At 43.7% G+C, this 72089-nt stretch overlaps 1 protein-coding gene across 1 annotated transcript; it reads left to right on the plus strand.

Moving 5' to 3' along the window:
• Positions 1-2112: 2112 nt before the first annotated feature.
• LOC110529187 (doublecortin domain-containing protein 2C) lies at positions 2113-56622 on the plus strand. The gene is made up of 11 exons (XM_090181961.1): positions 2113-2662; positions 2851-2899; positions 22033-22109; positions 22663-22794; positions 23363-23512; positions 23661-23721; positions 44155-44278; positions 45483-45583; positions 45880-45999; positions 48313-48483; positions 56566-56622. The coding sequence occupies exons 1-11, from the start codon at positions 2367-2369 to the stop codon at positions 56620-56622; spliced, it is 1338 nt and encodes a 445-aa protein (XP_090038087.1). The 5' UTR covers positions 2113-2366.
• Positions 56623-72089: the final 15467 nt, after the last annotated feature.

Consider the following 72089-nt stretch of genomic DNA (forward strand, 5'->3'; position numbering starts at 1 on the left):
CTTGTGATCATTTTGACCCCACGGGGTGAGATCTTGCGTGGAGCCCCAGATCGAGGGAGATTATCAGTGGTCTTGTATGTCTTCCATTTCCTAATAATTGCTCCCACAGTTAATTTCTTCAAACCAAGTTGCTTACCAATTGCAGATTCAGTCTTCCCAGCCTGGTGCAGGTCTACAATTTTGTTTCTGGTGTCCTTTGACAGCTCTTTGGTCTTGGCCATAGTGGGGTTTGGAGTGTGACTGTTTGAGGTTGTGGACAGGTGTCTTTTCTACTGATAACAAGTTCAAACAGGTGCCATTAATACAGGTAACGAGTGGAGGACAGGGGAGCCTCTTAAAGAAGAAGTTACAGGTCTGTGAGAGCCAGAAATCTTGCTTGTTTATAGGTGACCAAATATTTATTTTCCACCATAATTTGCAAATAAATTCATAAAAAATCCTACAATGTGATTTTCTGATTTTTTTTCTCAGTTTGTCTGTCATAGTTGAAGTGTACCTATGATGAAAATGACAGGCATCTTCAAATAGAGTAGTTAGGACACACACATCCCTGGTGCCCTCTTTTCACTCACACTGAACCACTGTAGTCAAATACTAGATTTTGAGTAGTCTGCCAAGTTACAATGTTACAGGCATTGGTTACATGTTATTATAATGTAACAGGTTAGGTTACACAAGCTATCACAATGGAAACATCCACAGGTCGTGGTAAACACATTGGCCCACTGTACATACGGTCTACTGAGATGTAAGTCATCCCACCAGACAGAGCTTGTGTTACTCTAACTGTATCATGATGTCAACATGATGAAGGAAACTTCCCAGACTCCTGTAAGATCGAAGCATGCTATTTGACCCGTGAGGGTGGCATCATGTGCCTGCGTCCGAAATGGCACCCTATTCCCAATATAGTGCACTACTTTTGACCAGAGCCCTATAGTCAGTAAGCCCTATGGGCTATGCTCAAAAGTAGTGCATCATTTAGGGAATAGGGTGCCATTTGGAACACAGACATGTGAGTTGCAGGTGGAGCAGCAACCATGGACACAAGTGGCAGGGGCCCCTGCCCCCACAGAAAGTATGTCAACCATTTCCTTAACATTCACTCCATTTGATTCAATGCATGGACATTTTCCTCTGGAAAGTATATTATTATAAAGTCAACATCTTAATGAATTGTGTATTTAAATATCCATATTCCAGACAGATGGAGAGAAATGCAATTGTGTGTTTAAAAGCTTATTAGTTAATTAAACAATATTCAATGTGTATGTACTGTATAATGAATAAATCAGGTCTTGGCAAATGTAAGGAAGATAGATAGATATCTGTCTTATTCGAGAGGTGTTGTGCTTGACAATTATTCTCTCTCTAATGAATTGCAGCCAAGTTTCTATGAAGTGAAATGTCTGCCAAGTTTGTCCGACAAGTCGGACATTTTACCCTCCATGCACCAGTATATTCTGCCTCAGGACTAAAACGACTATTAAAACCAATGATGATATACAGTAAAGGTATATCAGCCAATCTTAGTCTTTCGATCTGTCTTCTCTCTCTGTCTCTTTCACTCTCCCTCTTTCATATTGTCTCTCTATAACAAACTATAACACATCAATTGTATGTATTTCCTTTCAGTTCTAGTTTTAGGCCCATCACATGCACTTCTAGGGGTTCGGGTGATTCGCTGGTGCTCTCCGGACCTGTAAGTCACACGAGTCTGGTCATTACCCCAGATGAAGTTATTAGATGAATGAGACTCTGAGGTCATCCAACCTCCACCTTCTCTACTAAGCAGCCAAGACACAGAACGTGATGCTTGGAAAAGAAAGATTAATCTACTAGGCCTAGTTGATGAAAAAGAGTGGAATTTGATATGTCATGTGTTATATTGAATTGAGAGGATCAAGTAATAGGCCCTAGGCTTAATTTGAAGACCATAGATTATAATTGTCGCTGGTAGGATTTAATGTATATGTATGCACTAGTAACATTCAGATAACAGATGAGCAAATTCCAAATAAAAAAATTCCATGCCCCTTGGTTGATTATGACATCATAAACACTTAGCCTCCGTTACCTGATTAGTTTCCATGACAATACACTGTATCAATCACCTTCTGTGTGTCACAAACAAAAGAGCTTTCTGCAAACCTATCTGTCCCAAGATAAACTCCATGAATACCTGATAAGATGCTGCTGCACAGTCGGTTGAACACTGTAGCCTTGATTCTAGATACCCCAGGGTATTACCTAACCACTGGCTAATTCAACTTCTTCTGACACTTGACCTCTGTGACAGGCTGAAAGGAGTTCCGCCATCTGTGCTGCCTGTCTGCTAGTTTGTAACCTGCTGAGAATATAGAACCATGTCTGCAATCCCAGGTAGAGCGACATCTCGCTCTCACCCCTCACCTATCAAAACCGTGGTGGTCTACAGGAACGGTGATGCGTTTTTCCCCGGAAGGAGGTTTGTGATCAATCCACGCCAAGTGTCATCTTTCGATAGCTTTCTGAACACCGTTACTGGAGGAGTGGAGGCACCATTCGGAGCTGTGCGGAATGTTTACACACCTAGGGAGGGACACCGGATTCAGAGTTTGGAGACTTTGCAGCATGGAGAGATATATGTTGCTGGTGGGACAGAGCGCTTCAAAAAAATAAAGTAAGCATTTTTAATGCCATATATTCCACACGGTTAAACATATTTTCCTTTCTCTATGCAATAGCCTAATGTTAATAAATTATCACTTTTGTTATGGTCAAATGAAGAAAAAAAAGCCTATAGATTTAGACCAATATTGTGTGAAAGTAAAGATGTCACTTGACTCACATCGTTTTGGTGCCCTTTAGTTACTTTCACATCACTTTGAAGAAGCCCCAAAGAAAGAAGAGTGATGTGGTAAGTAAAGTGTCATTCAGGTGCTACATATTCTCTAACTCTCAAAAACTATAGAGCCCCACATTGGAGTTGTCATAATACCCAGAAAACCTTGCGGTCATGCAGGAAAATGGTTTCAGTAGTTTTTCCACCATTCATTTTCCCCATAAGGAATTTTAGAAACCCTTAACATAAGGGCTGTGTTTAATTTAGTCTTACCCTGGCGTGACATTTTGATAACCATGTAAATCTCTCTCGGACAAGGTGAGCTTTATCAATACATTCAGCTCTATTTACTGTCCGATTCCAAAATGCTAAGTAGCATCAAAATCATTGAAATGCTAATTAGCATTAAAACATTTTTTTTTAAATCGACATCATGCCAAACTACAAATCCCTGCAAGTTCCTGCATATCATCTCTAGCTGACACCTTTGCTAACAGGTATTGTGTCATTTTAAAACTTACACAATTTATTCATTACTACATTTAGCTAACATTAGATAGTTATCCAGAAATTCTTACCTTTGCCTCGATTCGGCAGTTTTGTCCAGATCATCATTTGTAGTTCTTTATGATAGCCACATTAGCAGCTAATTAGCATTTCATTTACAGGTGAATATATTGATAAAAGTCACCTTGTCTTAGAGAGATTTACACAGTTATCAAAATGCCAGGGTAAGCCTACACAGTCCTAAAAATCCCCTATGGGAAAAATGAATGGTGGAAAAATTATTGGAACCATTTCTCTGTTTGACCACTAGGTTTTATCAGTATTACGACTCAAACTATGGTACTCTATTGGTGGCATTGCAACCTGGTCTCAGATTATTTTGTATTATTCTGTACATAAATGCGGGACACCCCATTTAGTATCATATGTTACGGTTAGTATGGTATGTATTAATTTGTGGATGTCATCATTCCTTTTGTATGATATGTTACAAATTATAATTAGTATAACATGTTATGAATTTACCAAAAGTACAACAGAAGGCTTGCAGTTGATGTACGATGCCTAGTGGCGGCCATGTTGGAAGACCACCGCATTAATTCTGCAGGACAACAACAGCCAAGTGGCTACTCCAAACTGCATGATAACAGTGCCTAAAACTAGTTGATTTTCCCCACAGTGATTATCTGTGGAGTATTTGGCTATCCTAATAAGGCAGGAAACATGGGAAAAAATGTGACCCGTTTCAGGAATCTAGGCATATGTCGCAAGTCACGACTTCACAGGAGAGCCATTTTAACCTTTTAAATAAAAATCTAAAAATCTAAATGCGTTTTTTTGGCAGAAATGCCTTCTGGAAAATGTGAACTTTCATATGCCTTAATAACAAATTTGTATGTCATCTGTAAATGCGAATCAAATTGTTAAACGACGAGCCTTGTTGTTTAAGCCACAGATAAAGGAAGCAACCTTCCCACTAGCCATGATTGGCTGAGATAATGAGTGGGCTGGACATGCCGAGAGAGGAGTTCGCATTGGTCTGCCATATAGAGGGCTTCTGTCTATTTGAGCTGGTCAGTCTGTGTTGGTAATCCTGTCTAACACGGCTTTAAAAAAAAAAATGTGTAGTGGAGCTGCATAAGTGTTGCTCTCCACATTCTGGAGGATCGAGTTTGGAAATCAGTGGAATTAGAGTATGATAGCTAAAGAGATGAAGTAAACACCTGTCTCCGGATTACATCTTCAAACCAAGGGCAACTGTAGCATGACATCCATGACAGGGAGACGCATCCATCATGCATGATGATGAGGGAGTCTAGCGTTAGCTAGCTACGTTTTCAGATATTACACATTTTATAATTTTGACAGAAAGTGGTTTCATTTCAAACTGAAATATACTGTTAGCTAGCTAGCTAACGTTAGCTGGCTGGCTTCCTAGCCAACGTTAAGAGTATGACGTTATTATTCGTATCCCAGAACCGTTTGCTTTGCTAGTTAACATTTAACCTGGTTGGTTAGCTCCCAGCAGATTCATGAAGGGTAGTCATGACATGATTTGGCACTATGTTCATTGTTGTTTAACTAGCTAACATTAGCTGGCTGGCTCGTTAGCTAACATTACGTGACGTGTGTGATCTTACACGTTGTTTACCTAGCTAGGTTCATTGTTTACCTAGCTAGCTAGCTAGCTACATGTCTTAAGCTAAAGTGTACAACACCCGTTGAATATGGCCGGTGTCAGTAAACATCGGCAAAATAAAAGTCAGCAAAAAAGTGCAATGAAATTGTTGCCAGCAGAGCTGGTTAGGCTGTTTCCACGTTATCTAGAGGTAAACAAATCATTGGCCAAAGTATTAAGTGTGCGAGATGGATGGGGCTAAAGCTTAAAAGGGTGTGAATGATGCTGAATGGGTGTTGACAAAGAAGAGCTCTTTACTAGATAGCATAACATTCAAAGGCCATTTTCTCAAAAGTTTATCAACTTTCAAAGCAGAATTACTTTCTCAGTGTTCCTCAAAAGTGTAGTGTACCATTTTGTAGCTCTGAGTCTACTTTTATCCGATGCAACAAAAAAAAAAGGCATTTTGCTACATAAGAGCGAATCCAGGTGGTGAGTCACAAATATGATTACAGATTCCCCGCAATTATGAAACACCATTGGTGATACCAATGAGATAAGACTCAAGAACTCTCAGAAAAGCGAAGAAACCTTTATGCCTGTCAAGACCTGAACCCAGACAGCTGTCATCACAGGTAAGGCAAGTCTGATCGATTTTGAGTTTAGTTTAGCTGTTATGCTAATCAGCTGTTTACAACACTACAGTACGTTTGCCAAAATTTGCCAGCTAGATTGCTTAAAGTCTAGCTATTAGCATGTGTTGCGTGAGTTACATGTTTTGAAGAAATTATTTTCACCATAAAAACTTTGCTTTATAACAAAGGATTGCATGCCTCTATCATCGCATTTACAGACTAATGTAAGCCTACTATTCCTAATGTGATGAGTAGATTGGATAGTAATAATTTAGGCTATTAATAAGAGTGTAGTGGCATAGGCTTATAGGCTATATCAGAGATGTTTCTTTCCTTTGCACGGGAAAAATATGACCTTTGATAAACATTTTATGCTACTACTACACTTTATATGACTGGAGACATTAGCATATATATATTTTTTTTTATACGATCGGAGCCTAGGCCTACTCTACTGACACTGACAACAGGTCAATAAAAACGACCTTGTCTTGAATGCAGCCATGTAATATAGGCCGAAAAGGGGTCCTGGCTAAAAGGGATCCAGCTTTTGTCAAATGAACGTCAAAAGTAATTTTGGGGGATTTTAGCTAACCCTTTTCTTAACCTTATCCTAATTATCCTAACCTGCTACGCTAATCCTCCTAACCTGCAGCATACATTTTCCTAATCTGCTATGAAATGTCAAATATTACGTTAATTTGACAAAAGATGGATCCATTTCAGCCATGACCATGAAAAGGGGAGACACAAATTCTACAATATGATGCCCATATAGCCTGGAGGACATTATTGTCCAAAAAACTTCAGTGGTTACCATATATTCATATAATAACCCAATGATAATTTATTCATAAGAGGAGGGAAAATGTATGGTCATAGGACAAAGGCCTCAATGGGATAGGACAACCTGCAGTGTTGACTATAGATAGATGTAATCTTTATATGACTAAAACACCTGAATGAATTTAACACAACCAAACACTTAAGTGGCCTGATGGTATAGGTGACCTGAAGAAGTGACATTGTAACAGCAGGGGTGCGTTTCATTTGTTGATGTACTATTGTAGGTTCACCAGCGGATTTTTATCAAGACACCCATGTTGACTGGATTCCCACCTTTATCAAGACACCCATGTTGACTGGATTCCCACCTTTATCAAGACACCCATGTTGACTGGATTCCCACCTTTATCAAGACACCCATGTTGACTGGATTCCCACCTTTATCAAGACACCCATGTTGACTGGATTCCCACCTTTATCAAGACACCCATGTTGACTGGATTCCCACCTTTATCAAGACACCCATGTTGACTGGATTCCCACCTTTATCAAGACACCCATGTTGACTGGATTCCCACCTTTATCAAGACACCCATGTTGACTGGATTCCCACCTTTATCAAGACACCCATGTTGACTGGATTCCCACCTTTATCAAGACACCCATGTTGACTGGATTCCCACCTTTATCAAGACACCCATGTTGACTGGATTCCCACCTTTATCAAGACACCCATGTTGACTGGATTCCCACCTTTATCAAGACACCCATGTTGACTGGATTCCCACCTTTATCAAGACACCCATGTTGACTGGCTTCCCACCTTTATCAAGACACCCATGTTGACTGGATTCCCACCTTTATCAAGACACCCATGTTGACTGGATTCCCACCTTTATCAAGACACCCATGTTGACTGGATTCCCACCTTTATCAAGACACCCATGTTGACTGGATTCCCACCTTTATCAAGACACCCATGGTGACTCGATTCCCACCTTTATCAAGACACCCATGTTGACTGGATTCCCACCTTTATCAAGACACCCATGTTGACTGGATTCCCACCTTTATCAAGACACCCATGTTGACTGGATTCCCACCTTTATCAAGACACCCATGTTGACTGGATTCCCACCTTTATAAAGACAACCATGTTGACTGGATTCCCACCTTTATCAAGACACCCATGTTGACTGGATTCCCACCTTTATCAAGACACCCATGTTGACTGGCTTCCCACCTTTATCAAGACACCCATGTTGACTGGATTCCTACCTTTATCAAGACACCCATGTTGACTGGATTCCTACCTTTATCAAGACACCCATGTTGACTGGATTCCCACCTTTATCAAGACACCCATGTTGACTGGATTCCCACCTTTATCAAGACACCCATGTTGACTGGATTCCCACCTTTATCAAGACACCCATGTTGACTGGATTCCCACCTTTATCAAGACACCCATGTTGACTGGATTCCCACCTTTATCAAGACACCCATGTTGACTGGATTCCCACCTTTATGAAGACACCCATGTTGACTGGATTCCTACCTTTATCAAGACACCCATGTTGACTGGATTCCCACCTTTATCAAGACACCCATGTTGACTGGATTCCCACCTTTATCAAGACACCCATGTTGACTGGATTCCCACCTTTATCAAGACACCCATGTTGACTGGCTTCCCACCTTTATCAAGACACCCATGTTGACTGGATTCCCACCTTTATCAAGAAACCCATGTTGACTGGATTCCCACCTTTATCAAGACACCCATGTTGACTGGATTCCTACCTTTATCAAGACACCCATGTTGACTGGATTCCCACCTTTATCAAGACACCCATGTTGACTGGATTCCCACCTTTATCAAGGCACCCATGTTCACTGGATTCCCACCTTTATCAAGACACCCATGTTGACTGGATTCCCACCTTTATGAAGACACCCATGTTGACTGGATTCCCACCTTTATCAAGACACCCATGTTGACTGGATTCCCACCTTTATCAAGACACCCATGTTGACTGGATTCCCACCTTTATCAAGACACCCATGTTGACTGGATTCCTACCTTTATCAAGACACCCATGTTGACTGGATTCCCACCTTTATCAAGACACCCATGTTGACTGGATTCCCACCTTTATCAAGGCACCCATGTTCACTGGATTCCCACCTTTATCAAGACACCCATGTTGACTTGATTCCCACCTTTATCAAGACACCCATGTTGACTGGATTCCCACCTTTATCAAGACACCCATGTTGACTGGATTCCCACCTTTATCAAGACACCCATGTTGACTGGATTCCCACCTTTATCAAGACACCCATGTTGACTGGATTCCCACCTTTATCAAGACACCCATGTTGACTGGATTCCCACCTTTATCAAGACACCCATGTTGACTGGATTCCCACCTTTATCAAGACACCCATGTTGACTGGATTCCCACCTTTATCAAGACACCCATGTTGACTGGATTCCCACCTTTATCAAGACACCCATGTTGACTGGATTCCCACCTTTATCAAGACACCCATGTCGACTGGATTCCCACCTTTATCAAGACACCCATGTTGACTGGATTCCCACCTTTATCAAGACACCCATGTTGACTGGATTCCCACCTTTATCAAGACACCCATGTTGACTGGATTCCCACCTTTATCAAGACACCCATGGTGACTGGATTCCCACCTTTATCAAGACACCCATGTTGACTGGATTCCCACCTTTATCAAGACACCCATGGTGACTGGATTCCCACCTTTATCAAGACACCCATGTTGACTGGATTCCCACCTTTATCAAGACACCCATGTTGACTGGATTCCCACCTTTATCAAGACACCCATGTTGACTGGATTCCCACCTTTATCAAGACACCCATGTTGACTGGATTCCCACCTTTATCAAGACACCCATGTTGACTGGATTCCCACCTTTATCAAGACACCCATGTCGACTGGATTCCCACCTTTATCAAGACACCCATGTTGACTGGATTCCCACCTTTATCAAGACACCCATGTTGACTGGATTCCCACCTTTATCAAGACACCCATGTTGACTGGATTCCCACCTTTATCAAGACACCCATGGTGACTGGATTCCCACCTTTATCAAGACACCCATGTTGACTGGATTCCCACCTTTATCAAGACACCCATGTTGACTGGATTCCCACCTTTATCAAGACACCCATGTTGACTGGATTCCTACCTTTATCAAGACACCCATGTTGACTGGATTCCCACCTTTATCAAGACACCCATGTTGACTGGATTCCCACCTTTATCAAGACACCCATGTTGACTGGATTCCTACCTTTATCAAGACACCCATGTTGACTGGATTCCCACCTTTATCAAGACACCCATGTTGACTGGATTCCCACCTTTATCAAGACACCCATGTTGACTGGATTCCCACCTTTATCAAGACACCCATGTTGACTGGATTCCCACCTTTATCAAGACACCCATGTTGACTGGCTTCCCACCTTTATCAAGACACCCATGTTGACTGGATTCCCACCTTTATCAAGACACCCATGTTGACTGGATTCCCACCTTTATCAAGACACCCATGTTGACTGGATTCCCACTGTGAAGATCAACAATGCTGCAGCAGCATCAGTTTCTACTTTGTCCTTTTCCAGATATGAAAGGAGACATCACTCAGTTATGCAAGATGGTTGTCATATGAATGATTCTGTTGTGCCATTTGAGTAGAGAGCACCTTCGCCTTGTCTTCATGACTAAAGTGCTCCCTTAAACCGTATGAAAATATAAAATGTAATTTGGAACATGTAAAATACTATTGTTCATGATATTGTAAACATACTGTACTTTAATAATAGGCTATATTGTCGTATGTGTGAAATTAACATTATTTTGTCATCTCTGCTTTGCCCCATTGAATAAAAAAGTATTTCTTATAGCCCAACTATTTTCTTTATTTTACAATTTAAACACATTTAGAATAGACAATGTACCTGTTGTGTTAGTCTTAGGCAAACCATCTTCATTATCACAGTAGCACCTCCAAGTGCCACTCAAACCTTCTGGGAGAAAAGCATCTGGCATTGCACTTGGTGGTTGTAGTGTGTACAGTGCCTTGCGAAAGTATTCGGCCCCCTTGAACTTTGCGACCTTTTGACACATTTCAGGCTTCAAACATAAAGATATAAAACTGTATTTTTTTGTGAAGAATCAACAACAAGTGGGACACAATCATGAAGTGGAACAACATTTATTGGATATTTCAAACTTTTTTAACAAAAACTGAAAAATTGGGCGTGCAAAATTATTCAGCCCCCTTAAGTTAATACTTTGTAGCGCCACCTTTTGCTGCGATTACAGCTATAAGTCGCTTGGGGTATGTCTCTATCAGTTTTGCACATCGAGAGACTGAACATTTTTCCCATTCCTCCTTGCAAAACAACTCGAGCTCAGTGAGGTTGGATGGAGAGCATTTGTGAACAGCAGTTTTCAGTTCTTTCCACAGATTCTCGATTGGATTCAGGTCTGGACTTTGACTTGGCCATTCTAACACCTGGATATGTTTATTTTTGAACCATTCCATTGTAGATTTTGCTTTATGTTTTGGATCATTGTCTTGTTGGAAGACAAATCTCCGTCCCAGTCTCAGGTCTTTTGCAGACTCCATCAGGTTTTCTTCCAGAATGGTCCTGTATTTGGCTCCATCCATCTTCCCATCAATTTTAACCATCTTCCCTGTCCCTGCTGAAGAAAAGCAGGCCCAAACCATGATGCTGCCACCACCATGTTTGACAGTGGGGATGGTGTGTTCAGGGTGATGGGCTGTGTTGCTTTTACGCCAAACATAACGTTTTGCATTGTTGCCAAAAAGTTCAATTTTGGTTTCATCTGACCAGAGCACCTTCTTCCACATGTTTGGTGTGTCTCCCAGGTGGCTTGTGGCAAACTTTAAACGACACTTTTTATGGATATCTTTATGAAATGGCTTTCTTCTTGCCACTCTTCCATAAAGGCCACATTTGTGCAATATATGACTGATTGTTGTCCTATGGACAGAGTCTCCCACCTCAGCTGTAGATCTCTGCAGTTCATCCAGAGTGATCATGGGCCTCTTGGCTGCATCTCTGATCAGTCTTCTCCTTGTATGAGCTGAAAGTTTAGAGGGACGGCCAGGTCTTGGTAGATTTGCAGTGGTCTGATACTCCTTCCATTTCAATATTATCGCTTGCACAGTGCTCCTTGGGATGTTTAAAGCTTGGGAAATATTTTTGTATCCAAATCAGGCTTTAAACTTCTTCACAACAGTATCTCGGACCTGCCTGGTGTGTTCCTTGTTCTTCATGATGTTCTCTGCGCTTTTAACGGACCTCTGAGACTATCACAGTGCAGGTGCATTTATACGGAGACTTGATTACACACAGGTGGATTGTATTTATCATCATTAGTCATTTAGGTCAACATTGGATCATTCAGAGATCCTCACTGAACTTCTGGATAGAGTTTGCTGCACTGAAAGTAAAGGGGCTGAATAATTTTGCACGCCCAATTTTTCAGTTTTTGATTTGTTAAAAAAGTTTGAAATATCCAATAAATGTCGTTCCACTTCATGATTGTGTCCCACTTGTTGTTGATTCTTCACAAAAAAATACAGTTTTATATATTTATGTTTGAAGCCTGAAATGTGGCAAAAGGTCGCAAAGTTCAAGGGGGCCGAATACTTTCGCAAGGCACTGTATGTTTTAAGATAAGGACCCCATCATCTCCTACTTCCAGACATTTTACCACTTAGATTACAAGGGTTGGATTTGACAAAACAATTTCATGTAAGCACAAGGCATATACAAAATACAGTATAATGGTGAGCCTCATATACTGTACATTGTCCACCGGTATCATTTTTAAATTGAGAACATATAGCTGAAAAATATGTAGACAATGTGTGAGTTAAGCTATTCTCTGCTTCAGATGCACAATGTCAAGGGGTGCATTGCAAATGTTCCGTAAGGCTAATGCCATCATACTGCAGGGCAGTGGTTTCCAACTCCGGTCCTCGAGTACCCCCAACAGTACAGTTTATTGTAGCCCCGGACATACACACCCGATTCAACTTGTCAACTAATCATCAGGCCCTTCGTGTTGAAACAGATATGTTTGTACAGGGCTACAACAAAAATGTGTGCTGTTGGAAGTACTCAAGGACTGGAGTTGGGAACCACTGCTGTAGGCCTATGGCTGCATTGGCAGCCATAGGCCAGAAATTGTGACAATCAAATAAAACTAACTGGAGAGCTTATGACTGAACAGAAAAGTCATGTTCATTTGAAAATACAACGCAGAGACAGATTCCCTTCTATATTGCAGGATTGTGATCTGTGATTAATCGACATTAGTTAGTCTCGAATAATAGTTAAGTTATAATTAAAACAAGTTTAAACATTTAACTTCAAAGAATCAACACTATTTCATATAATTTCAAAGTGTACCTGTAGGCTAACTAATATGTAAAGGTCAGACATTTTATTAACAAGTAGGCTACTATTATTATAATATATTTTAAAAATAAATTTAGGGGGTGGAACATCTTTAATATTGCAAATCGATTGTGACTTCTATCAATGTGACTGTCTGTATCATTTCCAATCCCACACAGTGCCTACGGAAAGTATTCAGACCCCGACTTTTTCCACATTTTATTACGTTACAGCCTTATTCTAAAGTTGATGAAATATATTTTTTCTCGTCATCAATCTACAGACAATACCCCATAATGACAAAGCAAAAACATAAATAAAAAAAATGTTTGCTAATTTATTGAAAATAAAAAACGTAAATATACATTTAAATAAGTATTCAGACCCTTTACTCAGTAATTTGTTGAAGCACCTTAGGCAGTGATTTACAGCATCGAGTCTTCTTGGCTATGATGCTACTAGCTTGACACACCTGTATTTGGGGAGTTTCTCCCATTCTTCTCTGCAGATCCTCTCAAGCTCTGTCAGGTTGGATGGGGAGCGTTGCTGCACAGCTATTTTTAGGTCTCTCCAGGGATGTTCGATCGGGTTTAAGTGGTTGGTTGGGTCACTCAAGGTCCTTCAAAGACTTGTCCCGAAGCCACTCCTGCATTGTCTCAGCTGTGTGCTTAGGGTCATTGTCCTGTCCTGAACCTTTGGCCCAGTCTGAGTTCCTGAGCACTTTGGAGCTGGTTTTCATCAAGAATCTCTCTGTACTTTGCTCCATTCATCGTTTCCTCGATCCTGACTAGTCTCCCAGTCCTCACTGCTGAAAAACATCCCCACTGCATGATGCTACCACCACCATGCTTCACCGTAAGGATGGTGCCAGGTTTCCTCCAGACATGACGCATGGCATTCAGGCTAAAGAGTTCAATCTTGGTTTCATCAGACCAGAGAATCTTGTTTCTCATGGTCTGAGAATTTTAGGTGCCTTTTGCCTTTTACTGAGGAGTGGCTTCCGTCTGGCCACTCTACCCTAAAGGCCTGATTGGTGGAGTGGAACTCTAGAGCTCTGTCAGAGTGACCATTGGGTTCTTGGTCACCACCCTGACCAATGCCCTCCCCCGATTGTTCAGTTTAGCCGGGCGTTCAGCTCTAGGAAGTCTTGGTGTTTCCAAACTTCTTCCTGTTAAGAATGATGGAGGCCAATGTGTCCTTGGGGACCTTCAATGCAGCAGACATTTTTTGGTACTTTTCCCCAGATCTGTGCCTCAATACGGAGCTCCACGACAATTCCTTTGACCCTCATGGCTTGTTTTTTGCTCTGACATGCCCTGTCAACTGTGAAACCTTATATAGACAGGTGTGTGCCTTTCCAAATCATGTCCAATCAATTTAATTTACCACAGGTGGACTACAATCAAGTTGTAGAAACATCTCAAGGATTATCAATGGAAACAGCATGCACCTGAGCTCAATTTTGCACCTCATAGCCAACGGTCTGGAATACTTATGTAATTAAGGTATTTGGTGTTGTATTTTAAATAAATTAGCTAACATTTCTAAAAACCTGTTCTTGCTTTGTCATTATGGGTTATTGTGTGTAGAATAATGAGGGGAAAAAAGCAATTTAATCAGTTTTAGAATAAGGCTGTAACATAATTTTAAAAAAGTCAATGGGTCTGAATACTTTCCGAAGGCACTGTATATATCTTCCTTTATTATTTTCTTCTTCCCCTAATTGGAGTAAATCTAATTGACAACAACATTAGTTTAAAATGGTGCCAGAGAAGAAGGCTGATGTTTTATATGTCCCTAAACGATTGTGTTTGTTTGTTTCTTTGCGTTGTTTGTAACTCATTTTTTTACTTATTTTCTACATAATGTTGCTGCTACCGTCTCTTATGACCAAAAAGATTTCTGGACATCAGAACTGCGATTACTCACCACTAACTGGCAGAATCCTTTTTTTCCTTTAATGAGTCCATCGAGCCCGACGTGAATGACATACTACTTTCCAGGGAACAGACCCAGATCCCCATAATTTGCAGGAAGAGAAGGCAGAGAAAAAGGGGTCGGAGGACGGGCTGCCTTCTGAGAATTTGTAGGCGATCGAATAAAACCCCCACTGCCTTCCATTCTGCTAGCAAATGTGCAATCTTTGGAAAATAAAATCGATGAACTACACAGAAGATTAAACAACCATGGGACATTCAAAACTATATCTTATGCTTCACGGAGTCATGGCTGAATGACAACATTATCAACATACAGCTGGCTGATTATACGCTGTACTGGCAGGATATAACAGCGGCATCTGGTAAGACAAGGGGCGGCGGACTATGCATTTTTGTAAATAACAGCTGGTGCACGATAACTAAGGAAGTCATGCGGTTTTGCTTCCCTGAGGTAGAGTATCTTATGATAAGCTGTAGACCACACTATCTACCAAGAGAGTTTCTTCATACCACCACAGACTGAAGCTGGCACTAAGACCACACTCAATGAGCTGTATTCTGCCATAAGAAAACAGGAAAATGCTCGTCTAGAGGTGGCCAGGTTCTTTATTGCAGGGAAACTTAAATCTGTCTTCCCCTTTTTCTCTGCCTTCCCTTCATGCAAATGATGGGGATCTGGGTCTGTTCCCGGGAAAGTAGTATGTCATTCACGTAAATGTGCAACCAGGGGGAAAAACACTCTGGACCACCTTCACTCCACAAACAGAGACGCAGGCAAAGATCTCCCCCGCCCTCCATTTGGCAAATCTGACCATAATTCGATCCTCCTGATTCCCGCTTACAAGCAAAAATAAAAGCAGGAAGCACCAGTGACAAGAAAAAAAGTGGTCAGATGAAGCAGATGCTAAGCTACAGGACTGTTTTGCTAGCACAGACTGGAATATGTTCCGGGATTCCTCCGATGGCATTGAGGAGTACACCACATCAGTCATTGGCTTCATCAATAAGTGCATCGATGACGTCATCCCTACGGTGACCGTACATACCCCAACTAGAAGCCATGGATTACAGGCAACATTCGCATTCGAGTTAAAGGCTAGAGCTGCCGCTTTCAAGGAGTGGGACTCTAACCCGGAAGCTTATAAGAAATCCCTCTTGCAAGTAATTGTAATTGCAAAGTAGTTAAAAAGCAGTTGAAAAAAAGCTGATTTGAACACGCAACCTTTGGGTTGTTAGACACCTATCCATCCACCCTGACCAACCACCCTCCTTTTCTTTTTGTCTTAAGTAATCTGTCTTATGTAACCATGCCAAACATAACGTATCATACAAATTTTAGTGTCCCACGACTGCATCTGTTACGGTGCGTGAATGAGGACCCAAAAGCGAATTAACTTAAACAGAGCTTCTTTAATTACCAAACATAGGTAGGCTCAGACGGACCGGCAGATTCCGACAGGACAAGACAAGGTTACAGCAAACATGACGACAGTCTGGTTCAGGCATGAAACACAACAAACAAGAATCCGACAAGGACAGGAACAAAAACAGAGAGAGATATAGGGGACTAATCAGAGGGAAAAAGGGAACAGGTGGGAAAAGGGGTGACGAGGTGGTTAGGAGGAGACAAGGCACAGCTGGGGGAAAGAGGGGGTGGAAAGGTAACCTAACAACGACCAGCAGAGGGAGACAGGGTGAAGGGAAAGGACAGAGACAAGACACAACATGACAGTACATGACAGTACCCCCCCACTCACCGAGCGCCTCCTGGCGCACTCGAGGAGGAAACCTGGCGGCAACGGAGGAAATCCTCGATCAGTGCACGGTCCAGCACGTCCCGAGAGGGAACCCAACTCCTCTCCTCAGGACCGTACCCCTCCCAATCTACGAGGTACTGGTGACCACGGCCCCGAGGACGCATGTCCAAAATTCTACGGACCCTGTAGATGGGTGCGCCCTCGACAAGGATGGGGGGGGGGGGGGGGGGAAGACGAGCGGGGGCGCGAAGGACGGGCTTGATGCAGGAGACATGGAAGACCGGGTGGACGCGACGAAGGTATCGCGGAAGAAGAAGTCGAACTGCGACAGGATTAATGACCCGAGAAATACGGAACGGACCAATGAACCGCGGGGTCAACTTGCGAGAAGCCGTCTTAAGGGGAAGGTTCTGAGTGGAGAGCCAAACTCTCTGACCGCGACAATATCTAGGACTCTTAGTTCTACGCTTATTAGCAGCCCTCACAGTCTGCGACCTATAACGGCAAAGTGCAGACCTGACCCTCTTCCAGGTGCGCTCGCAACGTTGGACAAAAGCCTGAGCGGAGGGGACGCTGGACTCGGCGAACTGAGATGAGAACAGCGGAGGCTGGTACCCGAGGCTACTCTGAAAAGGAGATAGCCCGGTCGCAGACGAAGGAAGCGAGTTGTGGGCGTATTCTGCCCAGGGGAGCTGTTCTGACCAAGACGCAGGGTTACGAAAAGAAAGACTGCGTAAGATGCGACCAATAGTCTGATTGGCCCGTTCTGCTTGACCGTTAGACTGGGGGTGAAAGCCGGAAGAGAGACTGACGGAAGCCCCAATCAAACGGCAAAACTCCCTCCAAAATTGAGACGTGAATTGCGGACCTCTGTCCGAAACGACGTCTGACGGAAGGCCATGAATTCTGAAAACATTCTCGATGATGATTTGTGCCGTCTCTTTAGCAGAAGGAAGCTTAGCAAGGGGAATGAAATGAGCCGCCTTAGAGAACCTATCGACAACCGTAAGAATAACAGTCTTCCCCGCTGACGAAGGCAGTCCGGTGACAAAATCTAAGGCGATGTGAGACCACGGTCGAGAAGGAATAGGAAGCGGCCTGAGACGGCCGGCAGGAGGAGAGTTACCGGACTTAGTCTGCGCGCAGACCGAACAAGCAGCCACGAAACGACGCGTGTCATGCTCCCGGGTGGGCCACCAAAAACGCTGGCGAATGGAAGCAAGCGTACCCCGAACGCCAGGGTGGCCGGCTAACTTGGCAGAGTGAGCCCACTGAAGAACGGCCAGACGAGTAGGAACGGGAACGAAAAGAAGGTTCCTAGGACAAGCGCGCGGCGACGGAGTGTGAGTGAGCGCTTGTTTTACCTGCCTCTCAATTCCCCAGACAGTCAACCCGACAACACGCCCCTCAGGGAGAATCCCCTCGGGGTCAGTGGAGGCTACTGAAGAACTGAAGAGACGAGACAAAGCATCAGGCTTGGTGTTCTTAGAGCCCGGACGATAAGAAATCACGAACTCGAAACGAGCGAAAAACAGCGCCCAACGCGCCTGACGCGCATTAAGTCGTTTGGCAGAACGGATGTACTCAAGGTTCCTATGGTCAGTCCAAACGACAAAAGGAACGGTCGCCCCCTCCAACCACTGTCGCCATTCGCCTAGGGCTAACCGGATGGCGAGCAATTCGCGGTTACCCACATCATAGTTACGTTCCGACGGCGACAGGCGATGAGAAAAATACGCGCATGGGTGGACCTTGTCGTCAGAGAGGGAGCGCTGAGAAAGAATGGCTCCCACGCCCACCTCTGACGCGTCAACCTCGACAACGAACTGTCTAGAGACGTCAGGTGTAACAAGGATAGGAGCGGTTGTAAAACGATTCTTGAGGAGATCAAAAGCTCCCTGGGCGGAAACGGACCACTTAAAGCACGTCTTGACAGAAGTAAGGGCTGTGAGAGGAGCTGCCACCTGACCGAAATTACGGATGAAACGACGATAGAAGTTCGCGAAGCCGAGAAAGCGCTGCAGCTCGACGCGTGACTTAGGGACGGGCCAATCAATGACAGCTTGGACCTTAGCGGGATCCATCTTAATGCCTTCAGCGGAAATAACAGAACCGAGAAATGTGACGGAGGAGGCATGAAAAGTGCACTTCTCAGCCTTCACAAAAAGACAATTCTCTAAAAGGCGCTGGAGGACACGTCGAACGTGCTGAACATGAATCTGGAGTGACGGTGAAAAAATCAGGATATCGTCAAGGTAAACGAAAACAAAGATGTTCAGCATGTCTCTCAGGACATCATTGCCTGAAAGACAGCTGGAGCGTTAGCGAGGCCGAAAGGAAGAACCCGGTATTCAAAGTGCCCTAACGGAGTGTTAAACGCCGTCTTCCACTCGTCCCCCTCCCTGATGCGCACGAGATGGTAAGCGTTACGAAGGTCCAACTTAGTGAAAAACCTGGCTCCCTGCAGGATCTCGAAGGCTGAAGACATAAGAGGAAGCGGATAACGATTCTTCACTGTTATGTCATTCAGCCCTCGATAATCTATGCAGGGGCGCAGAGACCCGTCCTTCTTCTTGACAAAAAAAAACCCCGCTCCGGCGGGAGAGGAGGAGGGGACTATGGTACCGGCGTCAAGAGCTACAGACAAATAATCTTTGAGAGCCTTACGTTCGGGAGCCGACAGAGAGTATAGTCTACCCCGGGGGGGGGGTGGTTCCCGGAAGGAGATCAATACTACAATCATACGACCGGTGTGGAGGAAGAGAGGTGGCCCTGGACCGACTGAACACCGTGCGCAGATCGTGATATTCCTCCGGCACCCCTGTCAAATCACCAGGCTCCTCCTGTGAAGAAGAGACAGAGGAAACAGGAGGGATAGCAGACATTAAACATTTCACATGACAAGAGACGTTCCAGGAGAGGATAGAATTACTAGACCAATTAATGGAAGGATTATGACAAACTAGCCAGGGATGGCCCAAAACAACAGGTGTAAAAGGTGAACGAAAAATTAAAAAAGAAATGGTTTCACTATGATTACCAGAAACAGTGAGGGTTAAAGGTAGCGTCTCACGCTGAATCCTGGGGAGAGGACTACCATCCAGGGCGAACAAGGCCGTGGGCTCCTTTAACTGTCTGAGAGGAATGTCATGTTCCCGAGCCCAGGTCTCGTCCATAAAACAGCCCTCCGCCCCAGAGTCTATTAAGGCACTGCAGGAAGCTGACGAACCGGTCCAGCGTAGATGGACCGACAAGGTAGTGCAGGATCTTGAAGGAGAGACAGGAGTAGTAGCGCTCACCAGTAGCCCTCCGCTTACTGACGAGCTCTGGCCTTTTACTGGACATGAAGTGACAAAATGACCAGCGGAACCGCAATAGAGACAGAGGCGGTTGGTGATTCTCCGTTCCCTCTCCTTAGTCGAGATGCGGATACCTCCCAGCTGCATGGGCTCAGCACCCGAGCCGGCAGAGGAAGATGGTAGTGATGCGGAGAGGGGGGCGACGGAGAGCGCGAGCTCCTTTCCACGAGCTCGGTGACGAAGATCAACCCGTCGCTCAATGCGAATAGCGAGTTCAATCAAGGAATCCACGCTGGAAGGAACCTCCCGGGAGAGAATCTCATCCTTTACCTCTGCGCGGAGACCCTCCAGAAGACGAGCGAGCAAGGCCGGCTCGTTCCAGCCACTGGAGACAGCAAGAGTGCGAAACTCAATAGAGTAGTCTGTTATGGATCGATTGCCTTGACATAGGGAAGACAGGGCCCTGGAAGCCTCCTCCCCAAAAACAGATCGATCAAAAACCCGTATCATCTCCTCCTTAAAGTCCTGATACTGGTTAGTACACTCAGCCCTTGCCTCCGAGATTGCCGTGCCCCACTCACGAGCCCGTCCAATAAGGAGAGATATGACGTAGGCGACACGAGCAGTGCTCCTGGAGTAAGTGTTGGGCTGGAGAGAAAACACAATATCACACTGGGTGAGGAACGAGCGGCATTCAGTGGGCTCCCCAGAGTAACACGGCGGGTTATTGATTCTGGGCTCCGGAGATTCGAAAGCCCTGGAAGTGGCCGGTGGATCGAGGCGGAGATGGTGAACCTGTTCTGTGAGGTTGGAGACTTGGGTGGCCAGGGTCTCAACGGCATGTCGAGCAGCAGACACTTCCTGCTCGTGTCTGCCTAGCATCGCTCCCTGGATCCCGACGGCTGAGTGGAGAGGATCCGAAGTCGCTGGGTCCATTCTTGGTCGGATTCTTCTGTTACGGTGCGTGAATGAGGACCCAAAAGCGAATTAACTTAAACAGAGCTTCTTTAATTACCAAACATAGGTAGGCTCAGACGGACCGGCAGATTCCGACAGGACAAGACAAGGTTACAGCAAACATGACGACAGTCTGGTTCAGGCATGAAACACAACAAACAAGAATCCGACAAGGACAGGAACAAAAACAGAGAGAGATATAGGGGACTAATCAGAGGGAAAAAGGGAACAGGTGGGAAAAGGGGTGACGAGGTGGTTAGGAGGAGACAAGGCACAGCTGGGGGAAAGAGGGGGTGGAAAGGTAACCTAACAACGACCAGCAGAGGGAGACAGGGTGAAGGGAAAGGACAGAGACAAGACACAACATGACAGTACATGACAGCATCATTTGAATTACAAACCCGACGCTGTGTTTTAACATTTAGAAATGTCAATAATCATCGCTAGCGATACGGTTTTTGAAAACATATGGCCCCTCATCTTTCATCAGAGAGAAAGAATGCTTCAAATAAAAAATACACTGTTTCCGTATCAGTTTTGCACAGATCCGTTACAATAGGTGCCCCCAGCCGATTAAACTACACTGCCTTTACTCTTACCGAGTTACGATTACACACAGGTGTCCAGAGCATGCTAGATAGCTAATTGACATAGGTGGTCACCTCTTGTCTTCCGTCTGTTTCCATAAACAAGTGCTGTAAAATGGAGATATGGCCATGTGGGAACGCTAATCCTAACCCTATCAAGGTGTATATCAATTGAACCTGTTTTTCTGATATGAAAGATATGGTCCTTATGCTTCCAAATCCACACCGCAAGCGATGCATGTTAATGTTCCGACCGAGCATCGGGGATCTTAACCAAACTCCTCCCTACAGAAGATTACTTTGTCCAATGTGTAATGGAACTGAGAATTGTGATCATGGGCTATGTATTCTTTGGATATGTCCATTGCTGCCACTACCAGGCATACTGGAAAAGAGCATAGTATACATTCCAGCAATGAAATTATGCTGTGCAACATTGCTACAAGAAGCTAAAATATACAGCTGGTTTCCAGTGACAGTGTGTAGCTAACCTTGCACTTATGAATTTCACATTTGTACATCAGATAATTGAAATAATTTTGAATACTATGAAATACTGTGAGATGGAGCGAGGGACAGAAGTCAGAATGAATGGGGTTGTGGTTATCTCTTTTTTTATCCCTCCTTTCAGATAAAACCAGTGGTCCATAGCAGAATAATCGTGCCTGCACGGTGGAGGAAGTTTCTCCATGAGTCATGCACTATCAAGTCAGTACCGATTTCCCCTGTCGTCCCTTTACTAATGGGACTCTCCATGGTTAGCGTCCCAAACGTCACCCTATTCCCTATATAGCTAGTTCACTACCTTTGACCAGGGCCCATGGGTCTCTGGTCAAAGACACTGCACTATATAGGGAATAGGGCGTTGTTTGGGACGTGGAACACACACAGCACTCCATTACTAACAGATTCCACCCCTGAGTCAAGCTAATAGAAGACTGCACACATGCCTCATTGAACTGATTCAATTGAGATTGGATTGGAATTGCAAAGCCATTTGTATTTAACTCATGGTGTTCATCTAGTCGTGGTACAATCAGCAACGCTTGCACATCATTTAACTTTGAGAAGAAAAGCGAATGTCCTTGTAGGATGATATTGTTCTTCATGTTAATAATGGCATGGTAATGGAGACCAAAATGGACAGATAGCCCTCAACAGTTGGGTAGCTATGGTGGAAATGAAGATTACTGTAAATGTAGACAACCTTGTTGATGGATGGAGCCACTGAATGTTGTGTTGTTGTATTGTTTTGTTGTAGTGTTTTTACCAATGGAGATGTCTTGGTTCCTCCAGCTCGGATACTTATACCAAAGTATACTCTAAGGAGCTGGGAGAGAGTACTGGCCATGGTGACGGAGAAAGTGCACCTTCGCACTGGTGCTGTGCATAGGTAGGTCTACCCAGTAGACTGTATCTCTCAATGATTATCCACTGGTGCTGTGCATAGGTAGGTCTACCCAGTAGACTGTATCTCCCAATGATTATCCACTGGTGCTGTGCATAGGTAGGTCTACCCAGTAGACTGTATCTCTCAATGATTATCCACTGGTGCTGTGCATAGGTAGGTCTACCCAGTAGACTGTATCTCTCAATGATTATCCACTGGTGCTGTGCATAGGTAGGTCTACCCAGTAGACTGTATCTCTCAATGATTATCCACTGGTGCTGTGCATAGGTAGGTCTACCCAGTAGACTGTATCTCTCAATGATTATCCACAGGCGTTTTGTTTGGCTTTTTTTTTTTTTACAACATTTGTATGTCCCAAATGGCAACCTATTCCCCATAGAGTGCACTACTTTTGACCAGAGGTCCTGGTCAAAAGTATGACACTATATAGGGAATAGGGTGCCATTTGAATGCATGACACTAACTGTAGTAACACCGCCGCCGCCGATGGTTAAACTATATACTGTAGTCTACTTACCAACCATGTATTTTCTGTGTGTTCTCTCGTCAGATTGTACACATTAGATGGGACACCATTATCCGGCTCAGTGGAGCTAGAGAACAACCACTACTACGTAGCGACAGGAGTGGAGAGGTTCAGGCTCCTACCATACTCACACTGGGTACCCAGGAAAGGACTCATCCAAGACATCGGCCTAGGGTAAGTAATACATACCCTATGGTGCTTGGTCAAAAGAAGAGGACTAAATATAGGTTGCCATTTTGTTTACAGACAATGTTTTGCTGTGTGTCACAACACAAAAAGGGTAGATATTGAATCCATCTGAAATATATATATTTTCCCCCAGTGTCCACAGTGACTTTCTACCACCAGTGATGAGGAAGGGAAAGCAACACACAAGAGAACTGGTAAGTCCTCTGTAAGTGATAACGTTAAGAATGTTTTATTTGTAATTTTAAAAAACTAAGCATTGCTTAGGCAATAACAGTAGTTTGTGTTGAATTATTGATAAAGTAATTTATAAAACTAGAGAGGTAGCTTGAAATGTTCATCTACAGCTTCAGAATGTTATAGTAATAGTCTGAGTGAAAAGATGCTCATCAGAATTGGATAGGATACTATATGATTATAAGTTGGTTGATATAATCCTGTCTATAATAAAGTGATCACATAAGCATATGCATGTTCCCCTTTTCACCAACCACTAGTAGTTTGACTATGTCCTTGTTAAGGTGCGTGAATGAGGACCCAAAAGCGAATTAACAAACAGAGTACTTTAATGACGAACATACGTGGGCTCAGATGGACAGGTAGATTCCGACAGGACAGGACAAGGTTGCAGCACACACGATGATAGTCTGGTTCAGGCATGAGACACATAAACAAACAAACAAGAATCCGACAAGGACAGGAGCAGAAACAGAGACAGATATAGGGACCTAATCAGAGGGAAAAAGGGAACAGGTGGGGAACGGGGTGAATGGGTAATTAGGAGGAGACAAGGCACAGCTGGGGAAAAGAGGGGGAGAAAAGGTAACATAACAACGACCAGCAGAGGGAGACAGGGTGAAGGGAAAGGACAGAGACAAGACAACATGACAGTACCCCCCCACTCACCGAGCGCCTCCTGGCGCACTCGAGGAGGAAGCCTGGCGGCAACGGAGGAAATCATCGATCAGCGCACGGTCCAGCACGTCCCGAGAGGGAACCCAACTCCTCTCCTCAGGACCGTACCCCTCCCAATCTACTAGGTACTGATGACCACGGCCCCGAGGACGCATGTCCAAAATCCTACGGACCCTGTAGATGGGTGCGCCCTCGACAAGGATGGGGGGGGGGGGGGGGAGACGAGCGGGGGCGCGAAGAACGGGCTTGACACAGGAGACATGGAAGACCGGGTGGACGCGACGAAGATATCGCGGCAGAAGAAGTCGCACTGCGACAGGGTTAATGATTTGAGAGATACGGAATGGACCAATGAACCGCGGGGTCAACTTGCGAGAAGCCGTCTTAAGGGGAAGGTTCTGAGTGGAGAGCCAAACTCTCTGACCGCGACAATATCTAGGGCTCTTCACTCTACGCTTATTAGCAGCTCTCACAGTCTGCGCCCTATAACGGCAAAGTGCAGACCTGACCCTCTTCCAGGTGCGCTCGCAACGTTGGACAAAAGCCTGAGCGGAGGGGACGCTGGACTCGGCGAACTGAGATGAGAACAACGGAGGCTGGTACCCGAGGCTACTCTGAAAAGGAGATAGCCCGGTCGCAGACGAAGGAAGCGAGTTGTGGGCGTATTCTGCCCAGGGGAGCTGTTCTGACCAAGACGCAGGGTTGCGAAAAGAAAGACTGCGTAAGATGCGACCAATAGTCTGATTGGCCCGTTCTGCTTGACCGTTAGACTGGGGGTGAAAGCCGGAAGAGAGACTGACGGAAGCCCCAATCAAACGGCAAAACTCCCTCCAAAATTGAGACGTGAATTGCGGACCTCTGTCCGAAACGACGTCTGACGGAAGGCCATGAATTCTGAAAACATTCTCGATGATGATTTGTGCCGTCTCTTTAGCAGAAGGAAGCTTAGCAAGGGGAATGAAATGAGCCGCCTTAGAGAACCTATCGACAACCGTAAGAATAACAGTCTTCCCCGCTGACGAAGGCAGTCCGGTGACAAAATCTAAGGCGATGTGAGACCACGGTCGAGAGGGAATAGGAAGCGGCCTGAGACGGCCGGCAGGAGGAGAGTTACCGGACTTAGTCTGCGCGCAGACCGAACAAGCAGCCACGAAACGACGCGTGTCATGCTCCCGGGTGGGCCACCAGAAACGCTGGCGAATGGAAGCAAGCGTACCCCGAACGCCAGGGTGACCGGCTAACTTGGCAGAGTGAGCCCACTGAAGAACGGCCAGACGAGTAGGAACGGGAACGAAAAGAAGGTTCCTAGGACAAGCGCGCGGCGACGGAGTTTGAGTGAGTGCTTGCTTTACCTGCCTCTCAATTCCCCAGACAGTCAACCCGACAACACGCCCCTCAGGGAGAATCCCCTCGGGGTCAGTGGAGGCTACTGAAGAACTGAAGAGACGAGACAAAGCATCAGGCTTGGTGTTCTTAGAGCCCGGACGATAAGAAATCACGAACTCGAAACGAGCGAAAAACAGCGCCCAACGCGCCTGACGCGCATTAAGTCGTTTGGCAGAACGGATGTACTCAAGGTTCCTATGGTCAGTCCAAACGACAAAAGGAACGGTCGCCCCCTCCAACCACTGTCGCCATTCGCCTAGGGCTAACCGGATGGCGAGCAGTTCGCGGTTACCCACATCATAGTTACGTTCCGACGGCGACAGGCGATGAGAAAAATACGCGCATGGGTGGACCTTGTCGTCAGAGAGGGAGCGCTGAGAAAGGATGGCTCCCACTCCCACCTCTGACGCGTCAACCTCGACAACGAACTGTCTAGAGACGTCAGGTGTAACAAGGATAGGAGCGGATGTAAAACGATTCTTGAGGAGATCAAAAGCTCCCTGGGCGGAAACGGACCACTTAAAGCACGTCTTGACAGAAGTAAGGGCTGTGAGAGGAGCTGCCACCTGACCGAAATTACGGATGAAACGACGATAGAAGTTCGCGAAGCCGAGAAAGCGCTGCAGCTCGACGCGTGACTTAGGGACGGGCCAATCAATGACAGCTTGGACCTTAGCGGGATCCATCTTAATGCCTTCAGCGGAAATAACAGAACCGAGAAATGTGACGGAGGAGGCATGAAAAGTGCACTTCTCAGCCTTCACGAAAAGACAATTCTCTAAAAGGCGCTGGAGGACACGTCGAACGTGCTGAACATGAATCTGGAGTGACGGTGAAAAAATCAGGATATCGTCAAGGTAAACGAAAACAAAGATGTTCAGCATGTCTCTCAGGACATCATTGACTAATGCCTGAAAGACAGCTGGAGCGTTAGCGAGGCCGAAAGGAAGAACCCGGTATTCAAAGTGCCCTAACGGAGTGTTAAACGCCGTCTTCCACTCGTCCCCCTCCCTGATGCGCACGAGATGGTAAGCGTTACGAAGGTCCAACTTAGTGAAAAACCTGGCTCCCTGCAGGATCTCGAAGGCTGAAGACATAAGAGGAAGCGGATAACGATTCTTCACTGTTATGTCATTCAGCCCTCGATAATCTATGCAGGGGCGCAGAGACCCGTCCTTCTTCTTGACAAAAAAAAACCCCGCTCCGGCGGGAGAGGAGGAGGGGACTATGGTACCGGCGTCAAGAGCTACAGACAAATAATCTTCGAGAGCCTTACGTTCGGGAGCCGACAGAGAGTATAGTCTACCCCGGGGGGGGGTGGTTCCCGGAAGGAGATCAATACTACAATCATACGACCGGTGTGGAGGAAGAGAGGTGGCCCTGGACCGACTGAACACCGTGCGCAGATCGTGATATTCCTCCGGCACCCCTGTCAAATCACCAGGCTCCTCCTGTGAAGAAGAGACAGAGGAAACAGGAGGGATAGCAGACATTAAACATTTCACATGACAAGAGACGTTCCAGGAGAGGATAGAATTACTAGACCAATTAATGGAAGGATTATGACAAACTAGCCAGGGATGGCCCAAAACAACAGGTGTAAAAGGTGAACGAAAAATTAAAAAAGAAATGGTTTCACTATGATTACCAGAAACAGTGAGGGTTAAAGGTAGCGTCTCACGCTGAATCCTGGGGAGAGGACTACCATCCAGGGCGAACAAGGCCGTGGGCTCCTTTAACTGTCTGAGAGGAATGTCATGTTCCCGAGCCCAGGTCTCGTCCATAAAACAGCCCTCCGCCCCAGAGTCTATTAAGGCACTGCAGGAAGCTGACGAACCGGTCCAGCGTAGATGGACCGACAAGGTAGTGCAGGATCTTGAAGGAGAGACAGGAGTAGTAGCGCTCACCAGTAGCCCTCCGCTTACTGACGAGCTCTGGCCTTTTACTGGACATGAAGTGGCAAAATGACCAGCGGAACCGCAATAGAGACAGAGGCGGTTGGTGATTCTCCGTTCCCTCTCCTTAGTCGAGATGCGGATACCTCCCAGCTGCATGGGCTCAGCACCCGAGCCGGCAGAGGAAGATGGTAGTGATGCGGAGAGGGAGGCGACGGAGAGCGCGAGCTCCTTTCCACGAGCTCGGTGACGAAGATCAACCCGTCGCTCAATGCGAATAGCGAGTTCAATCAAGGAATCCACGCTGGAAGGAACCTCCCGGGAGAGAATCTCATCCTTTACCTCTGCGCGGAAACCCTCCAGAAGACGAGCGAGCAAGGCCGGCTCGTTCCAGCCACTGGAGACAGCAAGAGTGCGAAACTCAATAGAGTAGTCTGTTATGGATCGATTGCCTTGACATAGGGAAGACAGGGCCCTGGAAGCCTCCTCCCCAAAAACAGATCGATCAAAAACCCGTATCATCTCCTCCTTAAAGTCTTGATACTGGTTAATACACTCAGCCCTTGCCTCCCAGATTGCCGTGCCCCACTCACGAGCCCGTCCAATAAGGAGAGATATGACGTAGGCGACACGAGCAGTGCTCCTGGAGTAAGTGTTGGGCTGGAGAGAAAACACAATATCACACTGGGTGAGGAACGAGCGGCATTCAGTGGGCTCCCCAGAGTAACACGGCGGGTTATTGATTCTGGGCTCCGGAGATTCGAAAGCCCTGGAAGTGGCCGGTGGATCGAGGCGGAGATGGTGAACCTGTTCTGTGAGGTTGGAGACTTGGGTGGCCAGGGTCTCAACGGCATGTCGAGCAGCAGACAATTCCTGCTTGTGTCTGCCTAGCATCGCTCCCTGGATCTCGACGGCTGAGTGGAGAGGATCCGAAGTCGCTGGGTCCATTCTTGGTCGGATTCTTCTGTTAAGGTGCGTGAATGAGGACCCAAAAGCGAATTAACAAACAGAGTACTTTAATGACGAACATACGTGGGCTCAGATGGACAGGTAGATTCCGACAGGACAGGACAAGGTTGCAGCACACACGATGATAGTCTGGTTCAGGCATGAGACACATAAACAAACAAACAAGAATCCGACAAGGACAGGAGCAGAAACAGAGACAGATATAGGGACCTAATCAGAGGGAAAAAGGGAACAGGTGGGGAACGGGGTGAATGGGTAATTAGGAGGAGACAAGGCACAGCTGGGGAAAAGAGGGGGAGAAAAGGTAACATAACAACGACCAGCAGAGGGAGACAGGGTGAAGGGAAAGGACAGAGACAAGACAACATGACAGTCCTCTCTGAATATGGCCTATTTTTTAAACATTTTATTTAACAAGGCAAGTCAGTTAAGAACAAATTCTTATTTACAATGACAGGGAACAGATAGAGTACTGTCAATAGAGTACTGTCAATAGAGTACTGTCAATAGAGTACTGTTATTACAGACCGTCAATAGAGTACTGTCAATAGAGTACTGTCAATAGAGTACCGTCAATAGAGTACTGTTATTACAGACCGTCAATAGAGTACTGTTATTACAGACCGCCAATAGAGTACTGTTATTACAGACCATCAATAGAGTACTGTCAATAGAGTACTGTTATTAGAGACCGCCAATAGAGTACCGCCAATAGAGTACTGTTATTACAGACCGCCAATAGAGTACTGTTATTACAGACCGTCAATAGAGTACTGTCAATAGAGTACTGTTATTACAGACCGCCAATAGAGTACTGTCAATAGAGTACTGTCAATAGAGTACTGTTATTACAGACCGTCAATAGAGTACTGTCAATAGAGTACTGTCAATAGAGTACCGAAAATAGAGTACCGCCAATAGAGTACTGTTATTACAGACTGTTAATAGAGTACCGCCAATAGAGTACCGTCAATAGAGTACCGTCAATAGAATACTGTCAATAGAGTGCCGTCAATAGAGTACTGTCAATAGACTACTGTTATTACAGACCATCAATAGAGTACCGCCAATAGAGTACCGCCAATAGACTACCACCAGTAGAGTACCGCCAATAGAGTACCGCTAATAGAGTACCGCCAATAGACTACCGCCAATAGAGTACCGCCAATAGAGTACCGCCAATAGAGTACCGCCAATAGAGTACTGTCAATAGAGTACCTCCAATAGAGTACCACCAATAGAGTACCGTCAATAGAGTACCGCGAATAGAGTACCACCAATAGAGTACCACCAATAGAGTACCGCCAATAGAGTACCACCAATAGAGTACCACCAATAGAGTACCGCCAATAGAGTACCGTCAATAGAGTACCGCCAATAGAGTACCGCCAATAGACTACCGCCAATAGAGTACCGCCAATAGAGTACCGCCAATAGAGTACCGCCAATAGAGTACCGTCAATAGAGTACCTCCAATAGAGTACCACCAATAGAGTACCATCAATAGAGTACCGCGAATAGAGTACCACCAATAGAGTACCGCCAATAGAGTACCGCCAATAGAGTACCACCAATAGAGTACCGCCAATAGAGTACCGTCAATAGAGTTCCGCCAATAGAGTACCACCAATAGAGTACCGTCAATAGAGTACCGCCAATAGAGTACCGCCAATAGAGTACCGCGAATAGAGTACCGCCAATAGAGTACCGCAAATAGAGTACCGCCAATAGAGTACCGTCAATAGAGTAGCGCCAATAGAGTAGCGCCAATAGAGTACCGCCAATAGAGTACCGCCAATAGAGTACTGCCAATAGAGTACCGCCAATAGAGTACCGTCAATAGAGTACCGCGAATAGAGTACCGCCAATAGAGTACCACCAATAGAGTACCCCGCCAATAGAGTACCACCAATAGAGTACCACCAATAGAGTACCGCCAATAGAGTACCGTCAATAGAGTACCGCGAATAGAGTACCGCCAATAGAGTACCGTCAATAGAGTACCGCGAATAGAGTACCGCCAATAGAGTACCGCGAATAGAGTACCGCCAATAGAGTACCGCCAATAGAGTACCGCTAATAGAGTACCGCCAATAGAGTACCGCCAATAGAGTACCGCCAATAGAGTACCGTCAATAGAGTACCGCCAATAGAGTACCGCCAATAGAGTACCGTCAATAGAGTACCGTGAATAGAGTCCCGCCAATAGAGTACCGTCAATAGAGTACCGCCAATAGAGTACCGCCAATAGAGTACCGCGAATAGAGTACCACCAATAGAGTACCGCCAATAGAGTACCGCCAATAGAGTACCGTCAATAGAGTACCGTCAATAGAGTAGCGCCAATAGAGTACCGCCAATAGAGTACCGCCAATAGAGTACCGCCAATAGAGTACCGCCAATAGAGTACCGTCAATAGAGTACCGTCAATAGAGTACCGCCAATAGAGTACCGTCAATAGAGTACCGCGAATAGAGTACCACCAATAGAGTACCACCAATAGAGTACCGCCAATAGAGTACCACCAATAGAGTACCGCCAATAGATTACCGCCAATAGAGTACCGTCAATAGAGTACCACGAATAGAGTACCGCCAATAGAGTACCGCCAATAGAGTACCGCCAATAGAGTACCGCCAATAGAGTACCGCCAATAGAGTACCGTCAATAGAGTACCTCCAATAGAGTACCACCAATAGAGTACCGTCAATAGAGTACCGCGAATAGAGTACCACCAATAGAGTACCACCAATAGAGTACCGCCAATAGAGTACCACCAATAGAGTACCACCAATAGAGTACCGCCAATAGAGTACCGTCAATAGAGTACCGCCAATAGAGTACCGCCAATAGAGTACCGTCAATAGAGTACCGCCAATAGAGTACCGCCAATAGAGTACCGCCAATAGAGTACCGCAAATAGAGTACCGCCAATAGAGTACCGTCAATAGAGTAGCGCCAATAGAGTAGCGCCAATAGAGTACCGCCAATAGAGTACCGCCAATAGAGTACCGCCAATAGAGTACCGCCAATAGAGTACCGTCAATAGAGTACCGCGAATAGAGTACCGCCAATAGAGTACCGTCAATAGAGTACCGCCAATAGAGTACCGCCAATAGAGTACCGCGAATAGAGTACTGCCAATAGAGTACCGCCAATAGAGTACCGCCAATAGTGTACCGCCAATAGAGTACCGCCAATAGAGTACCGCCAATAGAGTACCGCCAATAGAGTACCGCCAATAGAGTACCGCCAATAGAGTACCGCCAATAGAGTACCGTCAATAGAGTACCGGGAATAGAGTCCCGCCAATAGAGTACCGTCAATAGAGTACCGCCAATAGAGTACCGCCAATAGAGTACCGCCAATAGAGTACCACCAATAGAGTACCGCCAATAGAGTACCGCCAATAGAGTACCGTCAATAGAGTAGCGCCAATAGAGTAGCGCCAATAGAGTACCGCCAATAGAGTACCGCCAATAGAGTACCGTCAATAGAGTACCGTCAATAGAGTACCGCCAATAGAGTACCGTCAATAGAGTACCGCGAATAGAGTACCACCAATAGAGTACCACCAATAGAGTACCGCCAATAGAGTACCGCCAATAGAGTACCGCCAATAGAGTACCGCCAATAGAGTACCGTCAATAGAGTACCACGAATAGAGTACCGCCAATAGAGTACCGTCAATAGAGTACCGCGAATAGAGTACCGCCAATAGAGTACCGCGAATAGAGTACCGCCAATAGAGTACCGCCAATAGAGTACCGCCAATAGAGTACCACCAATAGAGTACCGCCAATAGAGTACCGCCAATAGAGTACCGCCAATAGAGTACCGTCAATAGAGTACCGCCAATAGAGTACCGCCAATAGATTACCGCCAATAGAGAACTGTCAATAGAGTACCGTCAATTGAGTACTGTCAACAGAGTACTGTTATTACAGACCGTCAATAGAGTATTGTCAATAGAGTACTGTCAATAGAGTACTGTCAATAGAGTACTGTCAATAGAGTACTGTCAATAGAGTACCGTCAATTGAGTGCTGTCAATAGAGTACCGTCAATAGAGTACTGTTATTACAGACCGTCAATAGAGTACCGTCAATAGAGTACTGTTATTACAGACCGTCAATAGAGTATTGTCAATAGAGTACTGTCAATAGAGTACTGTCAATAGAGTACTGTCAATAGATTACCGTCAATTGAGTATTGTCAATAGAGTACCGTCAATAGAGTTCCGCCAATAGAGTACCACCAATAGAGTACCGTCAATAGAGTACCGCCAATAGAGTACCGCCAATAGAGTACCGCGAATAGAGTACCGCCAATAGAGTACCGCAAATAGAGTACCGCCAATAGAGTACCGTCAATAGAGTAGCGCCAATAGAGTAGCGCCAATAGAGTACCGCCAATAGAGTACCGCCAATAGAGTACCGCCAATAGAGTACCGCCAATAGAGTACCGTCAATAGAGTACCGCGAATAGAGTACCGCCAATAGAGTACCACCAATAGAGTACCCCGCCAATAGAGTACCACCAATAGAGTACCACCAATAGAGTACCGCCAATAGAGTACCGTCAATAGAGTACCGCGAATAGAGTACCGCCAATAGAGTACCGTCAATAGAGTACCGCGAATAGAGTACCGCCAATAGAGTACCGCGAATAGAGTACCGTCAATAGAGTACCGCCAATAGAGTACCGCTAATAGAGTACCGCCAATAGAGTACCGCCAATAGAGTACCGCCAATAGAGTACCGTCAATAGAGTACCGCCAATAGAGTACCGCCAATAGAGTACCGTCAATAGAGTACCGTGAATAGAGTCCCGCCAATAGAGTACCGTCAATAGAGTACCGCCAATAGAGTACCGCCAATAGAGTACCGCGAATAGAGTACCACCAATAGAGTACCGCCAATAGAGTACCGCCAATAGAGTACCGTCAATAGAGTACCGTCAATAGAGTAGCGCCAATAGAGTACCGCCAATAGAGTACCGCCAATAGAGTACCGCCAATAGAGTACCGCCAATAGAGTACCGTCAATAGAGTACCGTCAATAGAGTACCGCCAATAGAGTACCGTCAATAGAGTACCGCGAATAGAGTACCACCAATAGAGTACCACCAATAGAGTACCGCCAATAGAGTACCACCAATAGAGTACCGCCAATAGATTACCGCCAATAGAGTACCGTCAATAGAGTACCACGAATAGAGTACCGCCAATAGAGTACCGCCAATAGAGTACCGCCAATAGAGTACCGCCAATAGAGTACCGCCAATAGAGTACCGTCAATAGAGTACCTCCAATAGAGTACCACCAATAGAGTACCGTCAATAGAGTACCGCGAATAGAGTACCACCAATAGAGTACCACCAATAGAGTACCGCCAATAGAGTACCACCAATAGAGTACCACCAATAGAGTACCGCCAATAGAGTACCGTCAATAGAGTACCGCCAATAGAGTACCGCCAATAGAGTACCGTCAATAGAGTACCGCCAATAGAGTACCGCCAATAGAGTACCGCGAATAGAGTACCACCAATAGAGTACCGCAAATAGAGTACCGCCAATAGAGTACCGTCAATAGAGTAGCGCCAATAGAGTAGCGCCAATAGAGTACCGCCAATAGAGTACCGCCAATAGAGTACCGCCAATAGAGTACCGCCAATAGAGTACCGTCAATAGAGTACCGCGAATAGAGTACCGCCAATAGAGTACCGTCAATAGAGTACCGCCAATAGAGTACCGCGAATAGAGTACCGCCAATAGAGTACCGCCAATAGAGTACCGCCAATAGTGTACCGCCAATAGAGTACCGCCAATAGAGTACCGCCAATAGAGTACCGCCAATAGAGTACCGCCAATAGAGTACCGCCAATAGAGTACCGCCAATAGAGTACCGTCAATAGAGTACCGGGAATAGAGTCTCGCCAATAGAGTACCGTCAATAGAGTACCGCCAATAGAGTACCGCCAATAGAGTACCGCCAATAGAGTACCACCAATAGAGTACCGCCAATAGAGTACCGCCAATAGAGTACCGTCAATAGAGTAGCGCCAATAGAGTAGCGCCAATAGAGTACCGCCAATAGAGTACCGCCAATAGAGTACCGTCAATAGAGTACCGTCAATAGAGTACCGCCAATAGAGTACCGTCAATAGAGTACCGCGAATAGAGTACCACCAATAGAGTACCACCAATAGAGTACCGCCAATAGAGTACCGCCAATAGAGTACCGCCAATAGAGTACCGCCAATAGAGTACCGTCAATAGAGTACCACGAATAGAGTACCGCCAATAGAGTACCGTCAATAGAGTACCGCGAATAGAGTACCGCCAATAGAGTACCGCGAATAGAGTACCGCCAATAGAGTACCGCCAATAGAGTACCGCCAATAGAGTACCACCAATAGAGTACCGCCAATAGAGTACCGCCAATAGAGTACCGCCAATAGAGTACCGTCAATAGAGTACCGCCAATAGAGTACCGCCAATAGATTACCGCCAATAGAGTACTGTCAATAGAGTACCGTCAATTGAGTACTGTCAACAGAGTACTGTTATTACAGACCGTCAATAGAGTATTGTCAATAGAGTACTGTCAATAGAGTACTGTCAATAGAGTACTGTCAATAGAGTACTGTCAATAGAGTACCGTCAATTGAGTGCTGTCAATAGAGTACCGTCAATAGAGTACTGTTATTACAGACCGTCAATAGAGTACCGTCAATAGAGTACTGTTATTACAGACCGTCAATAGAGTATTGTCAATAGAGTACTGTCAATAGAGTACTGTCAATAGAGTACTGTCAATAGATTACCGTCAATTGAGTATTGTCAATAGAGTACCGTCAATAGAGTACCGTCAATAGAGTACTGTTATTACAGACCGTCAATAGAGTACCGTCAATAGAGTTCTGTTATTACAGACCGCCAATAGAGTACTGTTATTACAGACCGCCAATAGAGTACTGTTATTACAGACCGTCAATAGAGTACCGTCAATAGAGTACCGTCAATAGAGTACCGCCAATAGAGTACCGTCAATAGAGTACCGCGAATAGAGTACCACCAATAGAGTACCACCAATAGAGTACCGCCAATAGAGCACCACCAATAGAGTACCGCCAATAGATTACCGCCAATAGAGTACCGTCAATAGAGTACCACGAATAGAGTACCGCCAATAGAGTACCGCCAATAGAGTACCGCCAATAGAGTACCGCCAATAGAGTACCGCCAATAGAGTACCGTCAATAGAGTACCTCCAATAGAGTACCACCAATAGAGTACCGTCAATAGAGTACCGCGAATAGAGTACCACCAATAGAGTACCACCAATAGAGTACCGCCAATAGAGTACCACCAATAGAGTACCACCAATAGAGTACCGCCAATAGAGTACCGTCAATAGAGTACCGCCAATAGAGTACCGCCAATAGAGTACCGTCAATAGAGTACCGCCAATAGAGTACCGCCAATAGAGTACCGCGAATAGAGTACCACCAATAGAGTACCGCAAATAGAGTACCGCCAATAGAGTACCGTCAATAGAGTAGCGCCAATAGAGTAGCGCCAATAGAGTACCGCCAATAGAGTACCGCCAATAGAGTACCGCCAATAGAGTACCGCCAATAGAGTACCGTCAATAGAGTACCGCGAATAGAGTACCGCCAATAGAGTACCGTCAATAGAGTACCGCCAATAGAGTACCGCCAATAGAGTACCGCGAATAGAGTACTGCCAATAGAGTACCGCCAATAGAGTACCGCCAATAGTGTACCGCCAATAGAGTACCGCCAATAGAGTACCGCCAATAGAGTACCGCCAATAGAGTACCGCCAATAGAGTACCGCCAATAGAGTACCGCCAATAGAGTACCGTCAATAGAGTACCGGGAATAGAGTCCCGCCAATAGAGTACCGTCAATAGAGTACCGCCAATAGAGTACCGCCAATAGAGTACCGCCAATAGAGTACCACCAATAGAGTACCGCCAATAGAGTACCGCCAATAGAGTACCGTCAATAGAGTAGCGCCAATAGAGTAGCGCCAATAGAGTACCGCCAATAGAGTAGCGCCAATAGAGTACCGTCAATAGAGTACCGTCAATAGAGTACCGCCAATAGAGTACCGTCAATAGAGTACCGCGAATAGAGTACCACCAATAGAGTACCACCAATAGAGTACCGCCAATAGAGTACCGCCAATAGAGTACCGCCAATAGAGTACCGCCAATAGAGTACCGTCAATAGAGTACCACGAATAGAGTACCGCCAATAGAGTACCGTCAATAGAGTACCGCGAATAGAGTACCGCCAATAGAGTACCGCGAATAGAGTACCGCCAATAGAGTACCGCCAATAGAGTACCGCCAATAGAGTACCACCAATAGAGTACCGCCAATAGAGTACCGCCAATAGAGTACCGCCAATAGAGTACCGTCAATAGAGTACCGCCAATAGAGTACCGCCAATAGATTACCGCCAATAGAGTACTGTCAATAGAGTACCGTCAATTGAGTACTGTCAACAGAGTACTGTTATTACAGACCGTCAATAGAGTATTGTCAATAGAGTACTGTCAATAGAGTACTGTCAATAGAGTACTGTCAATAGAGTACTGTCAATAGAGTACCGTCAATTGAGTGCTGTCAATAGAGTACCGTCAATAGAGTACTGTTATTACAGACCGTCAATAGAGTACCGTCAATAGAGTACTGTTATTACAGACCGTCAATAGAGTATTGTCAATAGAGTACTGTCAATAGAGTACTGTCAATAGAGTACTGTCAATAGATTACCGTCAATTGAGTATTGTCAATAGAGTACCGTCAATAGAGTACCGTCAATAGAGTACTGTTATTACAGACCGTCAATAGAGTACCGTCAATAGAGTTCTGTTATTACAGACCGCCAATAGAGTACTGTTATTACAGACCACCAATAGAGTACTGTTATTACAGACCGTCAATAGAGTACCGTCAATAGAGTACCGTCAATAGAGTACTGTTATTACAGACCGTCAACACAGACTGCCTATACAGACCGTTAATACAGACCATCAATACACTAAGTTCTGTTAATAGGGTGTCCTTTTAGAAAACAGCACTATTAAATGTGTGTATAATTGGGATTGAATCAGGTAATTACAGCATATATGACTCCTCCTGATACGTCCTTCTAAAACAATTCTCTGAAATGATTTGCGGCTTAAATGACTTCACATTGCAAATGAGTTAATGAAGCATGATCAAGTCATTGGAAGAGGAGAGCAACATCACTAAGGAGGAAAAGCATCTCTCTCTCTCTCTCTCTCTCTCTGTCCTTCAGATCAGATGAGTTATTGTTGGGCGCTAAGCTGTCAGTTTCCATGGTAATAAAGAGATATTTCATGTTGACCTTTTCTAAAACCAAAGAGCTGAGTCGGCACACTAGCTCACTCCCCTCAGTCATTTAAACCCTTATATCTGAGACACTTATCTTTATTCACACCGGGGTGTCCAGGAGTAGTGACTACACACAGTACACTGTGTGTGTGTGTGTGTGTGTGTGTGTGTGTGTGTGTGTGTGTGTGTGTGTGTGTGTGTGTGTGTGTGTGTCGTGTCCTTGCATGAGTGAGTATCATATGTTGTAATTAATCACAATAGAGATTGTTTGGCTCAAGAGGAATTAAGGTGTCGGTTGGTTGTGTTTTCACGCTAGGTCAATCTGTTGAAGGGCATCTAAAGCTGCCTGAACCATTCTGAATGAAAACCTCATCAATATTTGTTGTGGTTTGACATTAAAGCCACTTAACGTTTTTGATTGGACACATCATGCAAGGAGACACTTTTATACCACTAATTGGTTATTTCTACTACGTTACACAGATTAGGCTGGTTCCAAATGGCATCCTAATCCGTTTATAGTGCTCTACTGTTGTCCAGAGTTCACACACTGACTGAAACTATTTCAATATCTGGTTAACCAGGACTTGAGATGGCAATACTCTTCTTTTCAATAAATTGAATATAATCCAGATGGGCTCATTAGCGTTTCATCACATTACTTTTGGAGTTTTGCCAAGTCCTGAACAAAATTAATCAATCTTTGGTTTGAAAATTCTGCATTGCTTCAACTGATGTTGTCTTCTTAGTACATACCACACAGGGGCGACAGAGGATTGGCTATTGGCTCATCAGCCCTTCAGGGAGTCAACAACTCATATTCATTCTTTCATTCTTTCATTCTTTCTTTCACGACTGTTTCTCTCACTGGCACTTTTTTTAACTACATCTACATCTTGTCTAAGCTTCTCGGCCGCTAGTGTCTGTTCTGTACAGTACATGATGATTGAAGTGCTGTCTGGCCCCATAGCTTTAGATCAGAGGTAGGCAACAGTTGGCCCGCTGGTCAAAACCGGCCTGCAAGTATATTTTTTTTGCTCCCCCCAAGGTTTAAAAAAGAAAAAAAAAATAGTATTTGGTAAAAAAAAAAAAAGTACAATCACCAGGAATTCAGCTTAAAATTAGTTCAATGTAGGAAATATGTTCCCAAGTATTCCCACAAATAAAAAAAAGAGATATGTGATTGTGTCTCAATGTAATCAAGGTATAAATAATTATTTTCACATGCAATGTATTTTTGGCCTTAGTTGTGGTACATTTGCAGTGTACAATTCTAATTGTGTTCCGGCCCCCTGACTATTTGCTCCAACAAAAATTGTTCCGCGGCTGAATCTAGTTGCCTACTCTTGCTTTATATGTGATGTCCATGCTGCCCCTGCTGTGTGGCGGCCCTTCATATAAAGCTGTTTGAGAAGGGAGCCTATGGCGAGGTCATTAGCCCAGTCCATCACTCTAATGCTGAGTGTTTGATCGTGCAACGCTGGCTGGGGCAGATAAATGCAAGAATTCTTCTTACTGTAGCTTATCATTCATCAGACGTTTGTATTTCTTGACTGTTGTCAAGATATGTATCAGATGTGTTCTATTTAATAGGCACCAAACATAACCCAAACAGGGATGCACTTACATGAATTTGATCATTAAAATATGCTTGTTTTCCTTTGTAAGTAAAGCCCCCCTGCCAAACCCTCCCCTAATTCGGATGACGCTGGGCCAATTGTTCTCAGCCCTTTTGGACTCCTGATCACGGCCAGTTGTGATACAGCCCGGGATTGAACCCGGGTCTGTAGTGATACCTCTAGCACTGCGATGCAGTGCCTTAGACCGATGTGCCACTCGGGAGGCCCCAGACAGAAATATTCTGTTCGCTAGAGTTTTTCTGCAAGACATGACTACTGAACTCTTCTACTTACAGCATCTTACCAGTGATCGAGATATGTGCTTGTTTAACCTACTTTGATTGAATGCACTGATTGTCAGTCGTTACCGTAGCTATAGCAGTTGGCTGGTATTTTGGTCATTTCTCATTTCTGATGTATCTTGTGTGATGTCCACTTTGACTTGCTGTGTGTAGTATAGTATTGTATATACAGTGTAGCCTATATTTCTGCCCTGTTTCCATCCAATGTTAAATCCACAATGTCATGGGGATCTGGATGAATTCATAAACCCTTCAGAGTGCAAAAAAGGATTTATGAAGGTCCAAAATGGCAAGTTATTTCCACAGGGAGGCTTGTTGGAAACAAAGACATGTATATATTGAACAGAATCGCAACCCCTCAAACCTAAAGCAAACAGGTGTAATAAACTGAGATGAATATAAATATCTTCGGAGGGTCAGTCATTGGCATTGAGAAATAGAGAACTGTTTGAACTTTGCTCCTAGTGTAGCCCGAGCCTCGTCAATATCTGCCTGCGGTCTGAATAACCGATGCCTGCTCTTGCTACTCACTGAGGGGCGTAGAAACAGACAGAATTCAAAGGAGTTGATCAGTGAACTTAGCCTAGCTCCCTGGGCTGCCTGTGTTTCTATAAGGTCTCCGTCCCAAATGGCACCTTATTCCCTATATAGTGCACTACATTTGACCAGAGCCTTATGGGCCCTAGCTGGTCAAAAGTAGTCCACTATGTAGGGAGTAGGGTGCCATTTGGGACACATACATGGAGTCTAGCTAATAAACATCCTCCGGTTCCCCAGACACCACATTAGCGCACTAACAAACACCAATGCCTGCAGTGCAAGGCTTCAGAAAGACACACAAAGAAGATCAGTTCTCTTCACCCCTAGATCCCCCTGCGAGGAGTCAACTAAAAGCACCATGATGGAAGAAAATAAATAAAACATACACTTTCTATTCTTCTTTTCCTCTTCCCGTTCCCCAAAGAACAGGGAATATTTCACCCACAGACGCCTTGTGTTGATAACGCATGTGACATGCAGATTGGTTACCCTCCCACCCAACAACATCCCCCTCCTCTCCCTTTACCCTTCCTCCCCCCTCTCCCTTTACCCTTCCTCCCACTCCTCCCCCTCCTCTCCCTTTACCCTTCCTCCCCCTCCTCTCCCTTTACCCTTCCTCCCCCTCCTCTCCCTTTACGCTTCCTCCCCCTCCTCTCCCTTTACCCATCCTCCCCCTCCTCTCCCTTTACCCATCCCCCCCTCCTCTCATTTCTTCCATTAATAACTGGCCGTGGGGCTGCCATAAAAAGACAGATATTCCCAGGAACTATTTTTTTCCCCTCTGAGCACATTTGCATTTTTCCTGTTTGATCAGGACTGCTAAATGAGACGAACGCTATTAGACATTAATGGCTGCTCCAAATCTATCAATAAATTATTAGTTTGCAGTGCACTGATTGGCTGTGCATGAGATGTATTGGAACCAGACTCATTCAATGGGCCAGTCACTGGGGAGCAGCTAAGCTAATCAGCACCACCACCTCAACAACAGAGCACTGGTAGAAACAAAGAGCCAGACATTAAAAAACACACGTTGGCTTGGCAGTCTGAATGATTTCATAACAACAGTGGGTGTAATTCATTAAATTCATCATGTTTATTTAACTCGGTGCATGGCATACAGTGAAGTTGAATATTAGTCATGGTTCTCCATGATCAGTTACTGTACCCAGTCAGTCAGTCAGTCTTTAGTCAGTCTTTAGTATGTGTGCAAGATTCTCTTATTGCCACTGTCAGTGTCAAGTCAATGTATCCCACGAGCCATGAAAACCAGGTCACATTCTATGTAGATTAAATTCCCCAAGTAATCAAAATGGTAACCTTTGCAATTACACTGCAATAATTACACTGCGCTTGCTTGCTTAATCTGTCATTCTGCCCCTGAGCAAGGCTGTTAACCCACTGGTCCTCGGGCACCGAAGACGTGGATGTCGATTAAGGCAGCCCTCCTCACCTCTCTGATTCAGAGGGGTTGGGTTAAATGTGGAAGACACATTTCAGTTGAATACATTCAGTTGTACAACTGACTAGGTATCCCCTTTCCTTAAGTAACTTCAATACATAGATATATGTTAAGGACACTTATTTCAAAGTGGGACCAAACCATAAATAAGTGGATTCAAACGACATGCTATACAATGTTTTTATCATGTATAAGGTAACAGGTTTGAATTCCAATGAGGGACATGTAGTGAGACAGTCTGAGACAAGTCGTGCATCCCAAATCAAATCAAATCAAATTTTATTTGTCACATACACATGGTTAGCAGATGTTAATGCGAGTGTAGCGAAATGCTTGTGCTTCTAGTTCCGACAATGCAGTAATAACAAGTAATCTAACTAACAATTCCAAAACTACTGTCTTGTACACAGTGTAAGGGGATAAAGAATATGTACATAAGGATATATGAATGAGTGATGGTACAGAGCAGCATAGGCAAGATACAGTAGATGGTATCGGGTACAGTATGTACAAATGAGATGAGTATGTAAACAAAGTGGCATAGTATAGTATAAAGTGGCTAGTGATACATGTATTACATAAGGATACCGTCGATGATATAGAGTACAGTATATACGTATGCGTATGAGATGAATAATGTAGGGTAAGTAACATTTATATAAGGTAGCATTGTTTAAAGTGGCTAGTGATATATTTACATCATTTCCCATCAATTCCCATTATTAAAGTGGCTGGAGTTGAGTCAGTGTCAGTGTGTTGGCAGCAGCCACTCAGTGTTAGTGGTGGCTGTTTAACAGTCTGATGGCCTTGAGATAGAAGCTGTTTTTCAGTCTCTCGGTCCCAGCTTTGATGCACCTGTACTGACCTCGCCTTCTGGATGATAGCGGGGTGAACAGGCAGTGGCTCGGGTGGTTGATGTCCTTGATGATCTTTATGGCCTTCCTGTGACATCGGGTGGTGTAGGTGTCCTGGAGGGCAGGTAGTTTGCCCCCGGTGATGCGTTGTGCAGACCTCACTACCCTCTGGAGAGCCTTACGGTTGAGGGCGGTGCAGTTGCCATACCAGGCGGTGATACAGCCCGCCAGGATGCTCTCGATTGTGCATCTGTAGAAGTTTGTGAGTGCTTTTGGTGACAAGCCAAATTTCTTCAGCCTCCTGAGGTTGAAGAGGCGCTGCTGCGCCTTCTTCACGATGCTGTCTGTGTGAGTGGACCAATTCAGTTTGTCTGTGATGTGTATGCCGAGGAACTTAAAACTTGCTACCCTCTCCACTACTGTTCCATCGATGTGGATAGGGGGGTGTTCCCTCTGCTGTTTCCTGAAGTCCACAATCATCTCCAAATGGCACCCCATTCCCTATGCAGTGAACTACTTTTGGCCAGTGCCCAGAGGGACATAGGGCTCTGGTCAAAAGTAGTGCACTATATAGGTAAGAGGAAGCACACAGGTTACTGCATTAGAACAATTAGAACATAGAGATGCATCAGAATCAGTAGATATATCTCTGTATAGGAATGTTTACTACAGAGCCCCCCAGCAGTGGTGGTAAAAGTACCCAACTGTCATACTTGAGTAAAAATAAAGATACCTTTTCATAGAAAATGACTCAAGTAAATTTGAAAGACACCCAGTAAAATACTACTTGACTAAAAGTCTAAAAGTATCGGGTTTTAAGTATACTTAAGTATAAAGTAAAAGTCAATGCTATAAATCCTTTGAAATTCCTTATATTAAGCAAACCAGACAGCACAATTTTCTTGTTTTTTATTTATTTAAGGATAGCCATCGGTACAGTCCAACACTCAGACATCATTCACAAACAAAACATTTATGTTTAGTGAGTCCACCAGATTAGAGACAGTAGGGATGACCTGGGATGTTTTCTTGATAAGTCTGTCAGTTAAACCATTTTCCTGTCCTGTTAAACATTCAAAATGGAACGAGTACTTTTGGGTGTCAGGTAAAATGTATGGAGTAAAAAGTACATGATTTTCTTTAGGAATGTAGTGGAGTAAAAGTAAAAGTAAAAAATATGAATAGTAAAGTAAAGGACAGATACCCCCCCCAAAAATACTTAAGTAGTACTTCAGTGTTTTTACGTATTTACTTTACACCACTACCCCACAGTAGCTTTGTTCCATGTGTAGTTTGCAGATCACAGACAACAGGCAGACTCTGTGTTCTACCCCAAGTCTGAGAGAGAGAGAGCTGCCATGAAGCAGCAGCCAGTCTCCACCACCTCAACCCCTCTCCTCCTCCTCTCATCAGGGGGTATGTGACACACGCATGCCATCACTCACCAGACACATGTCTCTCTCCCGCTTAATGCACCTCCATCTCTTTTTAGTGTGTGTTTTCATGCGTACAAATGTGTATATAGGTGTGGGGGCCCCGGTGTGAATACACTCGAGAGCCCCTCTGTTAAATCATAGCAAAGGTGTCCCGGGCGCCAGAGAGAAAGGTGGCGACGCTGCAAGGTGAATATTTTACCTCATCTCAGCCTCAAATAGGATCATAAATGAATTCACTGCTAGTCTTGTCAACCTTGCCTGATATGGCTCTCTTCTGTTCTCCTTCTCTTTTCTGTGTGTTCTATAGACTGGAGGCAGGATGCCAATCAATCATTCTTTTCATCACAACTCCATCAGACAAGAGATTGTTGTGGATGGCTTTCTGCATTTTAATAATGGCTATACTGTTGTCTATTCGTTGTCTGCATTGTCGACTGAAAGACTATTCTTATTCGTGATGGGCGGAGAACCAAATTGCCCCCTATTCCCTATAGGGACTACGCCTACTGTACTTGGGAAATAGATTTCCATTTGGGACATAAATGTTCCTTCTGGTATTTATTTTATCACATAGGCTACATGTGTATTAACAGGAACATGAACATGACAATATGAACATGATTAAGCTATCATTGCACCTATCTAAGAATGGTGCTACCGTAGCTGGTGGCCGAAGTACTGCTTTCTGGTTAGCACAAAAGACATTGTCATAGACATGTATGGCATTCAAGAGCGATAGCCTAACAATTTAGCTAGCTAAAAGTTTTTGGGATTGTACAAGCATCTTAAAGAAAACAAAGACCTTACATATTTGCCTATGGCTTTCGTCAGAGCTTCTGTGGGGTAGAGACAGGAAGGAGTGCTCAAGACAACCGTTTAGGTTTGAGAACAGAGCCTGACAGTGTAAGGAAGTGGACAGGATGTTAACCCTGACTGACAGGCTCATTGATTAGGTCACAGTTAAAGGAGAAATAAGAGAGAGCAACAGAGGATGGTACCACAGACAGACGGACTTGGCTGTGACCCAAATGGTACCCTACTCCCTATAAAGTTCCCACAGGGTTCTGGTCAAAAGAAGTGCACTAATTAGGGACTAGGGTGCTCTTTGGGCCCTAGGTGGCTGACTGACTGAGTGTCATTAGAAGGACTAATGGTGATTAATGGTCTGGTTGGTCTCTCCTCAGAGGACAGTGTGTTCAAAGCCAAATCAAGGAGGAGGGAGACGGTCGGGGTGGCAGAGATACAAGAGGATGGACAACTAACAGTGGACCTGCCAATCGACCAGGTAACATGGTGTGCATCCCAAACGGCACCCTATTACCTATTTATTGCACTACTTCTGACCAGGGCACATAGAGATACGGGTGCCATTTGGAACGTGTCCATGGATGGACCCCCAGAGATATGAACATTTAAACACAGTCAATATAGGAAAGAGAAATAAACAGCTGGGTGAAATTATAGGGGCTACTTTTAAATTCCAAGCAAATAGACTAGACTTTAGAGAGACATTTGCCTACTGTAAAGTGAGTGTTCTTCTGAACATGTGAGATAGTAACATCAGAGGTTGGACCCTGGCAGGTGGTGGCCAAGGTGGTGGAGGAGCAGTGTGATGTCATCATGGCGTTGTCTCCTCAGCAAGACAGTGGTGGAGGTGAAACGTTCTGCTCTATAGTACCGAAGTCAGCCAGCTCCAAGAAGGTCAGTCTTATTGTGTGCACACACACGCACACAAACACACCACACCACACAGCCTGGTCTCATAGATTAGACGTAACATAGTAAATATAAATTCAAGACACTCAAATTAGTATGATATGTTAGGTTTGGTATGGTTACTTAAGGCAAAAAAGTGAAACGCGGGTGGTTGGTCGGGGCTAGTGTAGGTAAACTTTTGTCTTGAAGCCCAAAGGTTGCATATTCGAATCTCATCATAAACAGCTTTTGCATTTGAGCTAATTAGCAACTTTTCAACTACTTACTACTTTTAAGATACTTTGCTACTAGTTAGCATATTAGCTAACATTAAGCCTAACCTTAAAACCCTTTAACCTGTTGAGTGTAGGAGGCAGTATTTTGATGTTTGGATGAAAAAACGTACCCAAATGAAACTGCCTATTTCTCAGGCCCAGAAGCTAGAATATGCAAAGAAGTAGAATCAGATTAGGATAGAAAACACTCTAAAGTTTCCAAAACTGTCAAAATATTGTCTGTGAGTATAACAGAACTGATATTGCAGGCGAAAACCTGAGGAAAATCCAACCCGGAAGTGCCTCTTATTTTGAAAACTCCCTGTTCCATTGCATGCCTTCCCTCCATTTAAAGGGATATCAACCAGATTCCTTTCCCTATGGCTTCCACATGGTGTGAACAGTCTTTAGACATAGTTTCAGCCTTTTATTCTGAAAAATTAGCGAGAACGATCACATCGTGTCAGTGGATGGCTTGGTGTCACCAGAGTTTTGCATGCGCAACAGCTTGGAGCAGACATTTTCTCTCTCTCTCCTATTGAAAAAGCTACGGTCCGGTTGAAATATTATCGATTGTTTATTGTAAAAACAACCTGAGGATTGATTATAAAAAACGTTTGACATGTTTCTACGAACTTTACGGATACTATTTGGAATTTTTGTCTGCCCGTCATGACCTGCACGAGCCGGTGGATTACTAAACAAAACACGCCAACCAAATGGAGGTTTTTGGATGTAAAATTATCTTTATCAAACTAAAGGAACATTTATTGTGTAACTGGGAGTCTTGTGAGTGCAAACATCCGAAGATCATCAAAGGTAAGCAATTAATTGTATTGCTTTTCTGACTTTCGTGACCAATCTACTTTGCTGCTAGCTGTTTGTAATGTTTTGTCTGTTGAGAGAGATGTCCTCACATAAACGCTTTGTTTGCTTTCGCTGTAAAGATTTTTTTTAAATCTGACACGCCAGGTGGATTAACAACAAGCTAAACTGTGTTTTGCTATATTGCACTTCTGATTTCATGAAAATTAAATATTTTTTGTAATTTAATTTGAATTTGGCGCTCTGCAATTCAGCGGATGTTGACGAAAATGATCCCGCTAACGGAATGGGTGCGCCAAGAAGTTAAGCTAACCCTTCCCCTAGCCCTTTAACCCAATTCCTGAACATAACCTTAACCCTAAATCCTAACGCTAACACCTAGCCTGGGTAACATTAGCAAGCTAGCTAACGTTAGCACCTAGCTACCTAGATAATGTTAGCCACAACATATTTGAATTTGTAACATATCATACATTTTGCAAACTCGTAACATATAGTACTATTGGCCACTTCGTAACAAATTGTACATTTTGGAAATTCGTAACATATCATACGAATTGTAATTTGTAACACATAATACTAAATGAAGTGTCTCGGATTTACGTACAGAATAATATGAAATGCTCTCAGACCAGGTTGCACCACACACACTCACTCCCATTGTCCCCATCGTCCCTGTCCCCTCCCCAAGGGACAGCCATGTGGTGCAGTCAGTGGCTACATCCCAAAAAGCACCCTATTCCCTAAATAGTGCACTACTTTTGACCATGGCCCATACGGCTCTGGTCAATGTTGGGAATAGGATGCCATTTGGGACACGTGTTTGCTTCACAGACCCTGGCCGTTGCAATGAACTAGATGGATTTGTTAGTTCCACATAGAGGCCATCGACAGAATGCCAACCGTAGCTATTTTATCAGTGGGAAGAAACAAGAACATTTCTTTTTTTACTCAGCATCTTTATGTAGGGAGTGACTCCCTGGGCTCTGTGTCCTCCGCTGTTGAAGCTTTATGTGGAGGCATTTGTGTCCGGTTCCATTGGTATCCTATTTGTTTAAACTATTTCTATACTTTTATACTTTTAAGATTTAATTTGACTTTTTTATTTTCAAACATCACAGGACAGAAACTAAGACAATACAATATCCCAAACAACAACGTCATCTATCTTTATTAGAGCGATGTATCTTGACTGGTGATGTACTTTCTTGTACTGTAGGCCTCGGCCAGACTGACCAGTGCCTTCCCTGAGCAGCCAGCACCCCAGGCCGGGCCCCCAGAAACAGGTCGAGTCACCCGAACCCTCACCCACTCCCCCGTAGGGACCAGCCCCACCACACCTACCAGAGACACAGAGCCCCTACAGACACATGGCAAGACTGAGCCACAGGTACGTGAATACTTCATTGAGTAATGGCAAGGTTAGCGATAGGGACTCAAAACACAGTGGTGTCCGCAACTCAAATGGCACAACAATATTCCCTATATAGTGCACCAGGGGTACGATTTACACTGGGGGCGGGGGACGGGGGACGGACGGACGGACGGACATTCAGAAATTGCATTTTTGTCCACACCAGTTTCACTTTGGCTTTTTTCCTATTTTGTTGCCTTACAACCTCGAATTAAAATGGATTTTTAGGGTGTTTGTATCATATGATTTACACAACATGCCTACCACTTTGAAGATGCAAAATATTTTTTATTTTGAAGCAATCAAGAAATAATACAAAAAAACAGAATACTTGAGCGTGCATAACTATTTACCCCCGAAAGTCAATACTTTGTAGAGCCAACTTTTGCAGCAATTACAGCTGCAAGTCTCTTAGGGTATGTCTCAATAAGCTTGGCACATGTTATTTATTTATTTTACCTTTATTTAACTAGGCAAGTCAGTTAAGAAAAAAATATTATTTTCAATGATGGCCTAGGAACAGTGGGTTAACTGCCTGTTCAGGGGCAGAACGACAGATTTGTACCTTGTCAGCTCAGGGGTTTGAACTTGCAACCTTCTGGTTACTAGTCCAAAGCTCTAACCACTAGGCTACCCTACTACCCCATCTAGCCACTGGGATTTTTGCTCCAGCTCCTTCAAGTTGGATGGGTTCCGCTGGTGTACAGCAATCTTTAAGTCATACCACAGATTCTTAATTGGATTGAGGTCTGGGCTTTGACTAGGCCATTCCAAGACAATTGAATGTTTCCCTTTAAACCACTCGAATGTTGCTTTATCAGTATGCTTAGGGTCATTGTCCTTCTGGAAGGTAAACCCCGTCCCAGTCTCAAATCTCTGGAAGACTGAAACAGGTTTCCCTCAATAATTTCCCTGTATTTAGCGCCATCCACCATTCCTTCAATTCTGACCAGTTTCCCAGTCCCTGCCGATGAAAAACATACCCACAGCATGATGCAGCCACCACCATGCTTCACTGTGGGGATGGTGTTCTCCGGGTGATGAGAGGTGTTGGGTTTGCGCCAGACATAGCGTTTTCCTTTATGGCCAAAAAGCAAAATTTTAGTCTCATCTGACCAGAGTACCTTCTTCAATATGTTTGGGGAGTCTCCCAAATGCCTTTTGGCAAACTTTTTAATAAGCAATGTCTTTTTTTTCTGGCCACTCTTCTGTAATGCCCAGCTCCATGGAGTGTATGACTTAAAGTGGTCCTATGGACAGATACTCCAATCTCCGCTGTGGAGCTATGCAGCTCCTTCAGGGTTATTTTTTTCATTTCACTTCACCAATTTGGACTATTTTGTGTATGTCCATTACATAAAATCCAAATAAAAATCTATTTAAATTACAGGTCGTAATGCAACAAAAAAGGAAAAACGCCAAGGGGGATGAATATTTTTGCAAGGCACTGTATCATTGGAATGTGATACGAGGCAATGGTGTGGATATATACAAAATAAAAATGATAATATATGCCCCCCCACTTCTAAAACCAAAGTTGCGCACCTGTAGTGCACTTCAAAGTAGTGCTCTATAAAGGGAATAGGGTGCCATTTGGGATGGATAATTTGTTCAGAACAAGAAACACATCTGTGTCAGAGAAAAACTTTTAATTCAGTAACAATGTCTTTGTGAAATAGATTTTCAGGGGAAGTGCATTGTAAGCTGAGAGGAAGTATCTTCAGCATTGTCAATAGTGATGGAAATGGCTTACTGTTATATATCCCGCTCAAACGGACATTCAACTGTAAGCTGTTTACCTACTCTACCCTCACACAGCCTTACAATCCATGAAGAGAATTTACAACAGGGAGAGCAAGGTTAACATAAAGCCCCATTTTCTCCTCATCACAATCATTTATTTAGATTTAATGGTATCGGCTGCTTTATCCATCAGTCAACAGTGCATTTCTTCTTAAGTAATAACGTGAGATATGCCAATACAGAGAGGGGATGCCGGATCAATTGTCGCTCTCTTCAGAAATTAGCAATACAAAATCAAATAGCCATCGATCCGTTCCTCATTGATTTCCATTAGTCTTTTCCACCGCAATTATCTCTCGTCCATCTCGCTGTGTTTTCTGGTTCCTATCCCGTCGGCTCAGTTTAGCCGCTCTCCAGGCTCTCTCTGAAGCTCAAGGTTAACTTTAATCAACCTCAGGCACTGTCACCGGCAGGCTGCAAGCTACAGCCCTGGAGCCTTCTGGTGTGTGTGTGTGTGTGTGTGTGTGTGTGTGTGTGTGTGTGTGTGTGTGTGTGTGTGTGTGTGTGTGTGTGTTTGTGTGTGTGTGTGTGTGTGTGTCCATCCAGCCTGCAGGCTCAGGCTCTATTCCTCTGGGTCCCTCCAACTGGATCAGAGAATTAACTCTAGTGTTCATGAAGCACTTACTCACTGAAGTCTACTACAGCACTCATTACTCACCCCCAGCTCAGGGGGTCTCTACCACAGGCCCGTACTTCATGAGCTCCCTCGCACATCATTCTCCAGCTCAGAGGGCTTCTATTGAGGATGTGGGTTCTCTGTCCCCCATCTCCCGTTGGTCCTTTTTTTTATTGTATTTTTTATTTCACCTTTATTTAACTAGGCAAGTCAGTTAAATGACTTAGTCACAATGACGACCAATCCCGGCCAAACCCGGACGACACTGGGCCAGTTGTGCGCCGCCCTATGGGACTCCCAATCACAGCCTGATGTGATATAGCCTGGATCAGGCTGTCCTCAAGGAGGCTCAGAAAAGGCCGGACGTCCACGGCCACTCACCTTCCTCCAGCCATCATCATTGGTTGTTCCATGGTGAGGCACACCTTGGTTCCTGGAGCAAAGACTCTGTGCTACCCGGGGGCTATGGTGAAGGATATCGCAGCTGCTGCTGCTACTGTTGTGCATGTGGTATCAAATGACATCAAAAAGTGTAAATCAGGATTTTATTGTTCTGATCAACACCCTAAAAGGCTCTTGTGGCTGCAAAAGGTTCAGCATGCTCTTAGCACTTTATATCTTCTTCAAAGACTACTGCCACTCTGTTGGCATAACTTTTATAGATAGCTTTGAAACCTGCTAAGCTTACAAAAAAGTGTGTGCCCTCAGGCCTGGAGGGAAGAAAAAGTCATACCCCTCCCCAAGAAAAGTAAAGCACCCTTTACTGGCTCAAAAAGCCGACCAATCAGTCTGTTACCAACCCTTAGTAAACATTTGGAAAAAATTGACCAGATACAATGCTATTTTACAGTAAATAAATTAACAACAGACTTTCAGCACCCTTATAGGAAAGGGCATTCAACATGAACAGCACTTACACAAACTATTGATGATTGGCTGAGAGAAATTTATAATAAAAAGATTGTGGAAGCTGTTTTGTTAGACTTCAGTGCATCTTTTGACATTATCGATCATAGTATGCTGCTGGAAAAACGTATATGTTATGGCTTTACACTTTACACTATACTGTGGTTTGAGAGTTACCTGTCTAACAGAACACAGAGGGTGTTATTTAATGGTAGCCTCTCTAACATAATCCGGCATTCCCCAGGGCAGCTGTCTAGGCCCCTTACTTTTTTCAATCTTAACTCATGACCTGACACTTGGCTCTGAGTTAAGCCTGTGAGTCTATGTATGCGAATGATTCAATACTATACTTGCCAGCTACTACAGTGAGTGAAATCACTGCAACACTTAAGAAAGAGCTGCAGTTAGTTTCAGAATGGTTGTCAAGAAATAAGTTAGTTCTAAATATAAACAATAAATAAAAGCATTGTATTTGGGACAAATCATTCACTAAACCCTAAACCTCAACTAAATATTGTAATGAATAATATGGAAATTGAGCAAGTTGAGGAGACTAAACTGCATGGAGTAACCCTGGATTGTAAACTGTTATGGTCAAAACATATTGATGCAACAGTAGCTAAGATGGGTAGAGGTCTGCCTTCTTAACAACAATATCAACAAGGTAGGTCCTACAGGTCCTAGTTTTGTTGCACCTGGACTACTGCCCAGTCATGTGGTCAGGTGCCACAAAGAACTTGGGAAAATTAGAACAGCACGGCTGGCCCTTAAATGTACATGTAGAGCTAACTGTCTGTCTGTCTGTCTGTCTGTCTAAAGCCTTTGCTTCTACTGACTGGCTGATGTTGCTGATGTTGCAATGAGAAATAACAATGTAGGGCTTCTTACTCTCATAGCCTGCGTCGTGCACTACTTTTTACCTCAGCCCATAGGGTGAGAACAGGGTGCCTTTTTACCAGGGCCCATAGGGTGAGAACAAGGTGCCTTTTTTTGTTTTACCTCGGCCCATAGGGTGAGAACAGGGTGCCTTTTTAACCAGGGCCCATAGGGTGAGAACAAGGTGCCTTTTTTTACCAGGGCCCATAGGGTGAGAATAGGGTGCCTTTTTTACCAGGGCCCATTGGGTGAGAACAAGGTGCCTTTTTTACCAGGGCCCATAGGGTGAGTACAGGGTGCCTTTTTTACCAGGGCCCATAGGGTGAGAACAGGGTGCCTTTTTTACCAGGGCCCATAGGGTGAGTACAGGGTGCCTTTTTTACCAGGGCCCATAGGGTGAGAACAGGGTGCCTTTTTTACCAGGGCCCATAGGGTGAGTACAGGGTGCCTTTTTTACCAGGGCCCATAGGGTGAGAACAGGGTGCCTTTTTTACCAGGGCCCATAGGGTGAGTACAGGGTGCCTTTTTTACCAGGGCCCATAGGGTGAGTACAGGGTGCCTTTTTTACCAGGGCCCATAGGGTGAGAACAGGGTGCCTTTTTTACCAGGGCCCATAGGGTGAGTACAGGGTGCCTTTTTTACCAGGGCCCATAGGGTGAGAACAGGGTGCCTTTTTTACCAGGGCCCATAGGGTGAGAACAGGGTGCCTTTTTTACCAGGGCCCATAGGGTGAGTACAGGGTGCCTTTTTTACCAGGGCCCATAGGGTGAGAACAGGGTGCCTTTTTTTACCAGGGCCCATAGGGTGAGTACAGGGTGCCTTTTTTACCAGGGCCCATAGGGTGAGAACAGGGTGCCTTTTTTACCAGGGCCCACAGGGTGAGTACAGGGTGCCTTTTTTACCAGGGCCAAAAGGGTGAGTACAGGGTGCCTTTTTTACCAGGGCCCATAGGGTGAGAACAGGGTGCCTTTTTTTACCAGGGCCCATAGGGTGAGTACAGGGTGCCTTTTTTACCAGGGCCCATAGGGTGAGAACAGGGTGCCTTTTTTACCAGGGCCCATAGGGTGAGTACAGGGTGCCTTTTTTACCAGGGCCCATAGGGTGAGTACAGGGTGCCTTTTTTACCAGGGCCCATAGGGTGAGAACAGGGTGCCTTTTTTACCAGGGCCCATAGGGTGAGTACAGGGTGCCTTTTTTACCAGGGCCCATAGGGTGAGAACAGGGTGCCTTTTTTACCAGGACCCATAGGGTGAGTACAGGGTGCCTTTTTTACCAGGGCCCATAGGGTGAGTACAGGGTGCCTTTTTTACCAGGGCCCATAGGGTGAGAACAGGGTGCCTTTTTTACCAGGGCCCATAGGGTGAGTACAGGGTGCCTTTTTTACCAGGGCCCATAGGGTGAGAACAGGGTGCCTTTTTTTTACCAGGGCCCATAGGGTGAGTACAGGGTGCCTTTTTTACCAGGGCCCATAGGGTGAGAACAGGGTGCCTTTTGGGATGTAACCATGGAGTATTCCGATGTGTGATCCTACAGAGTAATGTTGTGATGCTCTACTTGTCTGGGGAGATTTCTCAATAAGAGCATTGAGCAAGATGATAATGGCCCTGTCACTGTATGTCTTGTAATGCAATTAATAGCCACTTTAGTGAAGTGATCAGTGATCAAGGACCTATGTCTATAACAACACAGGACGAGACCCAAATGCAGACACAGGAGGCAGATGGTTAGAGTCTTTGATATTTATTAATAGAAACGGGGCAGGCAAGAGGCAGGTCGAGGACAGGCAGAAGTTTGTAAACCAGGTCAGAGTCAGATGGGTACAGGACGGCAGTTAGGCTCGAGGTCAGGGCAGGCCAGAATGGTATGGCAGGTGGGCTCGGGGTCAGGGCAGGCAGAAAAGGTCGGAATCGAGAGGACTGGAAAACAGGGACTAGAAAAATAGGAGTACGGAAAAATACGCTGGTAGGCTTGACAAGACGAACTGGCGAAAGACAAACATTTATACCACCGGTATAAATACACGGGGATAATGGGAACAAATGGGAGACACCTGGTGGGGGGTGGAGACAAGCACAAGACAGGTGGAACATCAGGGTGTGACACTTGTCACACACACAAACCACACACAGGCAACTTGATGAAAAATATGTCCTACTCTACCTTTACTGTAATATTCTGATCACAACAACAGTGGCCAGACACACACCACCCTCTCATTCACAACATTCTCAATGTACGGGTAGCTAGTCTCTTTCTCAGTGGACACAAAAACACAGCAGATCATATCATCTTTTATACCGTACACCCAATGACACTTTAACTCCGCTGGTTCCTCTCTGCTGGTCCGCGGTACTGTATTTAGCTAGCTAGTTTTAAAGGCCCCCTCTCCTTCAAAAGAGTGGCAGGAGTTAACGGGGATCCCTAATAAATATGAATACAACAAGTTAGTGGCTGCATTGTGAGCAATGAGCCAGTGATGTACAGTGACCCAGGAAGCCTGCTGCTACCAGTCATAAAGCAGAGTGGTGATTCAAGGCAAAAATGTGTGTTCAGTCATCATGGCATGTCATAATCTGCACACATGCTCTCTCTCTCTATCTCTCTCTCTCACACACACACACAGATACACACACACACACACACACACACACACACACACACACAGACTTTATGCTTACAGGTGTTAGCATTTCTGTGGTGTTAGCATTGCTGTGGTTTTAGCATTGCTGTGGTGTTAGCATTGCTCTATGTTGTCACTTGGTTCTGTGGCTCTGCACTTGCTCTCTGATGTACAGTATATCACATGCATATGCAAGATGATGATGACGATGATGCCTTTCACACTCATTGTAATTTCCCTGTGTGTGTAAATCAAGTGTGATTTCTCTCTCTCTCTCTCCCTCTCTCTCTCTCTCTCTCTCTCTCTCTCTCTCTCTCTCTCTACTGAGGGTTGGTTGTGGCATCAGTTGAACTACTAAGACATATCCTGTATTGTTTTTATCTCCATCTAATAATGTTGAGTTACCAACAACCCCTGCTTGATCTGCATCTTCTTGAGAATCATTCCAAAGCATGAAATGTCACTGGGGAAAGATTTAATCAGTTACACCAAAACAACATTTTGTCACATTGGTGTTTGACCACCTAAAAAAGGCAAAGGTTTGAAGGAAAATCTGCTTATTTGGGTAGTTGTCGTTGGTTCTGAGAGAAGGGATTAGGTCCCTGTTGTGTGTGTTGAAACAGCATCTCAAATGGCACAATATTTCTATGTAGTGCACTATGCAGAGCCCTATGCAGAGCCCTATGGACCCTGGTCAAAGTAGTGCACTATACAGGGGATAGGGTCCCGTTTGGGGATGGACTGTGGAGTGTGCTAACCAGCTCCTGCTGTCGACCCTCCCTTCCTCTCCTTATAATCACATCCCACTGCTAGTTTGATGCAACTCACAAACCAGATTTGAGTTACATAAATTATGACAGAAATATTAACTAAATGCACAACTTGTCAGGCTTGTCTACGAACCGGAGCTAGCTGATGTATTTTCCTCCTGGTGAAACGTCAAGATGGCCACGAGACATGCTGAGATTAAGTTCATCTATAATTTATCACAGAGTGCATCTCAGACCGCCCCTCCGCACTCAAATGTAATCTGACATTATATACCTCAAAAGCATCCACACACACACGCATATACCCCCCCACACACACACCACCCTCATCTTCAAACCACACTCCAGTATATGAACCCAGCCCCTCTATTTAGCATGCAGGTGGAGTGTCGTGTTTTAAACATGATGTTCTTAAGCCAACTGTCTCTTAATGCATCCCTTGTGTTTCTCTTTTTTTCGTCCTCTAGAATGTAAAGAAAGCCCCCAAGGTGGCGACGAGAGCAGAAGACACAAGACGTCAGTAGTCTAGCTTTACTTCAGTATAATACCCAATAAACATGTCCATCTCAGCAGCCCACTTCATTAAGATACTACTGTACATATCAATTACTGTTGTTGTGCTTGTGGTGGTTGGGGTTGTTGATGTTGTGGATGTTGTTGTTGTGGTTGTCTGAGTCAAGAGACATAAATTAACCTGAGTGCCTGTGATTACAGCATACAGGTGATTACTTTGCCCAGAGGCATGCTTTTCTCTCTCTCTCTGACTCTCTCTCTCTGACTCGCTCTCTCTCTCTGTGTGTGTTGCATTTTCTCTGCAGTATTCAGATAAATGGTTTTGTTATTTCTCCTAATGCCTAAATCAACAGCCAGAGAAAGTGTGCATGTCTGTAAACGTGTATGTGAGGGTGTGTATGTGCAAATGCGTGTGTGTGTATGTAAACCTGTTTGTGTGTAGAGACATAGCAAGGCCTTTCTTTATACAGTACCTTGTCCTGTGATGGGTGGCAGGTAGCCTATCAGTTGGAGCATTGTGCCAGTAAATGAAAGGTCACTAGTTTGTATACCTGAGCCGTGAAGGTGACACATCTGCCGATGTGCCCTTGAGCAAGGCACTTGACCCCAATTTGCTCCAGGGGCTGACCCTGTAAAACAACACATCACTGCACCTATCACAGGCTGTTGATGTGACCATACAATAGAAAAAGATGCATCAGCCGGCTGATTAAAACTGACATCATCTAATAAGCTGATGATATTTAACTGATGGGGGAAAAAACACTCTGCACACATCTATAGATATTAAAAACCATGAGGACTAATGATGCAGAAAATAAAGGTGTTGATGTTTCAACCCCCAGGCTGTATATGTAGCCAGTGATACAAATGAAAAATACAATCCTGTGTGTGTGTGTGTGTTTGTGGACCTAGTGTGAAAATGTCACCTGCTGAAGATGTGAGGTTTAGTCAGTAGTACTGTAGCTCTATTTTAACACCAGACAAACAAGTGTGTAATGTTATTCATCTTGCTATTGTTTCACTGCCGGATCCATCCCTATAAACTCTTGTACATTGTGTGTGTGTTTGTGCCTGTAAATGTGTGTGTGTGTAAATGTGCATGGCTGTGTGCGTTTCTGAAGAGGGGACACAGAAATTAGTGGTAGAGAACACTCTAGTTTAATTTCAGCTCATCACAAAATATAATTTTGGCTCTTATAGCATGTCTGTATAATATAATGCCATATGACCTCATGAACATTTTATGACCTTCTAACAGAGCTAATCAGAGTAACAGCTTGTGTTCTGGTACATTGTATAGACCCATTCTTTACTAGGGCTTCAGAGAGAGAGTGTGTGTGTGTGTGTGTGTGTGTGTGTGTGTGTGTGTGTGTGTGTGTGTGTGTGTGTGTGTGTGTGTGTGTGTGTGTGTGTTTGTGTGTGTGTGTGGTTTCTGTAGGATAATTAATCTATTCCCCAGGTTGTTTTCCTGGCTTCCAATATGTCTAGAATAGAACACTGTAATGTTCAGTGTTTAATTCCTCTGTTTTATCAGGGACCATGCGATCTAATGTGTGGCAAATTGCAGCCATTTCACGAGGATGACACGTAATCAAATGTGTATTCATTTGAACACTTTGCCTGATCGAACTGACTAAGGGTTAATTGTTCAAGCGCACGGGCTGCATGTGGATGAACTCAAACTCCCACTTCCCAAATGGCACCCTATTCCCTACATAGTGCACTACATTTGAGTTCTATGGGCCCTGGTCAAAAGTAGTGCACTATATAGAGAATAAGGTGCCATTTGGGATGCAGGCCCTAGTCTAGTTAGTATCAACCAGGAAAGGATGCTACTTTATATTTAACAACTTCAAACCAGATACTGTATGTAGTGGAGTACAATTCAAGCTATTGTATCTGGTTACTGCACTACATCACACAGGTCCATACCATAGAAATAGAATGAGTTCTGTTAGTTCTCATTTTAGTTCTGTGATCCACACAGAACTAGGTAAATTCGCTTTTAGTTTAAACCAGTGGCTGGAACTGGTTCAGGGAGCAGAACCGAGAACCTGGAAAATAACAACATTTTTCGAGGAACTAAGATGGAACCTGATCCATACTGTTCCGGAATAGAACCGTTATTTTTAAAAGCATGGGAACCGGTTAATAACATTATTTTACATTCCAGACATTATTTCTAGCTCCACAAAAAAAACGCAACAAAGCGCCTATGCAAAGCCCTCACTCAGTCACTCAGAAACCTATTCCAGTGTCTGCCTGCAAACTACTTTGCCAGTGTGTGTGACTGTGTAGGCTACCTGCCCTCCCACATCCAAAGCATAGGCTACTGTACTGACGTTAAGTGTGATTCAGTGTGATTCAGTGTGATTCAGAAGTGTGATTCAGAAGATGGGGATATATTTTTCTTTAGCTAGAAAGGAATGGGTTAACTTTTTCAATGCTAGTTAAGGATACTGTAGGCTAGTTATCACGTTTTCACGTTGGATTTATTAACTACAAATAGGTACAGTAAGACGTGCTTTAGATTCTCGTGCCGCTATGCACACACAAGCCTGTTAGCTAGCTAGTTCAAAAGTACATTCAAAGTTCCTCCATAGACTCCTAGGTACAATTCTGTGGACCTAATTCAGATAACTATGTCATAACGAGATGCCCAGCGGTTCAAGCCTCCTCCACAACCCTCTCTCACTCTTTCCCCACCTGCAAAATGTCTGTCGCATCTTGCGACATAGGCTACACTTGTCTATCCATCACGCATGTAAACAACTTGCTTGCCTGCACTATCCGCACTGATTGGTGAAGTAATTTAATGGGCTAACGTAAACTCACCCAATTCCGTACAAATGTGCGCAACCTCAACATTCAAACGAGGCTACAAAGAAAACTAATGGGACTGTAGCGACTGTGTTGACGTCAAAATCTGGGGTGTGAACTCGGTTTCTATTCAAGCGTTGATCTACATGGTAATGGCGGAACTTTTGGAGAAAAGTTGAAAAAACTGACTCTCCGTTACATCGTGACGTATCATGTCGTAATGTACAGCACGCATAAAGCAACTATTTCTGTCTTACAATCTCTCTCCACCAGGTGTAGCACTTCTCTCATCCTTTAAAAATAAGAACTGGACAGTGACGGGGTAAGGGGGGGATACCTAGTCATTTTTTTCGTCATCATTACATGCGATCATCATTCTCAAAGCCTCTGTTTACTTCTAAGATCACTTTAGCACCGCCCTAAAAACACGATTCAAATTCGACACAAACCTTCAAATAGGTATGTAATGACACATTATATAAACTCTTTATAGTGTTTTATTTACATTTTAGAGAAGATAAGGTGATAAGTTGGACAGATCGAGTGAAAAAAAGCAATTTTCCCACACAACATCTCTCCTTCTCACTGTCACGCATTAGTTTCGCTTCCCCACCCACCATTTTTAAAAAGACCCGACGGGGCTCATTGCCTGCTTGAATTATGCAGAAACGGGCAGCGTTAAGGTCATGTAATTGATTTTGTTGGGAAGGGGAGAAATTGTGCTTTACAATGGTATTGATATTACAGTTGATCTGGAAGTATTACGTTTTTGGGGCGCTAAAATAAGGGCAATTGTACGGACCAAGGCGATGTACGAGTTTACGTGAGTATACTTAACATTTTAAAAACTTAATTTCACAGGTTAAAAAGGAACAGAAAGGAACAATTATACAACAGTACTTTTTGGGGGTTCGAACTGGTTCAGAACTTTATTTAGCTGGTCAGAACAGCTGAACAAAACAGAATAAATAGAGTTTCTGTTCAGAATGAAACGCTCCACATTTTTGGAATCACTTACAAAATTCATTACATTTGGATTCCCTGGTGCCACTAGGGCAGATTAAAACCCTGATGATAAATGAGTTCACCGAGGTGTGCAATTGTTTTGATTGACTTTAATTATGATGCCTGTGATGTTTGTGAAGTTCTAATGTAATGTAGTTGTTATTGTATCTTTTATTTTATTTGATGTCCTCAGGGCGCCATTGAAATTGAGACCCTGGTTTCAATTGGTCTCCCCTGATTAAATAAAAGTAAATAAAAAATACTTTGCTACATCAATACTAACCCTAATCTCTCGTGGAAAGATTCTGCGCGCAAACCGAGAGAATCTGTCAATGACTGAATAGTATGTGAATGACAACAGCAGCAGTAGTTCTGGTGTTTGGATTTTTCGTCACCAGCAGTGATTTTCGCATGTAAATGTTGGTGGGGCAAACTTAACCAATTTTTTTTAGATACATGCTAGCGAAGCCAATACACAACACAACACTAAACAATACATTTATTGCACTATACCGGTGACAATCGGTGACCACAAACTGTTAGGACCTATATGAAGCTGTCCCAACAGCAGAGCTTTCTTTTCAGCACCATGGAGTGAATCCTTACCACTGCTACACCTGGATATCAGCAGAGCCTTGTCTGGCAGCGAAACAGCTCATTCAGCCTCATTTAACTTCTTGAATCTACTTGAGACGCATATGTCTCAAGTAGGCACCTGGAAATGCAAATGCGCTACGCTAAATGCTAAATGTACTCGTTAAAACTCAAACCTTGATCAAAATTCACAAGCAGGGTATTGAATTAAAGCTACACTCGTTGTGAACCTAGCCAGCAAGTCAGATTTTTAAAATGCTTTTCGGCGAAAGCATCAGAAGCTATTATCTGATAGCATGCACCCCCCAAAATGCCAGCTCGACACGTAAACAACAGATTTTGCGATAGCCGGCGCTACCCAAAACGCAGAAATAAAATATAAAACATTCATTACCTTAGACGAGCTTCTTTCTTGGCACTCCTATATGCCCCATAAACATCACTATTGGGTCTTTTTTTCGTTTAAATCGGTCCATATATACCCAAAATAGCTTTGTATAGAAGTAGTGTCATTCAGAAAAATTCATCGTTTTTAAACGCTGCGTAATTTTTTAAAATTAAAAAAGTCGACGATAAACTTTCACAAAACACTTCGAAATCCTTTTGTAATCCAACTTTAGGTATTAGTAAACGTTTATAATCTATCAAAATGATTACAGGGCGATGTCTCTTCAATAGGTCCTCACTTCAAAAACAATGCAATCTGATCTCTCCCTAAACTGCATCCGGGTGAAGACTGGAAAACTTGGGGTCAGACAGATGGATTTTCCAACAATTAATTCGATTGAAAATTAGTACAATGGCGCCATCGTGCGGATTTGTAGACGGTGCAGGCAAATTCCCATTAAATTCTGTTGTCTTTTAACAACTGGTGGAAGTGACTTATGGAAATTATTTTTTGCTTTCAGAGAGCAGTTTTTCTTGCGTTTTTCAATGAAACACACGCTCTGTTATAGTCACAGCCGTGATTTAACCAGTTTTATAAACTTCAGAGTGTTTTCTATCCACACATACTAATCATATGCATATACTATATTCCTGGCATGAGTAGCAGGACGCTGAAAAGTTGCGCGATTTTTAACAGAATTTTCAAAAAAGGTGGGGGTAGAAGTAACAGGTTTTAATGCTTAAAAAAAAAAAGCTGATATGGCTGAGTTGCTTACATATTTATGTTTTCAAATGACTCCTTGTGGATTTGTCTAACTCGATAAGAACCACATTCTCCTTCAATAATAATGAATGCCGACGTGAGATTTGTCTTTTGAACAATACACAAACATTTTTACATTTATGTTCAGTAAATTCATAGTGATTGTTCTTATCATTAACACTTAGCTCTAAATATAACAAGAGCAAGCAAATGAGCTGTGAACAGCTAGGCCTATACATTCAGCTCTTCTGAAATGGCCAGCGACAGAAATTCAGATAGATGTTAGTTCAGATAAATTCAGCAAGATGGGAGAGAGGTGTTAGCTTACCATTTGAAGTATTTTATTATGGGGTCTAAAAAGGAAGGATCCCCTTTTTTCACGAGGATCCCCTTTTATAGACAATATACTGAGGCACAGACAGCGCATTGCACAAACAAAACAATCCTCCTCACGGTTACAGACCCAACAACATTATATAGTATCCCCTCCTCACGGTTACAGACCCAACAACATTATATAGTATCTCCTCAAGGTTACAGACCCAACAACATTATATTGTATCTCCTCACGGTTACAGAGACAACAACATTATATAGTATCTCCTCATGGTTACAGAGACAACAACATTATATAGTATCTCCTCAAGGTTACAGACCCAACAACATTATATTGTATCTCCTCACGGTTACAGAGACAACAACATTATATAGTATCTCCTCATGGTTACAGACCCAACAACATTATATAGTATCCCCTCCTCATGGTTACAGAGACAACAACATTATATAGTATCTCCTCACGGTTACAGAGACAACAACATTATATAGTATCTCCTCACGGTTACAGAGACAACAACATTATATAGTATCTCCTCATGGTTACAGACCCAACAACATTATATAGTATCCCCTCCTCATGGTTACAGACCCAACAACATTATATAGTATCCCCTCCTCATGGTTACAGACCCAACAACATTATAAAGCATCTCCTCACGGTTACAGAGACAACAACATTATATAGTATCTCCTTCTCATGGTTCCAGACCCAACAACATTATATAGTATCTCCTCACGGTTACAGACCCAACAACATTATATAGTATCTCCTCCTCATGGTTCCAGACCCAACAACATTATATAGTATCTCCTCCTCATGGTTCCAGACCCAACAACATTATATAGTATCTCCTCCTCATGGTTCCAGACCCAACAACATTATATAGTATCTCCTCACGGTTACAGACCCAACAACATTATATAGTATCTCCTCACGGTTACAGACCCAATAACATTATATAGTATCTCCTCACAGTTACAGACCCAATAACATTATATAGTATCTCCTCACGGTTACAGACCCAACAACATTATATAGTATCTCCTCCTCACGGTTGCAGACCCAATAACATTATATAGTATCTCCTCCTCATGGTTGCAGACCCAATAACATTATATAGTATCTCCTCCTCACGGTTACAGACCCAATAACATTATATAGTATCTCCTCCTCATGGTTGCAGACCCAATAACATTATATAGTATCTCCTCCTCACGGTTACAGACCCAATAACATTATATAGTATCTCCTCACGGTTACAGAGACAACAACATTATATAGTATCTCCTCCTCACGGTTACAGACCCAACAACATTATATAGTATCCCCTCCTCACGGTTACAGACCCAACAGCATTATATAGTATCTCCTCTTCACGGTTACAGACCCAACAACATTATATAGTATCTCCTCACGGTTACAGAGACAACAACATTATATAGTATCTCCTCACGGTTACAGACCCAACAACATTATATAGTATCTCCTCACGGTTACAGACCCAACAACATTATATAGTATCTCCTCACGGTTACAGACCCAACAACATTATATAGTATCTCCTCCTCACGGTTCCAGGACCAATAACATTATATAGTATCTCCTCCTCACGGTTGCAGACCCAATAACATTATATAGTATCTCCTCCTCACGGTTACAGACCCAACAACATTATATAGTATCTCCTCCTCACGGTTACAGACCCAACAACATTATATAGTATCTCCTCCTCACGGTTACAGACCCAACAACATTATATAGTATCTCCTCACGGTTACAGACCCAACAACATTATATAGTATCCCCTCCTCACGGTTACAGACCCAACAACATTATATAGTATCTCCTCACGGTTACAGACCCAACAACATTATATAGTATCTCCTCCTCACGGTTACAGACCCAACAACATTATATAGTATCTCCTCCTCACGGTTACAGACCCAACAACATTATATAGTATCTCCTCCTCACGGTTACAGACCCAACAACATTATATAGTATCTCCTCACGGTTACAGACCCAACAACATTATATAGTATCCCCTCCTCACGGTTACAGACCCAACAACATTATATAGTATCTCCTCACGGTTACAGACCCAACAACATTATATAGTATCTCCTCCTCACGGTTACAGACCCAACAACATTATATAGTATTTCCTCACGGTTACAGAGACAACAACATTATATAGTATCTCCTCCTCACGGTTACAGACCCAACAACATTATATAGTATCTCCTCCTCACGGTTACAGACCCAACAACATTATATAGTATCCCCTCCTCACGGTTACAGACCCAATAACATTATATAGTATTTCCTCACGGTTACAGAGACAACAACATTATATAGTATCTCCTCCTCATGGTTACAGACCCAACAACATTATATAGTATCTCCTCACGGTTACAGAGACAACAACATTATATAGTATCTCCTCCTCATGGTTACAGACCCAACAACATTATATAGTATCTCCTCACGGTTACAGACCCAACAACATTATATAGTATTTCCTCACGGTTACAGAGACAACAACATTATATAGTATCTCCTCTTCACGGTTACAGACCCAACAACATTATATAGTATCCCCTCCTCACGGTTACAGACCCAACAACATTATATAGTATCTCCTCACGGTTACAGACCCAATAACATTATATAGTATCTCCTCCTCATGGTTGCAGACCCAATAACATTATATAGTATCCCCTCCTCACGGTTACAGACCCAACAACATTATATAGTATCCCCTCCTCACGGTTACAGACCCAACAACATTATATAGTATCTCCTCCTCACGGTTACAGACCCAATAACATTATATAGTATCTCCTCCTCATGGTTGCAGACCCAATAACATTATATAGTATCCCCTCCTCACGGTTACAGACCCAACAACATTATATAGTATCCCCTCCTCACGGTTACAGACCCAACAACATTATATAGTATCTCCTCCTCACGGTTACAGACCCAATAACATTATATAGTATCCCCTCCTCACGGTTACAGACCCAACAACATTATATAGTATTTCCTCACGGTTACAGAGACAACAACATTATATAGTATCTCCTCCTCACGGTTACAGACCCAACAACATTATATAGTATCTCCTCACGGTTACAGACCCAACAACATTATATAGTATCTCCTCACGGTTACAGACCCAACAACATTATATAGTATCTCCTCACGGTTACAGACCCAACAACATTATATAGTATCCCCTCCTCACGGTTCCAGACCCAACAACATTATATAGTATCTCCTCCTCACGGTTACAGACCCAACAACATTATATAGTATCTCCTCACGGTTACAGACCCAACAACATTATATAGTATCTCCTCACGGTTACAGACCCAACAACATTATATAGTATCCCCTCCTCACGGTTCCAGACCCAACAACATTATATAGTATCTCCTCCTCACGGTTACAGACCCAACAACATTATATAGTATCTCCTCACGGTTACAGACCCAACAACATTATATAGTATCTCCTCACGGTTACAGACCCAACAACATTATATAGTATCTCCTCCTCATGGTTACAGACCCAACAACATTATATAGTATCTCCTCCTCACGGTTACAGAGACAACAACATTATATAGTATCTCCTCATGGTTACAGACCCAACAACATTATATAGTATCTCCTCATGGTTACAGACCCAACAACATTATATAGTATCTCCTCCTCACAGTTACAGACCCAACAAATTATAAAGTGTCTCCTCACGGTTAATGACCCAACAGCATTATATAGTATCTCCTCCTCACGGTTAACGACCCAACAACATTATATAGTATCTCCTCCTCACGGTTACAGACCCAACAACATTATATAGTATCTCCTCTTCACGGTTACAGACCCAACAACATTATAAAGCATCTCCTCCCGGTTACAGAGACAACAACATTATATAGTATCTCCTCTTCACGGTTACAGACCCAACAACATTATATAGTATCTCCTCCTCACGGTTACAGAGACAACAACATTATATAGTATCTCCTCCTCACGGTTACAGACCCAACAACATTATATAGTGTCTCCTCGCGGTTACAGACCCAACAACATTATATAGTATCTCCTCCTCATGGTTACAGACCCAACAACATTATATAGTATCTCCTCCTCATGGTTACAGACCCAACAACATTATATAGTATCTCCTCTTCACGGTTACAGACCCAACAACATTATATAGTATCTCCTCGCGGTTACAGACCCAACAACATTATATAGTATCTCCTCCTCATGGTTACAGACCCAACAACATTATATAGTATCTCCTCCTCATGGTTACAGACCCAACAACATTATATAGTATCTCCTCTTCACGGTTACAGACCCAACAACATTATATAGTATCTCCTCACGGTTACAGACCCAACAACATTATATAGTATCTCCTCCTCATGGTTACAGACCCAACAACATTATATAGTATCTCCTCTTCACGGTTACAGACCCAACAACATTATATAGTATCTCCTCACGGTTACAGACCCAACAACATTATATAGTATCTCCTCACAGTTACAGACCCAACAACATTATATAGTATCTCCTCACGGTTACAGAGACAACAACATTATATAGTATCTCCTCCTCATGGTTACAGACCCAACAACATTATATAGTATCTCCTCACGGTTACAGAGACAACAACATTATATAGTATCTCCTCCTCACGGTTACAGACCCAACAACATTATATAGTATCTCCTCACGGTTACAGACCCAACAACATTATATAGTATCTCCTCACGGTTACAGAGACAACAACATTATATAGTATCTCCTCCTCATGGTTACAGACCCAATAACATTATATAGTATCTCCTCACAGTTACAGACCCAACAACATTATATAGTATCTCCTCACGGTTACAGAGACAACAACATTATATAGTATCTCCTCCTCATGGTTACAGACCCAACAACATTATATAGTATCTCCTCACGGTTACAGAGACAACAACATTATATAGTATCTCCTCCTCACGGTTACAGACCCAACAACATTATATAGTATCTCCTCACGGTTACAGACCCAACAACATTATATAGTATCTCCTCACGGTTACAGAGACAACAACATTATATAGTATCTCCTCCTCACGGTTACAGACCCAACAACATTATATAGTATCTCCTCACGGTTACAGACCCAACAACATTATATAGTATCCCCTCCTCACGGTTACAGACCCAATAACATTATATAGTATTTCCTCACGGTTACAGAGACAACAACATTATATAGTATCTCCTCCTCACGGTTACAGACCCAACAACATTATATAGTATCTCCTCCTCACGGTTACAGACCCAACAACATTATATAGTATCCCCTCCTCACGGTTACAGACCCAATAACATTATATAGTATTTCCTCACGGTTACAGAGACAACAACATTATATAGTATCTCCTCCTCATGGTTACAGACCCAACAACATTATATAGTATTTCCTCACGGTTACAGAGACAACAACATTATATAGTATCTCCTCTTCACGGTTACAGACCCAACAACATTATATAGTATCCCCTCCTCACGGTTACAGACCCAACAACATTATATAGTATCTCCTCACGGTTACAGACCCAATAACATTATATAGTATCTCCTCCTCATGGTTGCAGACCCAATAACATTATATAGTATCCCCTCCTCACGGTTACAGACCCAACAACATTATATAGTATCCCCTCCTCACGGTTACAGACCCAACAACATTATATAGTATCTCCTCCTCACGGTTACAGACCCAATAACATTATATAGTATCTCCTCCTCACGGTTACAGACCCAACAACATTATATAGTATCTCCTCCTCACGGTTACAGACCCAATAACATTATATAGTATCCCCTCCTCACGGTTACAGACCCAACAACATTATATAGTATTTCCTCACGGTTACAGAGACAACAACATTATATAGTATCTCCTCCTCACGGTTACAGACCCAACAACATTATATAGTATCTCCTCACGGTTACAGACCCAACAACATTATATAGTATCTCCTCACGGTTACAGACCCAACAACATTATATAGTATCTCCTCACGGTTACAGACCCAACAACATTATATAGTATCCCCTCCTCACGGTTCCAGACCCAACAACATTATATAGTATCTCCTCCTCACGGTTACAGACCCAACAACATTATATAGTATCTCCTCACGGTTACAGACCCAACAACATTATATAGTATCTCCTCACGGTTACAGACCCAACAACATTATATAGTATCCCCTCCTCACGGTTCCAGACCCAACAACATTATATAGTATCTCCTCCTCACGGTTACAGACCCAACAACATTATATAGTATCTCCTCACGGTTACAGACCCAACAACATTATATAGTATCTCCTCACGGTTACAGACCCAACAACATTATATAGTATCTCCTCCTCATGGTTACAGACCCAACAACATTATATAGTATCTCCTCCTCACGGTTACAGAGACAACAACATTATATAGTATCTCCTCATGGTTACAGACCCAACAACATTATATAGTATCTCCTCCTCACGGTTACAGACCCAACAACATTATATAGTATCTCCTCATGGTTACAGACCCAACAACATTATATAGTATCTCCTCCTCACAGTTACAGACCCAACAAATTATAAAGTGTCTCCTCACGGTTAATGACCCAACAGCATTATATAGTATCTCCTCCTCACGGTTAATGACCCAACAACATTATATAGTATCTCCTCCTCACGGTTACAGACCCAACAACATTATATAGTATCTCCTCTTCACGGTTACAGACCCAACAACATTATAAAGCATCTCCTCCCGGTTACAGAGACAACAACATTATATAGTATCTCCTCTTCACGGTTACAGACCCAACAACATTATATAGTATCTCCTCCTCACGGTTACAGAGACAACAACATTATATAGTATCTCCTCCTCACGGTTACAGACCCAACAACATTATATAGTGTCTCCTCGCGGTTACAGACCCAACAACATTATATAGTATCTCCTCCTCATGGTTACAGACCCAACAACATTATATAGTATCTCCTCCTCATGGTTACAGACCCAACAACATTATATAGTATCTCCTCTTCACGGTTACAGACCCAACAACATTATATAGTATCTCCTCGCGGTTACAGACCCAACAACATTATATAGTATCTCCTCCTCATGGTTACAGACCCAACAACATTATATAGTATCTCCTCCTCATGGTTACAGACCCAACAACATTATATAGTATCTCCTCTTCACGGTTACAGACCCAACAACATTATATAGTATCTCCTCACGGTTACAGACCCAACAACATTATATAGTATCTCCTCCTCATGGTTACAGACCCAACAACATTATATAGTATCTCCTCTTCACGGTTACAGACCCAACAACATTATATAGTATCTCCTCACGGTTACAGACCCAACAACATTATATAGTATCTCCTCACAGTTACAGACCCAACAACATTATATAGTATCTCCTCACGGTTACAGAGACAACAACATTATATAGTATCTCCTCCTCATGGTTACAGACCCAACAACATTATATAGTATCTCCTCACGGTTACAGAGACAACAACATTATATAGTATCTCCTCCTCACGGTTACAGACCCAACAACATTATATAGTATCTCCTCACGGTTACAGACCCAACAACATTATATAGTATCTCCTCACGGTTACAGAGACAACAACATTATATAGTATCTCCTCCTCATGGTTACAGACCCAATAACATTATATAGTATCTCCTCACAGTTACAGACCCAACAACATTATATAGTATCTCCTCACGGTTACAGAGACAACAACATTATATAGTATCTCCTCCTCATGGTTACAGACCCAACAACATTATATAGTATCTCCTCACGGTTACAGAGACAACAACATTATATAGTATCTCCTCCTCACGGTTACAGACCCAACAACATTATATAGTATCTCCTCACGGTTACAGACCCAACAACATTATATAGTATCTCCTCACGGTTACAGAGACAACAACATTATATAGTATCTCCTCCTCATGGTTACAGACCCAACAACATTATATAGTATCTCCTCCTCACGGTTACAGACCCAACAACATGATATAGTATCTCCTCACGGTTACAGACCCAACAACATTATATAGTATCTCCTCTTCACGGTTACAGACCCAACAACATTATATAGTATCTTCTCCTCACGGTTACAGACCCAACAACATGATATAGTATCTCCTCACGGTTACAGACCCAACAACATTATATAGTATCTCCTCATGGTTACAGACCCAACAACATTATATAGTATCTCCTCACGGTTACAGACCCAACAACATGATATAGTATCTCCTCACGGTTACAGACCCAACAACATTATATAGTATCCCCTCCTCACGGTTACAGACCCAACAACATTATATAGTATCTCCTCCTCACGGTTACAGACCCAACAACATTATATAGTATCTCCTCATGGTTACAGACCCAACAACATTATATAGTATCTCCTCACGGTTACAGACCCAACAACATTATATAGTATCTCCTCACGGTTACAGACCCAACAACATTATATAGTATCTCCTCCTCATGGTTACAGACCCAATAACATTATATAGTATCTCCTCCTCACGGTTACAGACCCAACAACATTATATAGTATCTCCTCCTCATGGTTGCAGACCCAACAACATTATATAGTATCTCCTCCTCACGGTTCCAGACCCAACAACATTATATAGTATCTCCTCATGGTTACAGACCCAACAACATTATATAGTATCTCCTCCTCACGGTTACAGACCCAACAACATTATATAGTATCTCCTCACGGTTACAGACCCAACAACATTATATAGTATCTCCTCCTCATGGTTACAGACCCAATAACATTATATAGTATCTCCTCCTCACGGTTACAGACCCAACAACATTATATAGTATCTCCTCCTCATGGTTACAGACCCAACAACATTATATAGTATCTCCTCCTCACGGTTCCAGACCCAACAACATTATATAGTATCTCCTCACGGTTACAGACCCAACAACATGATATAGTATCTCCTCACGGTTACAGACCCAACAACATTATATAGTATCCCCTCCTCACGGTTACAGACCCAACAACATTATATAGTATCTCCTCCTCACGGTTACAGACCCAACAACATTATATAGTATCTCCTCATGGTTACAGACCCAACAACATTATATAGTATCTCCTCACGGTTACAGACCCAACAACATTATATAGTATTTCCTCACGATTACAGAGACAACAACATTATATAGTATCTCCTCCTCACGGTTACAGACCCAACAACATTATATAGTATCTCCTCCTCACGGTTACAGACCCAACAACATTATATAGTATCTCCTCCTCATGGTTGCAGACCCAACAACATTATATAGTATCTCCTCCTCACGGTTCCAGACCCAACAACATTATATAGTATCTCCTCATGGTTACAGACCCAACAACATTATATAGTATCTCCTCCTCACGGTTAC

This window comes from Oncorhynchus mykiss, chromosome 8, assembly GCF_057628025.1.
Source record: "Oncorhynchus mykiss isolate SJ-2025 chromosome 8, ASM5762802v1, whole genome shotgun sequence".
NCBI lineage: Eukaryota > Metazoa > Chordata > Actinopteri > Salmoniformes > Salmonidae > Oncorhynchus > Oncorhynchus mykiss.

Coding starts and splice junctions, on each gene's coding strand:
- LOC110529187 (XM_090181961.1), top strand. CDS start 2,367: ATGTCTGCAATCCCAGGTAGAGCGACATCTCGCTCTCACCCCTCACCT. Junction 23,722..44,154: donor AGCAACACACAAGAGAACTG/GTAAGTCCTCTG, acceptor TTCCATGTGTAG/TTTGCAGATCACAGACAACA. Junction 48,484..56,565: donor ATGGCAAGACTGAGCCACAG/GTACGTGAATAC, acceptor TTCGTCCTCTAG/AATGTAAAGAAAGCCCCCAA.